The sequence below is a fragment of the Rhinatrema bivittatum genome, chromosome 3, assembly GCF_901001135.1.
Source record: "Rhinatrema bivittatum chromosome 3, aRhiBiv1.1, whole genome shotgun sequence".
Lineage (NCBI taxonomy): Eukaryota > Metazoa > Chordata > Amphibia > Gymnophiona > Rhinatrematidae > Rhinatrema > Rhinatrema bivittatum.
The window spans coordinates 282,504,492-282,576,580 of NC_042617.1; the positions used below are offsets into that span (position 1 = coordinate 282,504,492).

The following is a 72,089-nucleotide window of genomic DNA, read 5'->3' on the forward strand; positions in this document are numbered from 1 at the left end:
GGCATCTCTTCCCTTATTATCTGGGAAAATCTTCCTGCTCAAAATGATGGAGCTCCCCCGATGGCTTTATGTCTTGCAGCAGATACCAATTTGGTTGAACAGATCAGATATTGCGAGAATAAATCGTTCAGTGCGAACATTCATTTGGGGTCGACAAAAGCTAGACTACCCCTTGCCTCCTTGATGTTGGATAGAATGTAGGGTGGTCTATCATAGTCCAAACTGGTAGGATTACAATCTTGCCTGCATGCTCCGGCATATTTATGACTGGATCAATGGCACCAGTATCTGTACCCCTCTTCTTCTCTCCTTAGAGTGGTTGTCTCCGTATAGAGCCGAAAACCTTATTCAAATACCTGGAAGGATGCTCCCAGACCGTTGTAAACGGAGCCTCCTTATCAATTCGGAGTGCAGAGCATGGCGTTATCTTTGGTGAAATTACATATGAGGGGAATTGTCACTCCTTTCCTTACAGTTCGGGGACATCCTCAATTTGTGGTGGGATTGGACTTGCAGGTACATTGGGGCTAGTGAGGATACGCCACCTAATTGAGATGGGACTTACTCTTATAGTTAAGAGCTTTCAGGATCTCCAAGAATTGTATATGATATGTTCGAAAGAATTCTATGCCTATCTTCAAATACGCCACTATATAAAATCAGTGTTCATCCATGTCCATGACTACCCAAAGTTTGCCAGTTTATGTGAGTTTTTCTTGTCCAAAGGCTGTAAATCCAACTCTTGTTCTACTTTCTCTAGGGAATTGAAAGATATAATTAATGATTCTGTACTGTCCAATATTCAGAGTAAGTGGAAGAAGCAGGCGCATATATATCTCACGCATGCAGAACTTATACAGACGGTAAAGGGGTGTTATGCCATAGCGGAAAATATTACCTTAAGAGAAGTGGGGCTTAAAATTTTACAATGTATGTATGTGCCAAGAACATGGATGTATGCCGCAAAACTATGTGATTCAGATCTTTGTCTGAAATGCCATACTGAAAAAGGTTCGTTCTTTCATAGTACCTGGGACTGTGCACTACTATGCAACTTTTGGGACGACATCTTGGTGGAGCTGGAACAGGGATCCCAAGTTATGTCTTTTCCGCCTTTTTGATCCCAAGTTATGTCTTTTCCGCCTTTTTGGGACACTATCGGACTATCTTATGGAACCAGATCAGATCTTTCTTGGAAAAGCCTTGATGATAGCACTACAAACGATAACAGCACAATGGATATCCACTGATCATCCGACGAAGGAGCAATGGTGGTCTCGACTCTTTACGTTAATGCAATTTGAGTATATGACAGCCAACACTAAATCGGCGAAAGCCCAGACTATGTGTCTCAGAACATGGAATAGTTACTGGTCTACACTTCCTCATTCCAAGAGGGATCTTCTTACCAAGTATATAGATCTTAAGTACGTGGAAGCATCCCAACCTTCATCTCAGATTTCACTTAATTGACTGTCTTAATGTACTCCAAGGAGTGAATCACTTAGGGGGGAGGGGGGTGGACGTGGGAAACTGATGGGATGGGGGTTAATACAATTGTTAATGTGGTTGTTTCAATTGTCTTATTAGTTTATGAAAAACTCAATAAAGGAGAGTAAAATAAGAAAACGAGCGCTGAAAAGTCAGCACCTGCTTTCCGCGAAGATTGTTGCATTAGCTCCTTAGTCTGTATTTAGTGAGAATCTGTCTGTGTGTTTTGCATGCCTGACCGAGGTGAGGTATTCTGCCAATGTGTTGTTTCTGTGTCGAGATCTATGGCAATCCAGCTTGTTCAATGTTGTCAAGGCCATAGGCCCATACAATATGTGCTGACAGTGTTTTTTTGCAGAGTTTTGTGTTACTTCACAGGGCACCTGGTAATGAGATAAAATGGCCCCAGTCTTTAATTAAACTGCACCTTTGAGACTAAGGGGCGGATTTTAAATGCCCTGCGTGCGTAAATCCGGGTGGATTTACACGCACAGGGCCCTTGCGCGCCTATTTTGCATAGGCCGCCGGCGTGCGCAGAGCCCCGGGACGCGCGTAAGTCCCGGGGTTTTTTAAAAGGGACGGGAGGGGCGTGTCGGGGCGTGGCCGAATGATGCAGCGTTTCGGGGGCGTGACGCGGCGTTTTGGGGGCAGTGACGTGGGCGTGGTTTCGGCCCAGGGGCGTTCTGGGGGCGTGGCTGCGGCCTCCGGACCAGCCCCCGGGACCGGAACACAGAGCGGGGCAGCCGGGCGACGCGCGCAGATTTACGTCTGCTTTTCGCAGGCGTAAATTGTGGAATAAAGGTAAGGAGGGTTTAGATAGGGCCGGGGGGGAGGGGAAGGGGGGGGAGGGCGGAGGAAAGTTCCCTCCGAGGCCGCTCCGAAATCGGAGGGAACAGGCAGCGAGCGCTGGGTTCGGCGCGTGCAAGTTGCACAAATGTGCACCCCCTTGCGCGCGCCGACCCTGGATTTTATAAGATACGCGCGGCTACGCGTACTTTTGTTTGCGCAATTTTTTTAAATCTACAAATGTTTTTCCTCATTCTCCCCAAATGCTTATTTGTCTCGTCTGTCTGTCTTAATTAGATTGCAAGTTCCTTTGTCTAACATGTATCTGTGTCTCCCGGCATACATCTTGTAGCAGTATATAAATGTTTAATAATTGCTTCTGGTTCCTGGCTGGGCTTGTGCGAGTAAGAGAAGTTGTTATAGTAAATCCCCCTTTCAAGGAGGTCACACTTCCAAGCCCTGCTGAGCACAGATCTACTCACTACAGGGCTGGGGAACACAGGTTCTGTGACAGGGAAAGGCTTGCACCCCAAAAATAAAGCAGTCCACACCAAGTGCTGTGTTCCAAACAAAAATAGATTTTTACTGGAGAGAATCAAACGTTCAGCAGGTAGAAAAATAAAGACAGACCAAAATATAAAAATCAAAGTAGGAAACAGTTCTTTAATCTTCAAAATTCACATAAAGGTAGATCAATTCCTTATGCAGCTTAAGTAAAACTCAAGAACAGATCCAAAAAAATTTCAGAGAACCCTCCACTTCTTCCCAAATGTGCTCACAGATGGCTGACTTCACAAACGCAATCCTCTCCCTAATGTCTAAGGGCTGGATCATTCTGGGATAGCCACTTGCAGGAAAGGCCACCCCTCTTCTATGAATCCCAGTGACGACCCCAAAGCAGTGTAGCCCCTTTACTACCTCTCCCCAGGCTCCCTCCCTGTTACTTCCATCATTCACCTCCAAGATTTCCTCCTAATGACTCATAGAGTCACCTTTCATTTTTCCGTATTACTGACCCACCCTTAGAGGATGGACCTGGAATATTCCCTATGATAAAATATAGAGGGGCCAAATCATCCCTACATTGAGGTGGTTTTTTTTGGTTGCTGGATTTCATTCTTTTAGAAAGCTTCGATCAAGGGACCACGCTGTGAAGCAGGCTGAAAGTAAAGCCAGGGAGGCCTGGCAGGGGCTGGGCAGGCAGTGCTGCTGGAGCCACATCTCGCGGATGTTCTCACCTGCTCTCCAGCTCCAGCAGAGTTGGTGCTTCTGAACTGTAATTCTCAAGAGATCTGTAAATGGAAGAGAAGGTAAGAGCGAGCGCGTTCACCCTCTAGCGGCTCTGCTCTCTGGAGCTCGTTTCTGCAGCAGTGCTGGTGGAACAGATGCAACTGAGCCAATGTGTGCAGAGAAAAGAGCGGCCCCCGCATCAACCCAAGTGGCCACACACCTTTCCTCTGCCAGGAAGGCACATCATCCCATGTTCATAAAGGTCCTTATTTTCTTTACTGAACCAACTCGTTACCTGCAAGTTCAGCTCTTTTTGAAAAAAGACCATAAAGCAAGAATCCGTCCACAACAAACGTTAACAATTGAAGTGTTAATGTGACATCACTTTTTTTTTTTTTTTTTTTAGTATTCCTTATCTATTAAAGTTCTGATCCAGTGGCTTCTGCTTCTCAAACTGGTCAAGGCTGGTGCTGCTGTAGAGGCAGGGCTCACAAATCCCAAGGGAGAAAATCCCAGCATTGCACATGCACATCAGTGGTAGCTAATAGCAAGAGCGACTTGGGTTGCCTATATATTAGGTTCCCGAAGCCTGTAAACAGGGACTGTCAATAGGATGGTTGGATCAGATGGAGAAGCGAGTTATAAAATGTGGGCAAAAGCCCCAGGTAATTTCAAATGAAGTTATGGCACTATAGCTGACTGCGCTGGAGGCCAAAAGGAGCAGGAGAAGACTGACTTAAAAGAAAAAAGAAAAATAAGAAATATGAATGTATGTTTAATTATAAGTGTCAGGAATACAAACAGAAGGGAGGTGGACACCTGTTCATTTCTAAAATACAATCTAGATGAAACTGGTAAAACTGTAAGGGGCAGATTTGAAAAAAGTACGCGTGTGCGTACTTTTGTTCGTGCACCCGGTGCAAACGAGTACGCCGGATTTTAATAGATACGCGCGTAGCCGCGCGTATCTTAAAATCCGGGGTCAGCGCGCACAAGCTGTGCAAAATCGGCAGCCTGCACGCGCCGAGCTGTGCAGCCTGCCTCTGTTCCCTCTGAGGCCGCTCCGAAATCGATTTCGGAGCGGCCTCGGAGGGAACTTTCTTTCCGGCTCCCCCCACCTTCTCTTTCCTTCCACTAACTAACCCACCCCCTGGCCCTAACTAATTCCCCCCTACTTTTATTTCAAAAGTTACGCCTGCCCAAGGCAGGCGTAACTTGCACGCGAGGGCCGACTGCCGGCACGCCATGTTCCGGTCCGGGGGCTGGTCTGGAGGCCACGGCCACTCCCCCTGATGACACGCCAGCCGCAACATGCCCCCCAACACGCCCCCCCCAGGAAAGCCCCGGGACTTACGCGCGTCCCGGGGCTATGCAACATAGGCTCAGCGCGCGGAGGGGGTGGAAGGAGCAGCTTTTCGGGGGTTACGCGCATATCTTATGCGCATACCCCTTTGAAAATCTACCCCTAAGTGAACAGGACAATGGGGCTACAGCGATAAGATAGTAAGAGATCTTAATTCAGAACAAAGAATGGATCCAGAGGAAGGGAGATGTGCAGATATAGCCCCTCCCCACAAAAAAGGGGGCAGGATGAAGGGTCACAAGTGCATGGTAATTAAAATGGCATTGGTGACAAAGTGAGAAATTAATAATTAGAAAGGGTAGTGGCATATCTTGAATCTAGCAGATTACGGGACCCACACAGGCCTTGTTTAATACAGATTACAAGACTCACCAGGTCTTGCTTAATAAATCTGATTAGTTGCTTTAGATGATAAAGGATCAGGAGAAAAAGTTGTAGCATCCTTAGAGTACAGTAAGGTGTTTAATGCTATTCCATACTAGAGATCCCTAACGAGATGCATAGTTTGGGGTTAGAAATTGGTTGAGTGCAGGGCTGTTAGAAGCACTAGGCAGTCACCTACGGTGCCAAGATTTAGAGAGTAAACAATTCACTAAACAAGTGAATTGTTTACTTGGATTTTGGGATCTATAACGGAAAAGTATACATAAAAAGAAGGAAAAAAACAAATGAAAAAAATTGTGAATGTGGGTTGTTGAATGTGCCTTTGGTAAATTTACCTACATTGGTGGATCTTGGGGTTGGTAAGATTTAGAGAGTGGCAGCAGTACTGCAGCAGAACTGGTGTCACACGAATCCATCCCCTAGGTCAGGTGTCAGTGAACCTAGCATCTCTCTCTTCCCCCGCCCCCTTAACGCCCCTTACCTCTAGACCCTTCAGGCACAGCCCCCCCGCAGTGTGCTGCATCCTAGGTTCTGATGAAGAATGCCTACACCACCTGAAGCTCTTTCACAGACCAGGCAGCCAGCAGTTCCTGTGGGCACTGACTGATGATGTCAGCTCTGCTCTAATATAAAAGGAAGCAGAACCACTAAGTACCTTCAGCAATAGTCCTCCTTCCTGCCTTTCCATCCAGTCCTGCCTTCTTGCCTTGTCCATGAATCCCTGGTCTTTGTCTCCTTGGCTTTACTCTTCAGTAGTTGACCTTGGATCGGACATTTTCCTCACCTTGCCTGCCTTGACCTTGGCCCGGACTCTGACCTTGCCTTGCCTGCCTTGACCCTCGCCTGGACCCTGGTCACATCTGTGCCTGCTGTCTGCCCTGACCCCAGCACAGACTCTGACCACTCTCGCTCTACCGTTGGCCTAAAGCCTGCCACCTGGGAGGGAGCTACTTCCTGGTATTCCCTCCTCACACTGGCCCAAGGGCTCATTTCATGTCCTATCCACCCACCCTGAACTTCCTGCTTCTCCCATGTGTCACAATATTCCTCCTCTCCCTCTCCCCCTTCCTCCCTCCGGCCAACTTACTGGTGACATTATGAAGAAACCCTGGCAGGGGGAAGAGGGAGAAGGATAACTACAGCAACATTTAGTGAATGCCTTCCTTTTAACCGCCAGGACTCTCATCTGCTTCCCAGAGCCTCTTTACTGTTGCAGTGACCCAAGATCCTCATCGCCACCATCACGGCCAGGAGGGTCTCTGCACTCTGCTGTCGTTGGTGAAGAGGAAAGAATTTCCACAGGAGCCACTGGAAATAAGATCAGGGTTAAACTCGGCCTGCTTGGGAGAAGAGGGGGATGAAAAGGAGGTGCTGGGCCTGGCTGGTAGGGCAGAGAGGATGATACCAGGCAGAGGCGATTGGTGAGAGAAGAAAGAAAACCTTTAAAAAAACCAAAACAAAAAACCCCCGAAAATCCTAAAGATTTTCACTTCTCCTGTTCAGTATCTCCCTGTCTGCCCCAGAAGCAGTGGGAAGGAGAGGCGTGTGAATGTGGTGATTCGCTTCTCCGAGTAACGGTCACAACGGTGTTACAGAGCAACTGGAGGGAAGTTCGGCGAAAGAGGGGAAATGCAGGGTAGCGGCTAGAAGAGAAGGGAGATGCTACCGCTGATGGGCATGGGTGGAGGGGCAGTAAGGGAAATACCGGCCAAGGGTGAATGCCCACCGGAGAAATAAAAATCTTTTTATTATTTGAAAAAAAGTATATTGGAAAATAATTAATGGGAGTGCAATTATCGTGAGAACACAATTGCCGTCCTAGCACATTCAGCTACTGTGCGTTTGTTCTCTCAAGCCTCGCACGTGCCAGGACGGCAGCAGTAAGGTAAGAATTTGTGAATTCTGCTGCACACACCTCGTCACCGACTTGTGACAGGAACACAGTGTGAGCCAGGCATGGGAATTAACCTGCTGCACTGCACTAAGCACAGTGTTTTCCATACCTTGCCTAATCTTTGTCCTTCTACAGATTATACTGTATCTGATTTTATTCCTTTTCATCGAGCCTACAGAAGACCTTGTGCAAAAAATACGTAGCGCAGCACGTCTAATGAGCGGAAGAAGAGGACAAGAGATTTTGAGTGCAGGGTGTTCAATCGAGCTGACAAGTAATTTTTCTTTTGTACAATGCAGAGAAAAGGCTGTTTGTCTCATACACAGGAGTCTGTATCTGTATTTAAGGACTACAACGTTTGCCGACACTAAAGAAAAATATGACATTATGCAAGGAAAGGTGCGATCTGACAAAACTGCAAGACTTAAAAAGTGGACTAACAACATGGTAACAGATTTTTAAACAAAAATAGGAGAATCTGTCCTCGCTTTATGCCAGTTTTTAGAGATGCGCTGTTGTTTTTGAAATGAACAAAATACCATTTGTTTTTCTTCTGTTTGGTTTTGTGCTTGGTTACCATTTGTAAAAAGTCCCTGGGTCTTTCTCCTACCTCCCTGTGGGCCTCCTCCAGGACTGTCTGCCACCCCCCCCCCCCCCGGGCATGCCCCCAGATACCCCCTGGTAGCCACCCCCGGGGGCAGGAATAATCTGCAGTTGCTCCTGCCTTGACCGTGCCATTTCTTTTAATGGGGCCAGCCTTTTCAGTTCAACGGGGATCATTCCTGCTGCTGGGGAGGTTACCAGATTCAGGTTTGGTAACAGGGAGTCCAAGGGGGACTCAGGGGCCTTTAGGGGGTGGCAGAATATTTGAGGAGGGGCCAATGGTGGTGGTGGGGGGGGGGGGGGGTTTGACTTTCTAAAAATGGTGGCTGGGGAAACAAAACAAAGAGGTAACGCATCAAAAATTACAAACAACATGAAAATTTACCAGTTTTTATGTTGCTAAACTAATTGCAGACAGTGGGAGAACCTTTCCAGAAGGGGAATTTATTAAGCAGTGCATGGCTGCAGTGTATGAAGAGGTGTCCCCAGAGAAGAAAAATGCCTTCTCGTCTGTAAGTCTCTCTTCTAATACGATTACACAAAGAATTGAAGAATGGGGGGATAACATTTATCCAGCTGCAAAAAAAACCCCCAAAAACCCTAATAATTCTGACTTATTTTTTTCATTTGCACTTGATGAACGTAATGGTATATGCAACAGGGCACAGCTTCCAATATTTATCCCTGGAGTCCACTCTAATCTCAACCTCTCTAAGGAGCTTGCTGACCTCCAGAGGTACGATGACAGGCATTGATATTTTGGCACAAGTTTGTGAAAGTCTGTAACTTGGAGTCACACTGGACAAAGTTCCTAGCGTGACAACTGATGGCGCTCCAAGCCTGGTGGGGAAAAGCAAGGGACTCGTTGGCTGTATAAACAGGGCAATGGATGAACGTGGTCTCACACGTCCATTACAAATCCACTGCATTATTCAGCAGCAAGCAGTATGCTGCCAAGTCGTGCAGTGGGATTTAATCATGAAGGCTGCTGTGTGCATGCAAATTTTATCCGAGCAAATGGTCTTTATCACAGACAATTCCAGGAATTTCTTTCTGATCTTGACTCTGGGTATGGACATGGGGCTGTGGCACATGGAAGTGCAATGGGCAAGCAGGGGTAGAGTTTTGAAATGTTTTATGAACTGCTTCCTAAAATTAATGCATTTCTGTTGGCAAAGAACAAAACTGTCCCTGAGCTCACCAATCCTTTTTTTTTTTTTTTTTACTGATAAAGCAGAAATGTTGAACACCCTCAACCTATACCTGCAAGGCAAGAGGAAACCCATAGGCGACATGTATTCACATATAAAAGGTGTTCGAAGATAAAGTAAGACTGCTTATAAAACAGGTGAAGGAGGGAAACTTGGCTCGTTGCTCTACTTCTCAACAGATGTCCACTGAAGCACCAAGAGACCCATTTCCAATTTAAAAAAAGTGTGTTAATGCACTGGAAATGTTGCAGACTGAGTTCCAGCAAAGATTTTGTGAACTCCATACCCACGCCAAGAAACATTTGCCTTTTTCAAAATCCATTTGAAACCAGATGTAGATGAAGCCCTGACTTCTTATCAGCTTGAATTAGTCAAACTGAAAGCTAGTGATGCCCCAAAAGACTTGCTCAAGTCAAATATTCTTCTTAACTTCTGTGCTGCCCTTCCCAATGCAACTTATCCAAACATTAAAAAACTGGCTCTTTAACTATTCACCATCTTTGACAGCACTTGTATATGAGCAAGCCTTCTCAAGAATGAAATTACTTAAAGCTTGGATGAGATCAAGAATCAATTACAAACATCTGCATCAGTCACTGAGACTGTGTTTGATCAGCATGGAGCCGGAGATTAAATTTCTTTCCAGTCAAAAAGAAGCCCACAATTTACACTAATTAGAAGAAAATAAGAAAACATATAACTGTCACTAAACTTTTATATTTTCCTCACTACCACCTACCACTCACTACCTGGATTGCTGGCTCACTACCACCACCTGCCATGACTCAGACTACCACTGCCTGCCATGGCTAAAACCACCACCGCATGGTCTATCGCTTCCTGGTCCACTGACCACCTGAGGTCCCTATAAGAGGCCGAGCTGACCCTCGAAATGCTTCTCAGAATGACACTGACTTGACCTGCTGCTACTCGGCTGCTGACTGCTCCACAGAAAGAAGCCGATCTGCCATCGCTCGGTCTACCACTGCCCGGCCTGTCGCCATCTAACCTAACAAATCTAAATCAGACTGCAGATCCACAACCTTCCCATCCAACTAAATGCCTGGCTGTCTGCCTAGCATCTAACTGAATGCCTGGCTGACTGTCTAGCTGCCTAGCTGACCACCCAGCTGACCAACTGGGCTGACCGCTCGACTGTACAACTGCATTGCTGATTGCCCAGCTTAGCTGACTACCCAGCTAACCACCCGACTGACCACCTGGTCCACAAAGAAAATGGACCAAACAAATAATATCGAACCTGATCTAATGAAAAATGCAATGAAAAAATATAACAAACAAAATAAAGAAAATAAAATGGTTCACCCTCTGTCTGTAATGAAAGACAAAAACATCAAATTTGCTTAATGTTCTCATTACTGCTACTTAACGCACAATTAAAAAAAATCCCTATCACCGATGACCTAATTGAAGACCAACAGCCAACAATCTTTTGTATAACTGAAACTTTTTAAATGAAAATGACAATGTTCTCATAAACCAAATCTCTAACCCTAAATATGAACTTTTCCAGATACCAAGGCAAAAAAGAAAAGGTGAAGGCCTCCTAATTATCTGTAAGAAAGAACTTAAATTAGTATTAAACAAAATCGAAATTCACCCTCTCTAGGAAGAACCCATCCTAAAATCAAAACAAATCAACACAGGACTGGTATATTGCCCACCTGGACAGCTTTTCAAAGACTGCTCACCAATTATAGAACTGTTTACTAAAGTGTTTCCCACATTTGAAACTACAATAATCTTAGGTGTTTTCAATCTACAGGTGGACAAAACACCCAGGTCACCTGCTTGTGATATGTTCCTTGAAGCAATGGAAGCCCTAGGATGTATTCAACATGTCACTAAAGCATCCCACAGAGCAGGTCATACCCTTGATCTAATTTTTGCTAATGCAGATAACTGCCAAATTAAAACTGAACACAAGACAATACCATGGTCAGATCACCAATTAATCAAAGCAGATCCAACCTTCAACAAAAATCTGCTAATAATACCACCTTTTCATACAGAAAGAAGATTAGAAATGAGATATTGTCAAATGCCCTAGAAAACAAGATTAATGACCTTGATCTAACCAACTGCAAGAAAGCTTTCGACTCTTCTGAAAGAATAATCAATGAAATTGCAGAGGAAAACAGTCCACTACAGATAAAATCAACCAACAAGAAACAAGTTAACAACAACAAGAAGAACCCCTAGTATATTGAAGACCTAAGAAAGGCAAAACAAAATCTAAGAACACAAGAAAAACAATGGAGAAAGCTCCCAACAGATGAATCTACAAAAAAATACAAAGCTTACCTCTCTCAATATCGCACCCTTACCAACAAAGCTAAGAAAGAATAATATGCAAAACAAATCCATGGGGTTATATTCAATTCAAAACTCCTATTCGAAAAAGTGAAAAATCTATTTATTTATTTTAACATTTTTCTATACCGTTGTTCAGTGGATACCGTCACAATGGTTTACATTAAGGCACATAAAAATTATGCTAAAGTATCTTACGTTAAACAGATGCCATTAAGGATCGGTAACATAGTTTGTAAATAATATTAATTGGTGAGTGTAATGAGTCATGTCCATTTCTCATTGTATCCGATTAGGATACGAGATTAGCTTTCTCATTGTACTTTTAACCTTTATCGATAAACTACAAATGAAACTTGAACTAATTCACAAATAAAATTATACACATAGGGGCGGATTTTCAGAGCCCTGCTCGCCTAAATCCGGGTGGATTTAGGCGAGCAAGGCCCTGCGCGCCGGTAGGCCTATGTTCAATAGGCCTACTGGCGCGCGCAGACCCCGGGACTCGCGTAAGTCCCGGGGTTTTCCGAGGGGGGCGTGTCGGGGGCGGGCCCGAGCCGCGCAGCGTTTTGGGGGCATGTCGGCAGCGTTTTGGGGGCGGGCCCGGGGGCGTGGTTACGGCCCGGGGCGGTCTGGGGGCGTGGCCGCGCCCTCCGGACCCGCCCCCAGGTCGCGTCCCGGCGCGCTAGTGGCCCGCTGGCGCGCGGGGATTTACGCCTCCCTCTGGGAGGCGTAAATCCCCCGACAAAGGTAAGGAGGGGGTTTAGACAGGGCCGGGCGGGTGGGTTAGGTAGAGGAAGGGAGGGGAAGGTGAGGGGAGGGCGTTAGAGGATTCCCTCCGAGGCCGCTCCGATTTCGGAGCGGCCTCGGAGGGAACGGGGGTAGGCTGCGCGGCTTGGCGCGCGCCGGCTATACAGAATTGATAGCCTTGCGCGCGCGCCGATCCAGGATTTTAGCGGATACGCGCGGCTACGCGCGTATCTACTAAAATCGCGCGTACTTTTGCTTGCGCCTGATGCGCCAGCAAAAGTACGCCTATTCACGCGGTCTGAAAATCTACCCCATAATGGTTTTGGTTATGTGTTTGTTGTTACATTGTTTTGTTTGTACCTGCATTCCCCTGGGTGCTATTCTCCTTTCTCTTTTTGATAGGCTTCTTTAAAGAGCCAGGTTTTTAAATTTTTTCTGAAGGTTTTGTTGTTACTTTGTAATCTTAACTCCAAGGGCATGGTGTTCCATAGTATGGATCCTGCCAGGGATAGTGCTTTCTCTCTTACTTGTGTTAGTCTTGCTGTTTTGATTGATGGAATAGTAAGAAGTGCTTTGTTGGCTGATCTCAGGATTCTGTTTGGGACGTGTATGCGAAGGGCTGTGTTCAGCTATTCTGCTTTTTCATTATGTATTAATTTATGTATGGTGCTAAGTGTTTTGTACTGAATTCTTTGTTCAATGGGTAGCCAGTGTAATTCTGTCAGTGTTTCTGTGATGTGATCTCTTTTCCGTTTGCCGGTCAAGATTCTTGCAGCTGTGTTCTGTAATATTTGAAGTGGTCTTAATGAAATGTATGGTAGACCTAGTAGGAGTGTGTTACAGTAATCAGTGCTTGCAAAGATCAACGCTTGCAGTACTGATCGAAAGTTGGCGGTTGTTAGAAGTGGTTTAAGTCTTCTAAGCACCATGAGTTTAGCGTAGCCTTCCTTTACTTTTAGAGATATATGTTGTTTTAAGCTTAGTTTCATGTCAATTATTACTCCAAGGTTCCGTACCTTGTCTGCTAACTCAATTTTTTTGGTTGTTGTTGAGTATAATTGGGTTCTGAATGATCTCAGTCTTTTTCATTCTAAATGTATAAATTCTGTTTTCTCAATATTAATTACTAGGTCCATTTGGTTTAATAGTTTGATGATATCTAGATACATGTTTGCTGTTTTTAGTGTTTTTTCAATTGTGTCGTCAATGGGTAGTATTAATTGGATATCATCAGCATAAATATAGTGTGTGATTCCCAGACCAGCCAATAGGTGACATAATGGTAGGAGATATATGTTGAAGAGTGTGGCTGATAGGGCTGACCCCTGTGGTACTCCTGTTTGAAGGTTAATCTTTTCTGACATTATGTCCTTGATTTGTACTTGAAAATATCTGTTGCTTAGATATGATCTAAACCATTTGATAGTTTTGTCACTTAATCCTATTTCATCTAATCTATTTAAAAGTATGTCATGATTCACGGTATCAAAGGCTGCTGAGAGGTCTAGCATCACGAGGATGTAATGTTTACCACTATCGAAGCCTCTTATGATGTTATCTGTTAGTACAAGCAGTAGCGTCTCTGTGCTATAGTGTTTTCGAAAGCCCTGTTGTGATGGATACAGGATATTATTGCTATCTAGGTGTTCTGCAAGTTGCTTTTGTATGTTTTTTTCTATTAATTTAGCGATTAGGGGAAGGTTTGATACTGGTCTGTAATTGCTTAGGTTACGTGGATCACTGTTTTTTTTCTTTAAAATTGGTTTAACTATTGCCACTTTTAGTGTCTCTGGCATAGTTCCTTCCTCTAAGGATAGATTCACGATCTTTGCTAGTGTTGGGGATACTGTGTTCACTACTTTTTTTATGTCTGTGGTTGGTATTGTGTCATTTGCATGTGGAGCGGGATTTAGTTTTTTTAGTATCGATTCGATTTCTAGTTCTGATGTCTCATTGAATGTCATTCATGGTATGATATCTCTTTTATTCATTTTATTCATTTTATTCATTTTAGAGATCAAGCTTCAAATAAGTCAAAGAACACTGACCTACCCAAAGAATCATGCAACAAATATGCAGCCACCTTAAAAGAAAAAACAAACAAACTGAAAAAAACAACGACACAAACTACCCACAGAGGACAACCAATAATACAATAAGTACTACAGAAGAAACACATTATAAAAATACGCGATCATCCTTTGAAATAGCTTCGTCCACAAGCTCCCATTCCCCGGGATCTAGACAATGTTGACTGAGGAAGTCTGCATGACATTGTCGACTCCAGCAATGTGGGAGGCTGCTATGCTGAACAAGTTCCGTTACGCCCAAGAGATCAGTAACCGAGCTTCCAACTCTACTGGTTGACTCATCATTCCTCCCTGACGGTTGATAGAAGCCACCGTGGTCGCATTGTCGGAGAGAATTCGTACCGACTTGCCTCAGAGAATCGGAAGAAACACCTGCAGAGCCAACCTCACCGCTCTGGTCTCCAGGTGATTGATGGACCACCGAGCCTCCTGTGAGGACCACCTGCCCTGCACCAACGTCCGCTGACAAACCGCTCCCCAGTGGTAAAGGCTGCCATCTGTCGTGACCACCATCCAATCCGGAATTACCAAAAGCACTCCCCGCCTTAAGTTGTCCGGGTTGAGCCACCAGCCCAGCGTATCCCATCAGAGGCAAAGGAAGATGAAACTGTTCTGATACCGGGTTCCAGCTGGAGAGTAACACAGATTGTAAAGGCCTCGTATGAGCGAAAGACTAAGGAACCAATTCCAAAGTCGATGTCATGGAAGCCAGCACCTGTAAGTAATCCCAAACTATTGGAGAAGACTTTTCTAGTAAGGCCCGATCCTGACCTTGAAGTTTGATCACACGCTCTTCCTTTAGGGAGACCGTGCCCTGACGAGTGTCGAACAAAGCTCCCAAAAACTCCAGGGACTGTGAGGGAGTCAGTCGACTTTTGGACAGGTTGACTACCCAACCAAGGTTCCGTAGCAACTGCAGTACCCGATGGACTTCTTCCTGACAATGGAATTCCGACTTTGCTCGGATCAGCCAATCATCCAAGTACAGATGGACCAGAAATCCTTCCTTGTGGAGCTGCGCTGCCACCACTTCCATAATCTTGGTAAATGTTCTGGGTGCTATGGCCAGACCGAACGGAAGAGCCTGGAACTGATAGTGATGCCCCAGGATGGAGAAACGTAGAAAATGCTGATGATCTGCTCGGATGCCGATATGGAGATAGGCTTCGGTGAGATCCAGAGATGCCAGAAACTCCCCCCGTCTCACCGATGCAATGACGGATCTTAGTGTTTCCATCTGGAATCGAGGAATCCGCAGGAATCTGTTGATCTGCTTAAGATCTAGAATGGGTCGAAAAGTTCCTTCTTTTTTGGGCACCATGAAATAAATGGAGTACTGGCCCTTTCGAAGCTCCTCCGGCACCGGAATGATGGCTCCGAGGTCGAGCAGCCGCTGCAGTGTTTCTTGAACCGCTCTGCGCTTTGGTGCCTGGGCGCAGGGAAAGACCATGAACTACTGGCGGGGCATACGTGCAAAATCTAATGCGTAACCATGTCTTATCACAGAAAGGACCCACTGGTCCAATGTTATTTTGGCCCACTCCTCGTAAAAAAGCACCAGTCTGCCGCCCACTACTGGGACTGAGGAATGAGCCGGCTGCCCATCATTGTGAGGCCTTTCCACCCGGCGTGCTCTGGCCGGAGCCAGGCCTACCAAAACGCCACCCCTGAAAGGACGGGGTGTAGGACTGCTGCCTACTGGCATTGTGATGAAAGGAAGAAACCGATCCTAGGGAAGTCCGGGTCCTTCGACCTCCGCGAAAACGAGACCTGGGGGGAAAGCTCCTCTTGACTTCGGCCAATCCTCCGGTAGGCGATGAACCTTAGTCTTGCCTAAGGACTGGACTAGGTCCTCCAGTTCCCTGCTGAAAAGTAGCTTACCTTTGAATGGCAAGGAACCTAGTTGAGCCTTTGAAGACACATCCACAGCCCAGTTACGGAGCCACAACAGATGTCGTGCAGACACCACCGACACCATGGTCCTGGCAGATGTGTGAAGCAAATCATAAAAGGCATCCACACTGTAGGCAATGACATCCTCCAGACGACCCGCCTGTAGGGCTTCTTCCTGGGATAACGACTCACTGGCAAGGAACTGCTGGACCCAATGTAGACCTGCTCTCAACGAAAAATTACTACACATCGCTGCCCCAATCCCCAGGGCGGAGACTTCAAATATCTTTTTAAGCTGAACTTCCAACTTACGATCCTGTAGGTCCTTCAGGGCTGTTCCCTGCCCCCCCCCCCCCCCCCCCATTACCGGAATGGTGGTCTTCTTTGTGACTGCCACCACCGCTGCATCCACCTTAGGAAGCCTCAAAAGTTCCAAGGCCTCCTCAGATAAGGGATAGAGCTTATCCATGGCTTAGCCACCTTCAGTCCCAAGTCCAGAGTGTCCCACTCCTTAAAAAGTAGGTCCGTGGCTGAAAAATGGAAAGGGAAGGATGAAGGAGGCCCCCGGAGTCCCAACACCACAGGGTCCGTAGCCCCAAGACGAGACTCCTCCTGAGGAAGCTGAATACCTTGCTCCCCCAGGATAGTAGGTATAAGAGGTCCTAGCTCATCCCTGCGAAAAAGCCGGACCACCTTTGGATCATCACCGTCCAGCCCATGGACTCCCTGTAGTCCTCCTTGTTGTCTCTCGGAGACACTGCAGTACAGCACTTTGTGGGGCACTGAAGTTCAGCAAAGGCTAATCCTGCCAGAAACAGCCCTTAAGAGATGCAATCCTGTAATGTTCACATCCCAAAGGCAAGGCAGGTAGTACAAATGGTGCATCAAATGAAGGCCATTTACATTACTGCTGGAGCCCTCGGCGTGTCCCACCCACTCTGCCCTGCTCCAGTTTCACTGTCACAAGGCCTACATCAGTGGGTGCCACTGTTGGAGGGCCTGCGGAATCCAGCTCAAAAAAATTGACGGCCTGAGAATCTCTGCAAACCTGACACCCAACTGATCCCATGCCGGAGGTGCAATGTCCCCGGACTCCACTGCTCTGTGCTCTCCGGTGGACCTAGGGCCTGAAACTAGGCTGAAAGAAATTGTGTGTCCCTACACCGCCATTTTTTTTGACCCAGCAGTTTTCCTCCTGTTCCTTTGCATTTCCAGCTTTATTGACACCAGGCCTGGGATCTAGAGACACAAACCTTTCACAACTACCTGGGAATTCTTCTTCCTCTGCTTCATCTTCTACCTCCCCCGATATTACCTTAGTATGGTCATGGCAGTGACAGTCCTGAACCAGGGGCCATGCAGCAGGGCTTCCTTCAACAACCCCGCAATCATGAGCCCTGAATCTGGCCTACGGGTGTCACCTTTAAGCAATGACCACCACATCCTCCTCTTTCCCCCATCCCTCACCAGGGTACCTGTGAACGCTGCCTCTGCAGCATCCCCACCTCCAGCCAATGGGAGGAGCAGAAGACCCGAAGCAGGAGCCTTCAACATAGCAGTGCACATCCCTTTCCACCTAAGCCACCAGATTGATCCTTCTGATGTAGTTTTTATTTCTAAAGTGGTTTCTGGGCACGCAAGGATCTCTGGTTTTTTTTTTTCTATTTTAAAGAAAAATAGAAAATAAATAAATTTTTCCTCCATATCCTGGCACTGTAGGAAACAAAGCTTTAAACAGAAACTGTAATTTACAGCTCTTCTTTCTTATATGCAAGAGCTACCAAGGGGCTCTGTGATTGAAGTTGGCCACTTGCTAGGGAGGCATTTTTATTTTTCTGCAAGTCCATATTTAGTAGCAGGGTGACCCTATAGCTCCATGTCAATACGGGGAGGCAGAGTCAGTCCTGGTTTCCCACCCACTGCAGGCATGGATTTGTAGTGCCTGTTTCTTAGAACAAGCCCATGCCTGCAAGGAGAGTAAAACCAGGACTGACTCAGCTTCATCCTATAGGCATGGCGCTATATTGTAACCCTATTTAGTAGACATATGGCCATTCAAGTTGTGCTTTCTTAACCAAGTGCTGAAAAAAAGCCACATAAAAGAAGAGGTACAGCACGGGCAGCAGCAATGCAAGCCCTCACAACAGGCACAGCAGCAGTGCCAGCTTTGCTCATGCACCTGGTCAAGTGTCAGTCCTGTTTCAGGAGGATCACCACAATGAAAGAGAAAGTAATTCAGTCTCCCTGCTGTTGCCAACAGGGGCACCCATCAGTGTGAACTGTAATGGCAGCCTTGGTGATGTAGTCACTTGTCCTCTGGCATCTTGGCTGAGAACACCTACTTATTTCAGCAGATCAGTGAGTGATTTCCCAGATAATTACTCCCAACTTGAGATGGATTTGAATCTGTAGCCTGGAGGAGAATGACTGAATTATTTATTTGTGAAGGATGAACTTTCATTTCAGCAAGAGGAACTGGTATCACTCAAAACTTTTGTGATGATACGGGAAATGGCTGAAGTCAATCAGATGGGTTTTTTTTTTCTTTATAAAATGTTAGTTTTTCAGACAGAGTTTAAGACTAGGGCAAAATCCTCAAGAAAAGGACAAGGAATATTAGGGACATGACATAAGGAAAGCAGCCCTGTATGATGCAGTACAGCCACAACTTATAAGTCTGCTTGAGCAGAGAAATGGCTACAGTACCTGAATTGAGCTCAGATTTAGAAAAGACAAGTAATTCAATTAAAAAAAATCCAAAAGAAATGAAAGGGATCCCAGCTCATACATAAAAAATTCCTCTTTTTATTCAGTGTTATATCTATTGGTAACCTACAGCACAGATGGGAACATATGCAGACTTACCAGACCAAAAAGCATTAGAGGTGGATGTATGTGTATGTGAGGGTGGCAGGGAGGAGGAATCTTGTCTCATTCTGTCCTTCCTCCCCATACAGTAAGGAGTTTGCAAGATAAGAGGATCAGCTCAGAGTGTTGGGGGAGGGGGGGGGGGGTGGTGTTTGAGAGCAGACACTATAAAGGTAGAGCGTTATATTTTGTCGGTAGAGGAGGCTTGCTGGATGTATAAAACAAGAGACCTTGCTGCCTTATGGCCAGTGAGAGACCAGCCCTACAGGCCAGCTTTAAACTGAACGCTGATACCTGCAAGAGAGAGAGAGAATGGAGAAAGATAAACAAAGCTGAATGGAGTCTTGGAAAATCTTCCTTTTGTTTGCTAGGGATGAGTGATTCTTCCTCCTTTACAGCGAGATTGATTAATAGAGAACCTCCTCTAGCGATTTCAGCAGCTGGTAAGAACATGTAATCATGCGCTTCAGCATCCAGCCAAACCAGAAGATCTCCCAAATCATCTTCAGCAGAGCTCTGAAAGCCTTCAGATGATGTTTACTGCTAATAATTTGATTTCAAATGTCTATAGTACCTTTCAGTGTCTGCATTACAGAACAGACGGTTCCCTGCTCCTCGCAACACTCCCACAGCTCTGTTGGTTCAATCAAAGCAACTGCTCTCCATACAGTGCTCTCCAGTTGATGGGGGTCTAAGGTCGGGAGGAAATTATTAAGAGAAGGTTTTGGTAGTTACCTCACTCTGCATTTTGTTGAGTATTTGGGGTCTTCAAGGCTGGGGAAAGTCTCCTGGCTGATGTCTGTAGGGCTGTCTGATTAAAAAAAAAATAAAACAGAAAAAAAGCTCAACTCATCAGGACTATTGGAGATTTAAATGAGCACATTGCATTGCTTATCCTTGCTCCTCTCCCCCACCTCTCATCCCAAAACCATCGTGAACGACCTGGCTCCTTTCTTTCTGTTTTCCCACCCGGTTCTCACCAGGGACCCCATTTTCAGCCTCTCACCTTCTTCCTTCCACTCTGAACCTTATGTGCATAAAAAAAAGTGCAGACATCCTTCCTCTTTCCCAGTGGGCTCTCATCAGGGAGTCATCATACTCATCTCTGCTTCCTCCTTCCCATCAGGCGTTCATCAGTAAGGCATCTTCCATCCTGCAACCCAGTTCTAATTCTCTCTCTTGTACTTGTAATGCACCCTGCAGATAGGCACTCCTCCCCTCCCCTAAGGGGGATACATACATTCACCTCCTCAGATCTCAGTAGCATGGTGTTGCCCTCTTAAAAATACCTCATTGTAAGGCCAGAGAGGCAAAATAATCTCACTCCAGCCAAAAAGGAGGGACGTTCTACAAGTGGTCAACCTTTTTAAGGCCAGCAGCAGGCTTATTTCTTTAGCAATGTGGACAGGAATAACTGGATGGGTCAATTGGTCTTTACCTGCCATCATTTACTATGTCACTGAAGCCATTTACTGGTGTTGGCATCAGATAATTGACTGATCTTAGCCCCCCCCCCCCCCCAAGGAGAGCTAGAAAGTGGTAGAGCTCACTACACCTACCAGGGCCTGTGTTCCTCCTTCCCATTAGTCCCACAAAGAAGTCATGCATGTCTCCTGGAAAAAAAGAAAAATCAAGGATGCTTCAGCTCATTAAGATAGTCTGTAAGTCTAGCCACATTTTCCAGATACCAGAAGAATGGACCTCATATATAGATTTATATTTAATTATTTGATCTACTGTTATTCCAATAAAGATCAAAACGGTGTTCAATAAATGCATAATACTGAACTTCACAGCTGATCCTTGAGGGGAGTGATACATCACCCCCACCTGCTGTGCACACAGCTGCAACTTCCTGGCCAGGGGGAAACCCGGCAGGCATCTTGGAGCCTGCGGTCTACTGGCAAGGCCACCCCTGTGTATCAGCCACGGATTTCTAGCGACAGGCAGTAGGAACCAGTATCTCTTCCTCTTATGCCAGCGCCAGGAAGGGAAGTGTGTGAGGAGGGAAGAAATTATTTGTTCTGGTTACTTTCTGCCCGCTGCGCTGCTTGGGGCTGGTGGAATGCTGGCTCTGCAGCACATCACTCTCAGCCGATGACAGATGAGGAAGAACAAAAACAGTCATGTACTATTAATAACAGTGGTTCCCAAAGTCCCTCCCCCTGCACAGCTCAGAATCTTAGGCATAAACTCAGGGAAGTTCAGCGATTTGTTGGTGGCAGGAGTGGGATAGGAGCCTGGTCCTCTGGATAGCATGGTTGTACTCTAGGTATGTGCATTTGTTTTGAAACATGAAACACAATGAAACAGCAAATTTTGTTATGTTTCAAAACAAAAAACTCTTGATAAAATTGGGAAGGGGGAGGGGAGGAGTTGGTTCTTGTTTCAAAAACAGCAGACATCTACCCTGGCCTGAGATCACACCGCTGCAAAATACCAAGCACTTTTAACCGCCCCCCCCCCCCCCCCCCAGGCCTTTTTCTTATTTCCCCCCTTCTGGAGTCCTTAAAATGTCCAATTAGGGCAGGAGCAGTCCTCAATCCTTCCTGCCCCACTGGGTCCAGATATGAAATTGGCGCCAGTTGGTTCTGAGGCCTGTGCCATGCGGTTGTTCAGCCACATGCAACAAAATGGCACCAGCCTCAGGGGCAGCTGGTGCCATTCTGAAATCTGGACCCAGTGGGGGACCCGTAGAAAAGGGGTCTGAGGCATCCAGGGGGATGGAGAGGCTTCAATTTTTAAGTGTTGGTAGCGCTGGAGTTTTGGCTTCAGTTGGGAAAGTGGAGGGACCGCCCCCTTAGTTTTTGTTTTGTTTTTTCCTGTCCCTTTTGATGTTTATTTCATTTTAAATAAACAATATAAAAACAGAAAAACAAATAAACTCCCCCCTCCCTCCATAAAATGAAAATAATGAAAATGCAAATGCAATTTTGGTGCAGCCTCCTACTGTGCTCTTGTGAAGCCCAGTTCTGGAACATCGTCAGAGCATCCCAGACAAAAGGGGAGCTTGCAGTATGCTCAGGCCCATGCAGCCCCATCCAATTAAAACTCCCACTACACTGCAGGCTGACCTTAGGGGGGTGCGGGGCCAGGGAAGACTCAATTGCAGCGGAGCCCTTGAACGCTGACATGTATGGGTCCACCTCCAAGCTAACAGGAAGTTAGAGTGGTGGGGATGGGGGTCACCATGGCGATGCATGACCAAGGAAGGTCCTGAGAGGACACCGGTGCTGTTAAAATGGGGGGGGGAAGGAGGGTATGCCCCTATCTGCTGTGCATTTACACTTTTGTTGGAAAGATGATGATGAAAGAAAAGTTAAAAGGCTGCAATTTCAATAGCTTTACACTGGAATCAACTACTCATTAGAGGTCACCCTGATAGACTAAATTTAGTGTTCCCTTTTGAATTTACACTTACGTTTCTGAGGAGAGGAAGATAATTCCTTGGAGTCTAAAAAACAAACAAAAAAACCACAATACAGTTGCTGTTTAAATGTGATAATAGTTGGCTTGGAAAATCCTGTCGACTGGTCAGCTGGGCTCCAACTAGGTAGTGTAAGGCCGTGACTAAACATTGTAAAAAAAGTCTTTTTATTTCATTTTCTGAGAGCATGTGGTCTCATGGAATGCCTTTTCTTCCTCGCTGCAGCATGAGCCCTGCAGCGTGGCAGTTAATAGGCAGCGTGCAGGTCGCAGATAGCTGGGCTCCCTCTTCCTGCACCTCCTGGCACCTTCTCCTCAGACTCTTCCAGCTTCTGCCTCGTCCCCACACAGAGACAGGGAGAGGATGCACGGAGCATGAGTTACCTCCTTTTATAAGGCCCAAGAAATAATAATAATCGGCTGTGACTCATTCTAAATGTTGGGAGCAGCAACAGTGGAGGAGCTCTGGCAAACGCAGCAGCCGAGGTAAATTAACCGAGCCAGCTGCCCACATCCTACCAACATCCCCCTTCTCCTTCACTTGGAAATATAGTTTAGTTTAATAAAATGTATTAAATCGCCCTCGCCCAGGTGCCGGCAGTTTACAAATGATACATTCATAAAGAGTAAACATAAAAACATGAGTATCAATACAAAATCATCACCGTGCAGCAATTAAAAGATTAGATGAGGATCAAAGGCCTGTTTCATCAAGACAACCTTCAGACTTTTTACAAAGTTTTGGTACATTCAGCTTGTCTAATGGTTAACAGAAAGTTTTCCACAGAAGGAACAGGTCCAATGAGTTCATGTGTGTCTCTGCCCTGCACCCCACTCCCCCACATCTGTTTTAAAATTTGGAAGAGTAAGCATTGGATGAAAGTTGCTAGGTTCGCAGATGATAATCTTTTATTTGTAGATCATTCGCGAAGTAGCATACCCGTAATCACAAACATCTTTTCCCAATTTTGTCTTCTAGCTGGTTTGTAAATAAAATTTACCAAGTCTGATGTTTTAGCATTAGACTCCAAACTGGTTGAATCTTGGGGAGGGGGTCCCCTTTCCTCTCATTTGGGTGCCAGATAAAATGAAATACTTGGATTCCTAGGGACCTATCTTCCTTGTACGAGCTGAACATACAGGACACATTTTTAACTGTTCAGGAAAAGCTGAGTCTGGTGATCTCTTCCGTTATCACTTTTTGGTAGTGTGCACTCTTGAAGATGGTGATAATCCCGAAAATTCTCTATAAATGACAGATGTTCCTTGCTGGCTTACAGCACGGGATATTAACTTGCTGTACTCTTCTTTCCTAACGTTTATTTGGAATGGTTAAGGGGCAAGGATAAGTATGGCCAAACTTATAGATTCCAAGGAGGGGGGGGGGGGCATTGACTTTCCCCAACTTAAGGTTTTACAATGTAGCCGGTCAATTGCGGTTCATAGGAGAGTGGATTTCTGGTGTCTGCTTTTTATGAGCCTGGATTAATTGACAATAGCCCACCGCCTTGGTCCCCATTGTATTTAATTCATTCTAGGTATCAAGAACTTCACAGATTGGTCTCCTCATATCCCCTCCTAATACTACCTTCTGCACAGGCCTGGTGGAGGTTGAGGAAACAGAGGGGGGTTTTCTGGGTGCAAACGGTCTTTACTGATGCCGTTTCTGGGCAACAGTGGTTTTTCTCCAGCTATAGAATATGCCAGTACTTTTCAACAGTGGGCAAAGTTGGGAACCGTCCATATCCTACAATTACATGAAGAAGCTCGGCCAATAGCTCTCTCTTTTACTGCGCTATGTCAGTTGTTTCTGATCTCTCCCAGGCAGTTCTTTGCGTACCTTCAAGCCTGACACTGTATGAGTACTTTTAAATGGGGAGACACTGCCTTTACGAAAGAGAGCTCTTTTGCTCATGAGCTGCAGGAAATATCTGCCCAGCAGAACACTATCTCCACCTGGCATAAGTTCTGTAAACAACACTTACAAGACCAACACCTTATGTCTCTTGTTACTTACTCTGGGAGCAGATATTTCCAAAGTATCTTTTGTCTAAATACTTTCAGATGTTATACTCTAATGCTGTTGACTCTAGTTTGAGGGAAATGAAGTTTAAATTGCTCCTCCATGCCTTTCTAGATGATGTCAAGCGATACCGAATGACGTTGGCGCCAACCCCTATGTGCATAAAACGTAATGAGGTCACTGGATCTTTAATTCATCGGTTTCTGACTTGTAAGAAGCTTAATTTTTGGAATGCTGTGCTTGCCTCCATTCAACAATGTACTGGTTTGACGATTCCTAAATTGGGCAAAGTCCACTTGTGGTAAGGCAGAAGGGGAGCGATTTGCATACCTGGCTCTTCAGGTGGCATGTAAATGTATCTTGCAGAATTGGGCTGGGGAATAGGGGCCTGCTTCTGAGTCCTGGCTTCTTAGAATGGTCTTGGTGTTTGGGATGGAATGACTTGATTCTAAAAACGGGCACCAGTAGGCACGGGGATGCATGCTGTGCCTGCTGGGCATCCTTTTTTACACCATCTCAAGATCTTCAGGATAGTCTGCTTGCTATGGGTTATTCTAATCAATGGTGTGGATCCTCCCAATAGCAGCTCTAAGGGGGGGGGGGCTGAAATGTTCTATAAAAATTTTTTTTTTGCAGGTTTATGTACTCCCCATATGTACACTGGGGGTTTTTGGATCCCCTATTGGATAGTCGGGACTGAATCTAGGGGTTTAGAGGGGGGAGGGGGTATTGTGTGTGAGGTGTGATTGAGATAGGTCTGGGGGGGGGGAGGTTTAAAGTGAAAATACAAAACTGAAAGGGAATGTGATTTATGGCCTTTGTATATTAGTTTGTTACAGGTGTGATGTTTTCACATTTTGTATTTGCAATGTTATAGTTCATGTACTGTCTATGCTGTATTTTCAGAAAGTAACCTTATTCCTTTTTCCAATAAAAATTATTTTGCAAAAAAAATTTGGGGGAAGAGAAACAGGTGTGGGCTTTCACTGCTTCCAAGGCTCTTCTTTGGTCAATGGAGTTCTCTCCCTGTCCGCATGGAGGCTGGGCTGGCACATACCATTTTTGTATTTCGATTTGCCTTGGGCTTGAAAAGGTTGGAGACACATTGTGATGGACGGCCCTTCCCCACTGCCATACCTGGGAACTTCTGAGTTGTGGTCCCCTGCGCTTAGTTTTGATTAGCAGAGGTAGAGGAGGTGAACATCAATATTGTTTTCCCCAAACACCCTTGCCCCACATATTTTCTCTCTCTCTCTCCCCTTCCAGCAGACCTAGTTCCATTTCTCCCGTTTCCTGACTCCAGCACTCTCCTCAGTCCTCCCCTCTCTGAGCACAGTGCTTCCCCAGGCCCAACCCCTTGTGGAAGGGGTTGGGCCTGGGGAAGCACTGTGCTCCCCAGCATTCAACTTCCTCCACCATAAATCATTTAATCACAGCGGCCTGACTTCTGCAGTGGGGTGTCTCCTTTTTCCTCCCCTCCTCTGCCTTCAGCTGAGCCCCGAATCCTGGGATCACAGACAGCTGCAGGCTGCAGCTATATCCCCTCCTGGTTCTCCTCCCATGCTGCCTATTAACACAGGAGCCTAGGGAGGAAGCTGGAGTGGACCCATCAGAGCAGAAAATGATTGCTCTTCCCCAGCCTCTCCGCTCCGGTGCCCTGCATGCTGCTTGAAGAGAAGGGGCTTGAGCAGTAAGCAGACCACCCCCTCCTGTCAGAGCTTTCTGGCGTTTCCTAGGAGATCTGCCATTTTATGGAAATTCCAAGAGTTCCAAAAACTGCCTACTGCTCTTTCTTCAATCCTACCCCAACGCCCAAGAACATCCACTTGTGACCAGTACCTCCCTCCCTCCACACGCTTATCTTTCTCATACTCCACCACATGCCCATTGTTAAGAACATAAGACTTGCCATAGTGAATCAGATCAAAAGTCCATCCAGCCCAGTATCCTGTTTCCAACAGTGGCCAAGCCAGATCACAAGTACCTGGCAGGCTCCCAAGGAGTAAGCAGATTCCAAGCTGCTTATCCTAAGTCCACCTTAATAATTGTTTATCGACTTTTCCTCTAGAAACTTGTCCAAACTTTTTTAAAATGCAGCTGCACTAACATCTTTCACCACATACTCTGGCAATGAATTCCAGACTTAATTATGCATTGAGCACAAACATATTTTCTCTTATTAGTTTTAAATGTATCACCCAGTAACTTCATTGTGTGTCCCCTAGTCTTTGTACTCTTTGAAAGAGTAAACAACTGATTAACATTTACTTGTCCACTCCAGAGCCATGGCATACCTATGGCCAATATCGCCACGGCCATAGGCACCGCTACCAAAAGGCGCCATAACACCGCTGTCATGTGGGGCCTCAGTAAGTGGAAAAGCAGAGTGGCTAATGATTCTGGCGGACCTCTGCTGCTTTTCCACTCCTAGGCGTCGGAACAGGGGGCCCGCCAACAACGGGAGAAGCCTCATTGGTGGCAGTGGGATGGCGCATGATTTCATGAACTGTACCACAATCCCCTCTCTCACCCTCCCTGCTCCTGAAGAATCGAAGGATCAGGCCTTGCAGCGCGGGCAGCTTCTTCCTCTTCCGCTGTAGCACCTGACGATGTCATTCAGGCACCAGCAGCTGGGAGGGAGGAAGCAGCCCGCATCCGTATTTTCGATTCTTCAGAAGCAGGGAGGGCCTGTTGAGCAAGACTGCTGGGGAGTCTGGGTAAGGAGAGGGGTTGTGGAGTAAGACTTCTGGGGAGTGGGATTTCTGGGATGGGAGAGGGGTCTGGAGGGTCAGAGAGGGGAGGGGAGGGGAGCAAAACTGCTAGGGTGTTAGGAGTCTGAAAGGGGAGAGGGGAGCAAGACTGTGTGGCAGAGAGAGATAGCTTGTATGAGAGTGAGAGAGCATGCATATGTGTGAGACTGACTCCACTTTCTCTCTGCCCGCTAATCTATGACAATTTTAGGGCTTCTAGAAATCAAAAAGTTCTAGATATGGATAACGGAGGGATTTTTTAAAAATCCTTATTAGTTTTAATAGGTGTTATTTGAAATATTTTAGTAATATTTGGAAAAATTGTTTGTGCGTTTTTAATTTTTTAATGTTATTCTATTCATTAGTTTCAAATTATTCTTTTTATTGATATGGTTTTACTAATTTTATTGTTTTATGAGGAATGGTAATGCTTCTGTTTTTCCATTGTTACAGTTCATGTATATTTTAGCTTGTAGTTTCCTGTTCAGTTTTTGTCTTTATATTTCTATTTATATTTTATGGTCTCTTTAGTCTGTATTTGAGAGTCAATCTGTGTTTTGCATGTGTGACTGAAGTGAGGTATTCCAATCTATAGCAGCTTGGTTTGTTCTGTTTTCCTAATAGGGGGTGCATTGGTGTTTTAGGCCTGGTGTAATATTTGCTGTGTTAACTTTCATAAATAGAGTTATTGCTGTTTGAGTGCTGGCATTTAGTGTTTTGATTATAGAAAGTTTATTGCATTGTAATTCTGTTTTTTGTGGTTCTCTGAGGATCATGCCTATGCCCAAGACACATAACAGTAGGCTTAATACCATATGAGTTCCAAGTGTCTCTTGCTTTTTTGCAGGGTTTTCTGATTGGCACATCAGCAGTGCATGTAAATATAATATACATATTGTAAGTGATATTTTTACCTCAGAAGACTGCTTTGAATGTTCCTTTTCATGTAAAATGTTATTATAAATACATACATTTTAATTGTGTGTGATGAGGTGGAGGGCACCTAATAGTCTTGCACTGGCCACGGGCATTGCTGTACAAACATTTAACAAAGTCTCCCCGCTCATGGTGTCATGGGTTGTGTAATGGATGAGGGCACAGTTTTTCACTTGGCCATAGCCATGAAAATTTGTTCTTACCTGCCAATTTTCATTCCTGTAATACCACAGATCAGTCCAGAAAAGTGGGTTGTGTATCCCTACCAGCAGGTGGAGTCAGAGAACAATTAGAACTTTGGGCACTGCTACTTAACGAGAGTGCCACCTGCAGTTACTCAGTATTGACCTGTACCCAAGCCCATGCTAACAGAACTAAATAACGAAGGGTAGCGCCCAACCAAATTTCCGAACTACCACTTCGTCGCTGGCAAAACCCAGACTGAACAACTGCTAAAAACTGCTCCATGAATCATGTCTGCAAAAAAGGAGCTTCAACAATAAAAAAAACTTAAGCAGATTCTAACCAAAACAGTCTTTCGGTATCTGAAGAAAGGGGTGGGCCTCTGGGCTGAGCTGTGGTATTACAGGAACAAAAATTAGCAGGTAAGAATCAATTTTCATTTCCTGAACATAACCAGATCAGTCCAGAAAAGTGGGATGTACCCAAGCCACCCTACACTGGGTGGGAACCCGAAAGACCCGCACGAAGCACACTCTCCCCGAAGGACGGTTCATCAGAAGCCTTAACGTCCAATCGCTGTTTCGTAAAAGTGTGAAAAGACGACCCCACCGCCGCCCTACAGATCTGAGGCGACAGTAACTGACACTCTGCCCAGGAGGTAGCCTGACCCCTAGTGGAATGAGCTCTGAGACCCAAAGGCACCTGACGCCCTCGGGCTATGTATGCCGCGCAAATGGCTTCCTTAATCCACTAAGATATGGTCGCCTTTGATGCTTTGTCCCCCTTCTTTGGGCCACCAAAGAGAACGAACAAATGATCAGAACATCTGACGTCATTAGTAACCTCCAGATAACGCAATAAGGCAAGCCGCACATCCAAAAGATGAAGGTCTCTGTTCTGAGAAGACTCCCGGGACCAATTAGGGAACCCCGGAAGCTCCACAGTTTGATTGACTTGAAAGGCTGTCTTGTAGACCTGCTCCCCAGAGAGGAGGAGTTAGCACTCTGTTAGACTTGGCTCCTCGAGAAGGGGAGAAGTTAGCAATCTGTTATAGACCTGCTCCCCAAAGAGGAGGAGTTAGCAATCTCTTGTAGATCTACTCCCCCAGAGGGGAGGAGTTAGCAATCTGTTATGAATCTGCTCTTCCGGAGGGAAGGAGTAGCAACTGTATGCTTTGTTCCTGTAGAAAAATGAACCAGCAACCTGTATGATTCCCACAGGGAGATAGCTATCTGATATAGATCAGCTTCCGTAGAGAGAGAGGAGTAATGGTCTGATTTGGGTTGGCTCCCACAGAGTGGTAGATAATAATACTGCTCTATCAGTGTAGGAAGTAACACTTAGTAGAAATAGTGAATCCCTGGGCAGATGGTAGATGACAGTGCCCTCAAGTGGAGATCCTGAGAGGGACCACCGGGTAGGCTGAAGTATTGAGACAAACACAGATAGTTCTTTATTAGACTGGAAGTAAAACCACCAGAGGTGGCAGTAGTGAGTTGATATGCCCGGCCGGGCTGAAGTCCCTCTTCTACGGGAACTACGTTCTCTGAGTTGCTGAGCTGTAAGGAGAGACTATAGATAGTGAGTAGAGAGGGTATGCTGGTCATAACCAGTGGGAGATGATACACTCACAATTGTAGATCTCTGTAGTGTCTTCTTTATGCAACAGAGTCTTCAGTATACAGGAACAGGAGCTGCAGGCGAGTACTGGTTTCTATAGGCAGTCTGAAATAGAACTCACAATAACTGTGTATGGGATGGCTTCTGGAATAGAAGAGAGGCTAGGAGAGATTTAGGAACGTAGGCCCTCGTGGAGTGAGAACCAGTTCCTGTCTGTAATAGGACTCACTGTGTTCACATCTGCGATCGCCTCCAGGCAGTAGGAGTTTTCGGGAACGGAGGCCCTCAAGGAGCGAGTACCGGATCCCATCCAACAATCTGAAAACAAGAATAGAGAGCGGAGCCGCTGAGGAACGGGTACTCCTGGTAAGTTTGAAAAGGCTGAGCAGTGGAGAAGAATTCCCTTTGCTGACTCGGAACGTGGTTGCAAGTAGCGTGGACTGCCGAAGCAAGTCCTATTGGAGTTCCTTGCTAACTCGCTTGTAGTTAGCAAACAAAGACCTTTTAAATTGAAAACGGATGACGTCATTACGGGGGAACGCCCCCGAGGTTCGCGCCCTTGCTGGTACAAAGTCTGGAGCGCGGGTGGAGCGAGGGTGAGAATAGGCACGAACGCAACAGGCTGAAACCACCTTAGGGACAAAGACGGAACTGTATGTAACTATACCCAATTGTCGTAAATCCGAAGAAAAGGATCCCGACAAGACAGTGCCTACAACTCTGAGATCCGATGGGCCGAGCAAATGGTCACCAAAAACACTGTTTTCAAAGTCAGATCTTTCAGGGAAATTCCATGAAGAGGCTTGGAAGGATCACCACATAGAACTCGCAGGACTAAATTCAAACTCCAATCCGGATACACCAAACGGATGGGAGGGCGCAAACGTTTGACCCCCTTAAGAAATCTAGCAACATCCAGATGCACTGCCAGCGAACAGCCGTCAAAGTTTCCCCGCAAGGCACCTAGAGCTGCAACTTGTTCACGAAGGGAATTGAACACCAAGCCCTTAGCGAGGCCCTGTTGCAGAAAGTCAAGCACCCTAGGAACATGCACCGCTAAAGGGTCGCAGGATCGCTGATGACACCACGTCTCAAAAAGTTTCCAAGCTCTCACATAGGCCATAGAGGTGGCTGGACATCTCGCCTGTAGGAGGGTGGAAATGACTTGTTCTGAATAACCCCTCAAGCATAAACGTCGCCTCTCAAAAGCCAAGCCGTGAGAGAGAAGCGATCCTCCCGATCCAAAAATATGGGCCCCTGATGGAGCAGATGCGTTAGATGAGCCAGCTGAAGTGGACCCTCTAGAGCCAAGCGTACCAGATCCGTGAACCATGGACGACGTGGCCACTCCGGTGCCACCAGTATCACCCTTCCCGGGTGCCACTCTATGCGACAGAGAAGCCAACCTATGAGGGGCCAGGGCAGGAAGGCATACAGCAGAATCCCCATGGGCTAAAGGACACACGAGACTGCCTATGCCCACCGAGCCTTTTCTCGGTGATGGCTGAAAAAACGAACTATTTTTGCGTTCGCCTGCATTGCCATCAGATCCAGCTGAGGAGTTCCCCCATCTGGCGCAAATGAGATTCCACGCCTCGAGAGATAGTTCCCATTCCCCTGGGTCTAGTTGCTGACGGCTGAGATAATTGGCTTGCACATTCTCTACTCCCACGACATGGTATGCGGCAATGCCCTCACGATGGCGCTCCGCCCAGGTGAACAGAATATGTGCCTCCAGTGCTATGGTGGGACTTGAGTCCCGCCTTGCCGGTTGATGTACGCCACCATTGTCGCATTTTCCGAGAAGACTCATACCATTCTGCCCTGGATCCAGGGAAGAAACGCCTGCAGGGCCAGACATACAGCCCTGGTCTCGAGCCGGTTTATGGACCAGGATCTTTCCATCACCGCCCAGAGCCCTTGGGTGGACCCGTCTGCACACACCACCCCCCCAAACCTGAGAGGCTGGCATCGATGGAGATTATCAGCCAATTCGGAGTGTCTAAAACCACTCCCCGTTCCAGTTTGTCCAGTGACAGCCACCATGACAGACTGGCTCTGGATTCCAGAAGTAGAGGTATTGGTAGATGGAATTGCTCCGACACCATTCTCCAGCTAGACAAAAACGCACGCTGTAAAGGTCTTAAGTGAGTGAACGCCCAAGGAACCAAGTCCAAGGTTGAAGCCATGGAGCCCAGGATCTGAAGATGATGCCACACTGTGGGATTGTTCCTTCGAAGAAGGGAATGTATTTGTTCCTGTAACTTCCCTATTCAGTCTGCCGCTAGAAACACTTTGCCCAGCAAGGTATCGAATTGTGCTCCGAGATAAATCAACTTCTGAGTGGGTTCCAAGTGACTCTTCTGCACATTGATTATCCAACCTAGGGATCGCAATGTGAACATCACCATGTACACTGATCTCTCGCAGTCCTCCCGAGACTTCACGCGAATCAACCAGTCGTCCAGATATGGGTGGACCAAGATTCCCTCCTGATGAAGGAAGGCCGCCACCACCACCATCACCTTGGTGAACGTGCGAGGAGCTGTTGCGAGACCAAATGGGAGAGCTCAAAATTGGAAGTGTTGTCCCAATACCTTGAACCGCAGAAATCTCTGGTGATTCAGCTGGATCTGAATATGTAAATTGCCTCCGTGAGGTCCAGAGAAGCGAGAAACTCCCCTTTTCAAACCGCGGCCATCACTGTCTTCAGGGTTTCCATACGAAAGCGAGGAACCCGAAGGCAACGGTTCACCTTCTGCAGATTGAGGATGGGCCGAAACGTGCCCTCCTTCTTGGGGACCACAAAGTACACGGAGTACCGACCTCGTTCCTGTTGAGCCTCCAGAACTGGGACAATAGCTTTGAACTCAAGAAGTAGTTATAGAGTCACCCGGACCGCCTCTCGCTTGACACTTGAGGCCACTCGGACTCCACAAAAACCTCCTGGACCGGGCGCGAGAACGCAAGTGCATACCCGTCTTTGATCACTTCTAAGACCCAGCGGTCTGATGTAATTCTTGCCCATTCCGTGTAAAAGTTGGATAATCTGCCGACAGCTTTGACGATGGAATGGGTGCTCATGGCTTCATTGGGGGTTTTTATTACTTCCTGCACCAAGATGTCCCAAATCTCTTCCGGACCGGTGACTCCCTCAAAAGGGCTGCTGGCGCCCCAAAGCAGGAGGTGCAGAGTATCTACCCGCTCTGAAGCGGCGAGAGTTCCGAAACCTAGCTCGAGGAGGGAAGACTTTCTTAGAAGATCTTTTATCTTCCAGCAACTGATTGCCTTGGATTCGGCAAGCAGCTTTACTAGCTGATCCAGATCCTCCCCAAACAGGAGCTTGCCCTTAAAGGGTAGATTTCAAAGCTGGGACTTGGAAGACAAATCCGCCACCCAATTTCGCAGCCAGAGGAGATGCCGCGCTGACACAAAGGACACCATACCTCTCGCAGAGGTCCTCACCAGATCATACAAAGCATCTGCAACATAAGCGATGCCTGCTTCTAGGCGGGCGGACTGCAGAGCCCCACTGTCGCCCGTACCGGCCCCGGCAGCCGATTCCTGGACCCAACACAGACAGGCCCTCTGCATGAGGCTAGCGCAAACCACCGCTCGAAGGCTTAGCGCAGCAACCTCAAATGCTCGCTTCAACTGGATCTCCAGCTTGCGGTCCTGCATATCCTTAAGGGCAGCCACCCCAGCAACCGGGATAGTGGTCTTTTTTGTGACTGCGGTATCCACCTTTAGAATCTTCAGTAAATCCAAAACAGACGATAACGGATACAGTTTCGCTATAGCTCTGCCCACCTTCAAGCCGGAATCTCTCACTCCCAGGTCACTAGTTTGTGAACCTTCTTAGGCAGAGGAAAAGATGATGTGGGACCCCTAATGCCGTCGAGGACTGTATTGATGCCCTCATTGTCAGACTCTTCTTGAGAAACCTTAAGTCCCAGAACTTCAAGGACCTGGGAAATAAGGGGTCTTAACTCATCCCGCTTGAACAAACGCACCACGCTGGGGTCATCCCTTTCCACAGGAGGGTCATTGGGCTCATCCGGATAGTCAGAATCCACATCAGCCGGATCCAGCCACGGATCCGGGTCTGCCGCCCCTACTACCCCAGAAGCCAGTGTCACCCTGGGATCGGATCTCGCGTACCCTGGGGAGAATCCCCTGTGGAGTGAGCCTGATCAGAGAAGCACTGACGAAGGTCCGTACCCCGACCTCTTTTCTCAGGCGGGTTCGAACCTGCCCCCAGGAGACCAGGCCGCTCTACTGCCGAGCGTTTCCTTGCCAGGAAAGTCTTGAGAATAAGGAGGACAAATTCTGGGGAAAACCCCTCTGGGTCCCCCTCTCCCACTGAAGAGTCGGCTGGGGTGATATCAGTTCCCCCGGTGAGGTCTTCCCTCACCGGGGCTAGAACAGGCGGAGAATCCTCTTCCCGCGAAGCCGAAGGCGAGACAGATGTTCCCTCCCTGAGGGAGGAGGCAAGAAGCCCTGAAGAGCCCTCTAACCCCAGGGAACACACTGCGCATAAGGAGGCCACATCTAATGCTTGGGATGTGCAGAGGGACGCCATATGTTGCATTCGGGATTCGTATTCGTCGGGGGGGGGGCAGATACGTTGCATTCAGCAAGGGCCCCCCCCCCCCGATACATTTATACGTTGATTCTTATTTGTTTCCCGGCTAAAATTAAATTAACTACAACCCCCCCACCCTCCTGACCCCCCCCCCCCCCAAAAAAAACTCACCCTTGCCCTCAGAAAACGACCCGGAGCCCCAGGAGCTGAGGGGAACACTGCTGACAGCTTCTCCGGCCGGCCTTAAAAGACATGGTCCCTCCTGCACCTCTCCTTAGCTCAGCACTGAAGACTGTCAGTCAGCCGCAGTGAAAACAGCTTTTTTTTTTTTTTCATTAAACTACCAAGACACAGAGAAAAGCTGTTGCAGGAGACAAGGGAGCAGCTGTAGCAGAGGCGGTAAGTAGCCAGGAGCCTCTGGTCGTCAGACACTGAACTGTGGCGGGCAAAACCCTGACAGGAATATCCAATTCCCCGGACGCCCGGCTTCTACTGAGGGATGGCCCATGAAGGCGCCTAACACCTTAGGAAGCGACCGTAAACCAAAAAATTAAATTCAAACTAACTAAATAAAAAATATAACTAAAGACTGCAGGTGTGCATCTGTACCACCCGCTGGAGTCAGAGAAATACTGAGTGACTGCAGGTGGCACTCTCGTTATGTAGCAGTGCCCAAAGTTCTAATTGTTCTCTGACTCCACCTGCTGGTAGGGATACACAATCCACTTTTCTGGACTGATCTGGGTATGTTCAGGAAACCACATTGCCTGGTTACGGCTCTGCACTCCACTCATTTTATAGTCCTCTATAATATTTCCCCTCAGCCGTCTCTTCTCCAAGCTGAAGAGTCCTAACCTCTTTAGCCTTTCCTAAAAGGGGAATCATTCCATCCTCTAACATTTTGGTCACCCTTCTCTGTACCTTTTCTAATTCTGCTATATCTTTTTCTTCACAATATTAAGATGAGGTCGCACCATGGAGCGATACAGAAGCATTATGATATTCTCTGTTTTATAGGGATGTGTAGAGGGACGCCATACGTTACATTCGTGATTTGGATTCGTCGGGGAGCAGATACGTTGCATTCGGCTGTATGGCGCCCCGATGCGTTAATACAGCGATTTCTATTCGTGTCCCAGCTAAAATTAAAATTAACTACAACCCCCCACCCTCCTGTCCCCCCCAAGACTTACCAAAACTCCCTGGTTGTCCAGCGGGGAGTCCAGGAACCATCCCCTGCACTCTCACACCCTCAGTGCCGGTTTCATCATGGCGCCGATAGCCTTTGTCACAGGGGCTATCGGTGCCATTGGTCAGCCCCTGTGACATAATATGGGCAAAGGCTATCGGCGCCATTTTGAGTACTGGCATCGGACAGCCGGAGTGCAGGAGGTCGCTCCGGGACCCCCGTTGGACCCCCAGGGACTTTTGGCCAGCTTGTGGGGGGCCTCCTGACCCCCACAAGACTTGCCAAAAGTCCAGCGGGGGCCCGGGAGCAACCTCCCGCATGCCGGCCGGCCGATGCCAGTACTCAAAATGGCACCGATCGCCTTTGCCCTCACTATGTCACAGGTACCGATGGTCGGCCCCTGTGACATAGTGAAGGCAAAGGCGATCTGCTGCCAGTATTCAAAATGGCGCCGATCGCCTTTGCCCTCACTATGTCACAGGGGCCGACCGTCGGTACCTGTGACATAGTGAGGGCAAAGGCGATCGGCGCCATTTTGAGTACTGGCATCGGACAGCCGGCGTGCAGGAGGTCACTCCTGGACTCCCGCTGGACTTTTGGCAAGTCTTGTGGGGGTCAGGAAGCCCCCCAAGCTGGCCAAAAGTCCCTGGGGGTCCAACGGGGGTCCCGGAGCGACCTCCTGAACTCCGGCCGTCCGATGCCAGTACTCAAAATGGCGCCGATAACCTTTGCCCATATTATTTCACAGGGGCTACCGGTGCCATTGGTCAGCCCCTGTCACATGGTAGGAGCACAAGATGGCGCCGATGGCCATGTGACAGGGGCTGACCAATGGCACCGGTAGCCCCTGTGACAAAGGCTATTGGCGCCATGATGAAACCGGCACAGAGGGTGTGAGTGCAGGGGATGGCTCCCGGACCCCCTGCTGGACCACCAGGGAGTTTTGGTAAGTCTTGGGGGGTTCAGGAGGGTGGAGGGTTTGTTTAAATTTTTATTTAGGTGGCCGTATAATTCAGCGAAGATTCGTGTATTCGTGGGGAGTTGCGATACGTTTCACTTCCCCACGAATACTACGAATAGTGCAATATACGTTGCGGATCGCCAATACGGCGAAAATGAATGCACACCCCTACTGTTTTATTCGTCATGCCTTTCCTAATAATCTCTAGCATTCTGTTTACTTTCTTGGCTGCTGTTGCACACTGGGCAGATTTTTTTCCTGCATGGTGACTCCTAATGCAGAACCTTACATTGTGTAGCTATAATTTGGGTTACTCTTCCTTAAGTTCATCAGTTTGTACTTGTCCACATGAAATTTACAATTTAGCCCTAGTCTACATTTTCTATCTTTTAACCAGTTGGCAGTCCACAATTGGACACTGCCACCTATGCCTTGACTTTCTAATATCCTAAGAAGTCTCTCGTGAGGGACTTTGTGAAACACTTTCTAGAAATCCAGATACACAATATCATCTGGCTCACCTTTATCCATATATTTATTTAGCTTCTCTGACTTTGCCCAGGCTCAGCTTCCCCACAGGAGCTGCTAGAGGGGTACCCCCGCCCCGCCCCGCCATGCTTCCAGTGTCTCTGTGCAGAGCCAAGGGAGGTAGATGGAAACTGTTGCAGCAGTGATCTGCTCGGCAACTGCAGGCAGGGCAGGAGAAGGAATGACAGAATAATCTGTGATAACAGCCTCTAATTCTCTCCCTCCCCCCACTCATTGCCATGCACTTTGGGACAGGACCCTCTATCCTCACCAGTATGTGTGATCTGGAGTCCAGCAGTGAGCAGTCCATCCCCCGAACAGCTCAAATCCAACAACCATTCTGCACGTCAATCTCTCTCCCTCCCCCCGCATACATTTTATGCTGAATTTAAAACCAGGGCAGCAGTGGCGTAGCCAGAATTGATTTTTTGGGTGGGCACAAGGTTAACATGGGTGGGCTGTAGGCATGCAGGTCTACTAGTTGTTTTTTTACTGATAAATAATGCCAAATTATGCAGCATAGCATTCACATCTACGCCTAAGTATGAGGTTTACTTAATGATACAAACATAATTCACGGTGATTTGTGGTACTTTAGCCTTCTTATTATTACGATTTTATACACGGCTCCTACCTGTCCATAAATTTTGAGAGAGCGGTTGTGTTGCTTACATTTAAATTGCTAACATCTCAAAATATAGATATATATTTTTACCTTTGTTGTCTGATCTTTGTATTTTTCTAATCAGTTGGTCCTGGTCTCTTTTTCCCATTTTTTCCCTTATAGCTCATTTCCTAATTCCTTTTCAGTGTCTTTCTTCTATTACTGTCTTCTTCCCTTCCACACACACACACACACACACACACATACACGCTTTCTCTCACAGACTCCCTCTCACACACTCAAGCTGTCACTCTCATATGCTCTCCCCCCCCCCCCCACAAGCTCACATTCAAGTTCTCACTTTCCCACCCCTCCCCAGGCTTATATTCTTATGCACACACAGACGCACATCCAGGCACCCATTCTCACCCACACACATAAACCCAGACTCCCATTCTCACCCACAAACCCATGCTCCCAGTCTCACCCACACATATTCAAGCTCCCATTCTCATCCATACATATACACATTTAAGGTACTATTCTCACCCACACATACACACATTCAAGCACCCATTCTTATCCACATATTCAAGCTTCCATTCTCACCCACCCACACAAACCCAGGCTCTCATTCTCACCCATATATACACACATTCAAGCTCCCATTCTCACCCACCCACAAACCCAGGCTCCCATTCTCAACCACACATACACACATTCGAGCTCCCATTCACCCACATATTCAAGCTTCCATTCTCACCCACATACACACCCAGGCTCCAGTTTTCACCCACACACACTCCCATTCTCATCCACACATACACATTCAAGCACGTGCACAGCTTCCGCTTTCTCCCCCAGAGCAGGAAGATCAGCTGCCTCTCCTGCTGCCACCGGACTCCTGCTATCTTCGGGCGTCGGGCCGTACTGCCCGCCGAACTTCCTGTCGGGGGGGGGGGAGCGGAAGCGCAGCGCACAACGTCCGCTTCCTCCCCCCCCCCAAGCAGGAAGATCGGCGGACCATACGGCCCGACGCCCGAAGAAGATAGCAGGAGGCCGGTGGCAGCAGGAGAGGCTGCTGATCTTCCTGCTCTGGGGGAGAAAGCGGAAGCTGTGCGCAGCGCTTCCGCTCCCCCAAACAGGAAGTTCGGCGGGCCGTTTGGTCCGAAAATAGCAGGAGAATGGGTGGCAACAGGAGAGGCAGCTGATCTTCCTGCATTGGGGGGAGGAAGCGGAAGCTGCGCGCGGCGCTTCCGCTTCCCCCCCCCGAACAGGAACGCCGGTTGGCCATACGGCCGCAGCAGCGCTTCCCCACGTGTGCCGTGATGGCGCGCGAGGCGTGGGTTCTCTTGTTCGCTGTCGCGGGGATGGGATCCCGCGACAGCCTTGCAGTTCCGGTGCTAGTTGGGTGGGCCTGGGTCTAAGTTGGGTGGGCACCTGCCACTACGCCACTGCAGGGCAGGCTTAGCTCCCCCCTCCTACCAGCCATGTTAATAGTGATAGTGCCATAAGATCCACGGGCTCTTAGTACTGCTGTCCTGGGCTGTGTGCAGCCATAGGACGAGTGGGCTACAAGTGCTGCAATGGCTGCTGCTGTAGGCTCATCATTTGTAGCTTTCCACTCAAACGAAACGCAAGGGTGGAAGTGGCAACAAAGAGCAGGCCACCTACTTTGCGGTAACATCACAATGCAACCCTTCCGCCCCCTCAGTTGGGACTGCAGGCAGAAATGGCTCAGGTGCAGCGAGCCTCGTCATTGGCCAGCAGGACCATGCACGTGACCCGACCCAGGTCAGTGCCGTCAGGCTCAGCCCTACATCTATAGGCTGTGGCCCGAGGACACAGACTCCTCCCCTGGTCAAATTCACTGCGCCCCGGATGTCATTCTTTCTTTCCATTTCAGTAAGAGAGCTGCAAGGGTGAATAAGGGCTGAGAAGCCTTACCTGTGTTCCTCCTGCCCATCAGCCCAACGAAGCCGTCATAGGAGCCTCCGTCGTAGTACCGTTTCAGTAAGGATGCAGGGAGTTTGTAAATATTTGAGGTCTTTTGCCAGGAAAAAAAAAAGAAAGGATGGAAGAAAAAGAAAATGGCTTTTCAGTGCGGAGAAAAGAAAAAGAAAGGGGGGGGGGGTTGACTAAAAGTTGAAAGACAAAATATTCCACAGTAAACAATTCCTGGCCGAGGCACTGCTGAAATTTTACTCCATAAAGTGCTAAATCGAAGGGAGAGGAAAGTGTCCCATGGTGCTGTTGGAACAAATTTAGCTTGCACTAATTTTTATGTGGAATTTTACTTTTTTTTTGTGCAGTTCTTAAATCCAGCCCTTCGATTTCACTGATCTACTGGCAGTGAACATGCCCCCCTCCCCCAGGATCTCCAGTCACTGCCTCTTTTCCCACCCGCAGACATTTTGTCCTGAGGCTAAGGTTGATGTAATAAGGTGCACTCAGAGCCCACAGTTTAACCTGCAGTTGTCAGCAAACTTTACTGCCAATGCGGCAAGCAATTTTGAGCACAGAAAACATGCAATGTACGTACATGTTAGCCCCCTCTCCTGCAAATTCCATGCTCATGGTGGTATTAGCCCTAGAAACTTTAGTCCACCTAACCACCTTTGACTAGGAGCTAAGTTGCCACCAGCACACCTCTCTGCATTAGGGAGGAGGCAAAAGCTGTTGGTCCATAGGCGGCAACAAGTGCCAGGCTTGCAGTCAGGAAACATTTGTGTGCCCAAAAAAAATATTTTTTTTTTTTTTACATGTAGCAATATGATTTGTGCACGTATATTTTCTGTGCATAGTGTGATGTGTGCCCACTAAAACTTTTTAATGCACATTTTTCGTTATCGATGCATTAGCATACCATCATCATACTGCATCGAGCATTACGGTTTTATTATGTACCTCGATAAACTGTGTGCTAAAGTTTTAACGCTCAGCTTATTACATCAGCCCCTCTGCCAGCTCCTGCCATAGAACCCCAGCTGGCTGCAGCTGGAGCGGAGGTAGTCTAGAACAAGCAATTTGCCCATCAGCAACATGCCTCCGGAGGAAAGCTTCCCCCCTCCGTCGCGGTTTGACATTTTCCTCTTCAATGCAGTCAGCAAGCAACCACCTTTCCAGATGAAAGAGCAAACCCTAATGTGTTCAGAATCAGAAAAGAGAAAAAAAGGATGTGCTCCATCTCTCTCCATGGGAGACAGGACTGGTAGTGGTGAGTTTAAATTCCAGTAGGAGGAACTTTACCTGTGCGGGTGGATGAGCAGTGGACCAGGGAGTTACCTAGGGAGGATGTGAAATCATCATTGGAGGGAGATTAAGAGGTCAGACACACACTGGTCTGGGATGGTTCAGGTACAGGGGGATTTGCGCCCTGGGATGATCTCATGAGCTCCATTCCAGTTCTGCCTGATTCTAAATGACCTCTTAACTGCCTTTTCAGCCCAATCTTTCTATGATGTGTGTGTGTGTGTTTTTTTTAAACTATATATTTCTATAATGTTTTAACATGAAGTGTGCATGGTTGGGGTGACCTGAGCTAGCTACCTCACTATTCTCCCCAAAACCAGATCTCTAATTAATATTAGAAAAAAAAATATATATATATATATGTATGTATATACATTTTTTTTTTTAAGGGAAATTCAAACCAAAAGGTTATGGAATGAGGGTGGCATCACTTCAACAGCTGGGTGAATCAAGCAGCCAGAGCCATTCCCATCCTAACCTGGGGCAGCAGGAAGGTTATCAAGAGTGCTAAGAACGTCAAAGAACATTTATTGCAGCAGATGTCTGGCCTGATCCCTGCTCTGGGGAGTAATCAATTCCATGGGGGTAACACCTTCACTCATCACTTGGACTTGGTTCTAATTGGGACTGAAGGTTTGTCCCTGCAACACCAGGCAGAGATTACACTAAAGCCAATTAGAACATTTCTCACCTCCCCAGCCTTTGAGCGAAGCTCTGTGGATGCCACTCAGCCCCCTTTCTGATAATTGCTGCATATTCAACATAGCAGCCACGGCTTTCAGCAGATACCTAGCTTGATTTGAACTCTAAAACATGCCATTGCATATAGCAGATGACATCACAGCTCACATCTCTGCTGTATTTTTTTGTGCATCAGTAAAGCAGTGACATCATTAGCATAGCACTTTTTTTTTTATTTGGCTGGGAGTTCATATTTTTCTTCCAGCTCATTTGCTGGGACCCTACTGCCATGAGTCTTCATTTCACACGTAGCCAGGGATTCCACCCCCCCGCACCACCTTTTAATAGACCTCCTTCTCACTGTTTTTTAAATTTGGTTATTGTAGAAGAAACTATCTAGAGGTCAGGAGCCACATGCACCAGGGCCCCTTCCAAAACCCTGTGTCATGGGCTGGAAATCCAGCCGACAGGTATCACCATTATAGAGGACCACAATTCCTCCCCTACCCTGGTTTCCTCCAGGGGCTTTGAACTCTGCCTCCACAGCATCCCCCCAGCCTCAGCTTCCCCAAAGTTCAGAAGACCAAATCTAGGAATTGAACTGGGGGCTCCTCTGAATGGTAGTGTATAGTACTGCCACGAGCCACCCCATCAGCCTCTTCAAACTTTGGTTTGTGAGTGTATGCGGCTGAGTGTTTGTACATCTGTGTGCTTATATAAGTATGTGTGTACAATGGGTTTTTATGAATAGCTGTGGCTCTGTCTGATCATGTGGACTCTTGCCCTGGAAAGCTCATACCTCGATAAATGGGGCCACCAGCCTCCTTGATGGTTTCTCCGCTATATAGACTTCATACGGCTAAGCCCTCTGAAAGCTACGTGTGCGGATCTGCATCTTTGTGTCTACATACGCACGAGCCTTTGTGTATCTGTGATTGACTCTGTAGCTGTATGACCGTATAGGGAGGAACTGTTCTGCACCTGTTTTGGAGAAGAGCTGCAGGAGAGAAGTTTATTCCATCCAAGCTACCCCTGCTACTGAAGGATGTACCTGGCCCTGGCTCCTATTGTTATGGTGCCCGGCTCCCATGTTGCTTATGGCTCCAACCCCTCCTGTCGTATGTCATTGCAGGCCATTGTAAAAGGGAGCACCGCTGTAGGTGGGTCAAACCGCTACCAAAGGGGTGAACCAATTCAGGAGGCACCTGGAGGGGGGTAAGGGTGTGATTGTTGTGGAGTTAAAGATAAGGGTTGGGGGGATAGAGTATGGATGGAATTTTACTATACTCTTTACTTATGTATTACAAGTGGGGGGGGATTGTTATGGATGTTTTATTGTGCCGATGGTTTTGTAGAATTATACTTCTGCTGATTTTGATTGCTATTTGTTGAAAAAAAAAAGTGTATGCGTCTTATCTGTGAGGTATTTCTGTTGGAGTATCTGTATTCATACCTGGGTCTGTGTGTATGTGCACCTGAATAGACAATACTGCGTGTAGAAATCTCTCTGCATCTGTGTTTGCATAGTGGTGTGTGCATGCACACCCATAACTGACATGTTTGCTTAATTTTCCATTCCGCTTACAAGAGCATCTGTCGAAACCCCGTTAAGTGTCCCTGTCTGCAGAAGAAATTCCTGTTAGAAGAACATTCTGCTCACAGCCCCATCTGCAACTGTCCTCCCCACTGACTGTCCTTAGAAAAGCCAATTATTCTTTTATTGGTACAATTAAAAAAAAAAATGAGAGGCCAATAAATGTGCAGAAAGGAATCTGGGATGAAGTACGACAGGCCTCATAGAGCGTCAATTCAGAGAGGCAGAAGGAATCTGCGCAGGTGTGGGAGGAAGAGGGGGGGGGGGGGAAGCCCTGGCGAAAGCCAAAGCTACACAGGGGGCTGTTTTTCACGTGTTTGAAATGACAGCAATTACAGACCCTGGAATGTCTACGAGAGAGTAATGTACAGATGTGATTGCAGATGCAGCATATAACAGAAAGATGAAAACTGAAGAAATACTTTTTTTTATTTTTTTGCATATGGTTAAGCATGCCAAGGACATAAAATCTGCTTTTACAAAGAGAAGGGAGCACTTGTCTGCAGTGTGCAAATCAAATCAGCAGGAGAAAGCTCCCAGGTATGGTGAAGTCTGCTGCACAGCAAATTCTGAATGACATCTTGGCTTTCAAATGCAATGACGTTTTGATTGCAAAAATATGAAAGGGGCTTAGGCAGTAGTTTCCAGGGAGTCACAGTGGAGGAAGCTTCCCATCATTTCTCCTTCTCCAAACTCAGTACTTGTTCTTCTGACCCCATTCCCACCCAGTTCCTCAGCTCTGTCTCCACTGCAGTCGTCTCTTTGTGGTGCTATTGTTCCTGCTGCCACCTTCAAACATACTGCGATCACACCACTCCTTAAAAAAAAAAACCCCTCACTGGTCCATACCAGTCTTGCCCACTATCATCTCATCTCTTTTCTCCCTTTTGCTTCCAAACTACTTGAACATGCTTGTTCACCGCCGCTGTCTTGACTGTCATCTCAAGCCATTCTTGATCCACTCTAGTCTGGTTTTTGCTCTCTACATACCACAGCAGCAGCCCTTCCCAAAGTCTCCAATCACTTTATGACTAAAACGAAAGGCCTTTACTCAGTCCTAATCCTCTTTGAGCTGTTGCTTTTGACATTGTTTTTCACCACCTAATCCTTGATACTCTGTCCTCACTTGGATTTCAGGACTCTCTCCTGTCTTGGTTCTCTTCTTTCTTCTCCCACCACACGTTTAGTGTTCCATCTGGCGGATCCTCCTTTACTGCCATCCCACTATCAACGGGTGTGCCTCAGGATTCTGTCCTGGGCCTTCCTCTCCATCTATTTCTCTATAACATTGCCAAAATCCATCCCTTTCTTTCTGAGCACACTACCAGAACCCTTATCCATTCTCTCATCACCTCCACTTAGACTATTACAACTTGCTCCTCACTGGTCTCCCAGCGAGCCAGCTCTCGCCACTGCGCAATTTATCTTTCGCCAAAGTCACTACACCCAAATAACCCCTTTTCTCAAGTTACTAATATTGGCTCCCTATCCATTCCTACATACAGTTAGAGTTCCTCTTACTCACCTACAAGAGACTTCCCTCTACAGCTCCTCACTACCTCTCTTATTTCTCTCTACACCCCTCCTTCTGTACTCTGCTCATCCAGCAAGTCTCATCTATCTATGCCCTTTTCCTCTACCACCAAGACCCGACTCCATGCTTTCCACTTGGTTGCACCATATGTTTGGAATAGACGTCCTTCCCTTATCAAAACCCACTTTTTTTTTTAACTCATTTAACAAAGTTTCCCTTTTTGAGGCTATTTTTAAATCTTAACTCCTGATTCTGCTGCTTACAGCCTCAGTTTTTAACCATGGTCTTAAAATGAAATTCCCAAAGTCTCTTATGCCCTATGTTTGTTTTGATTAGATAGTAAGCTCTACTGAGCAGGAACTGTCTTTTATATGTTTTTGTACAGCGCTGCATATGTCGAGTAGCGCCACAGAACTGCTAAGTAACAGTAATGATGGGTATGAAGTTCTGAAATAGCTAGGACTAGAAGTCAAAATTCGGAGATACTCGGAAGCGCCCATAAAAACAGATGCCCAGGAGAGCAGCACATACCCCAAATTACCTTGCTACATTTTGAGCGGAAAAAAAAAGGGCCACCATGGCTTGCTTATCTTTAGGGAGTACGTACAGTTGAGAAAATCGAATGATGGACCAACATTTTCTATAAGACAGACCATAATATGGCTTCATGATCTGTCATCCTACAGGAGTGAGAGACAAAGTCATTTCCGTTCTTCTCTATAAGTGATAGGAGAGCTACATTAAGATGTACAGAAGCTGCAGCGTGCTGCTTTGAAAGAGAGGCACCCTCAGTTTTGTATCTTTGCTCTTCATTCTGCAGCCATGCTCCCTTGCACCATGTCAGTGCACCTGCCCTTCACCTGCAAACACCCTCCCCCATGCACTGCACTCTCCCCTCTCCCTGCACGGTGACAGAAGGAGGGCAGATTTCTCTGAAAATAATCCCAAGCCCTGGGACCGTGCTCCCCGGAGACCATTCTCATTTACATTTGTCATCCTGTTGCTCTTCTTCGTCAGAAACCGAACCACTTAGGTTTGGGGGGTGGGGTGGGGGGAGAGAGAGAAAGATCTCTTTTTTTTTTCAGTGTCCCATTCTTTCCTCCCATTAAGAACAAAATAAAATAAACCAATGATCCTTTCTGAATTCTGTCAGTTGCCAAACCGCATCTATACCTGCGGAATTTTCCCACTAATTCAGAATGAGTTTTGTACAGTACAATCTCTCCACTTTACAGGGCACTCAAGTGGATAAATGCTCGCTTCCATATCGTATGTCCTCTAGGCTCCTCTTCTTTGCTTCTATTGACCCCTCAGCTCCCACCCTATTTCCCATCCAGCTACAGATCTGGCACTGCCCCAGGTATGGACAGGTGCCCACAAGAAGTGTTCCTCTTCACAGCTGCTTTCATTTCTTATCCTCCAAGAGCAGCTTTTTGGCTTGCTGGGATGGAAATGTGAGAGCTAAGCCTCCCAGGGTTACTTCTAGAGGCTCTCACTGTTCTCTTCTATAAACTTCAGAGGGCAAAGATCCCTAATCCACTAAAGCAACCCCCTGTTCTCCAATGTCCATCTGTTGCTTGTGAGCTCTGCGTCTGTCTCTGGGCGTCTTTACCATGCTACTCACACATTGTAATGCTACATAAGTGCTCAGTAATTGTAGCAGATGCTCCTAACTGGTAAGGTAGATCTTTAGAAATTTTATTTTGCTTTCTCCCACCAAGGCTGACTCGTTATCCTCTACTTTCGCTGCACCACTTACAGACACTTTAAAGTTTCCAGGCATTTCAAGAGGTGGTCTAGAATGACAAAAAGGATTCTCAGCAGGTCATGCGGTCTATCCCCTACCACCAGGTATCATCTGTTGTACCTAAACCATCCCAGACCCTAAACCATTCCTATCTGACCTGCTCTTTAAACCCTCCAGTGATGGAGATGCCATTATCTAGCTGGGTAACTCACTCCAGTGCTTCCTAATGTCTCACTTCATCCTTCCCTGCTGGAATTTAAGTCCATTCCTCAGTGAAAATAGGGCACAACTAATCCTTCTCCTGGCTGTAACTGGTGGACGCGGAACAGCTTCACCTGCAGCGCTCTGTGTTAGAAGCTGTAGCATGCTGACCACAATGCCATTTGAAAAGCCCTCCTTACCCTTTCAGCATTTTGCCCACAGTGGAAAAAGGCAGACAAAAGGGAAAAATAAGTGAAGCCCAGCATCGAAAGGCACCTTCAAAGCCAACTGCCCCGCACTTCCAAAGCCACACACACACTCCACATAGCTACACTCCTCCCCCACACACACACACACTCCACATAGCTACACTCCCCCCCCCCCCCCCATACACACATGACAGAAATCTTCCCCCAGCTCACCCATACCTGTACTCCCTCCCACAGAGATAGGGAAAATAACCAACACAGCTTCTCAACTACAATACACACACACACGCAAAGATACACATATCCCTTAAACATACAACATGCTACACATTCATCCATGCACAGAACCCACCCCCACACAAACATTCAAACACACATATCCATCCCCCCACATCCAGACACCTCTAGCATACAACACCCCCCTCACACATCCAATATACAAAAATCCCCACACAAGCTGTGGTATATAAAAAAAACTGATTAGATATAGATATCACACCCGCCCCCCCCAGACACCCCACACCCAAATACACCCATATAACCACTGATGCTACCTACAAACATACAGCAATACCATAAAAAACCACATCACCCATACACACAAGCCCTCTTCAAAATCCTCCCACCCAACCCCCCACCAACTCAAGACACACACATCCATTCGTCAGATACATACCCCCATACTACACACAGCCTCATTCCCCCCTCAATTTCCAAAGGCACAGACAATAAGGCCTCCCTCACATATGCACACTTCTCCACCCCCTCAGGCAAACAAAACACAGCTCACATCACACCTATACTCTCCACATACTCTCCCCCACCACCACACCTACCCCTTCTACAAATCTGTTGGAAAGCATTCCTGAAACAGTATCTAGACATGCTTTCCCTGCTTGATATGCTATATATTTCCATAAAAGTAAATGTAATATGATTGTGAAATTTTGCAGCTGTATCTAGCAAATTAATGAAAACATAGTAACCAAGTCCCAACTCCAATCTAGCAGACTCAGTACTGCCTTGAAAGAGAAAGAGAGGACTAGAATGGGTAAGTGTGAATCTGTTATTTACTCTTTCAGATAATACAAAGGACTAAGAGGCACTTAATGAAGTTAGCAAATAGAACATTTAACACAAATCAGAGAAAATGTTTTCACTCAATGCACAATTAAGTTCTGGAATTCATTGCCAGAGGATGTCATTAAGGCACTTAGTGTAGTTTGGTTAAAAAAAAAAAAAAAGTTTGAACAAGTTCCTGAAGGAGAAGTCCATACACTGCTATTATTAATCAAGTTGATTTAAGGAATAGCCACTGCTTATTACTGGCATTAGTAGCATGGGATCTATTTAATGCTTGGGTACTTGCAACCTGGACTGGCCACTGATGGAAACAGGATGCTGGGCTTGATGGGTCCTCAGTCTGACCCTTGTATGGCAATTTCTTCTGTTCTTATGACTCTAGTTTCACTGCAAATCGTCATACATGCATACCAGAATTAGCTATAGCTACAAAAGCTGTTTATAAATGAAACATACATGAGAACATAAAACAATATAAATAGAGGGTCTTGTGCCTCTTGGGGGATGAGGAGGAGGGAGAGCAGGGAAAGAGCAGCCTTCTCATCTATATACACACTCTGTATACCAGGGGTGAACAAACTGATGGGGGGGTGGGGGTGTTTGCACACTGGCTGCCTGATCAGGGAAGGAAAATGGCTATGCTGTCAAGTCTCGGTGCCAGCTAGGCCAGGGAGGAGTGGTGGGCCCAGGCGGGGAGCTGCTTACTCTGTGGCAGAACTGGACATGCAGAACCCAGAAAGCGCTGCCACCCTCAGGCCTCAGCCTGGGAGGAGTTACTACTGCTGCTAGGTCCCTATCAGGAACAGGGATCACAGATGTTGCCCACCACACATACATGTATAAATAGTAACCCAATCTGGGGAGCCCCAACCAGTATTATCAAAATCTACTGTTGGAATAGTTGGAATGAAAGAAAAAGTAGCTTTTCATTGATTCGGTGGATTCAGCAGCAAAATTTCGGAAACAGATGGGATTGGGTCAAAATGCTGTGGCAAGGCGGGTTTCTTATCTGCTCTTGAAATCCAACCCAAACAAACCTTAAGCTAATAATTGTTAATAGATCTGCCCAAACCTTTTTTAAACCTGACTATGCTACTAGCCTTGTCCACATCCTATGTCAATAAATTGCACAGTGTAACTGTGCATTGACTGAAAAAAGTGCTTTCTTAAATTTGTTTTAAATCTGCTACCAGTTAGTTTCCTGGTGTGTTCCATAGTCCTAATACTATTTGAAAAGATACATTTTCATTTCTGTTTAGTAACACTGTATTCGCTTTTATCTTATTTTTATTTTATTTTTCCCCAGGTTTCTTGATCCAAGTTTCATCTACCTGGTCAATGTAATTCGCACTCTTTCATGTGTGTTTTTAACGTTATAATGTAAACCGAAATGATATGTAACATTGCTACATGAATTTCGGTATATAAAAATGTTAAACAATAAATAAATAAACCGGGGGCTATTTATTCGGCCCCAGGCAGGCAGTAAGAGAGCGCTCTTTGCGGGTACCTTTGGCTGCGCTGCCCTGGCCCCCGGCTCCGGAGTCTCCTCGCAGTATGCCCGGCACCTCTCCACCACCATCAGGAGAAGGAGCGCCAGGAAGAGCAGGGAACTGCGCATCTTCCTCCGCCAGCTGGAGAAAGGAGCAGAGGCAAAAGGTCAGCAGGGCAGCACCAAACGCTTTCCCCCCCCCGCTCGCATTCTCTGTTCAGAAGGTACTCGCTGTTTGCATTTTATTTCGGGTCATTTGTTCTCAAGAGTCTGGATTTTTAGCTATAATCAAACTCTCTCAAATAAACTAACCTCTCTCTCCATTTTTCCTGCTGTCACTCTGGCTCGCCTTCTCACCTATGACTTTTTTTTTTTTTTTTTAGTGTATTTCTCTCTACTTTCTGTGCATCTCGTTCCTTTTCAGCCTCTCCCTCCTCACCGCTTCCCCCCGTCCAGCTTTCTGTCGCGCTCTCACCCCCTTTATGCTCCTTGTAAGTTTCCCCTTTAATTTCTGGAGGATGTGCCTGAAAGTAATACTGCCCGGCTCCGTTCCCAGGAAAGCGAGTTAACCCGGGCTATCCACGCTCTCCGTATCACTAAAGTCTAAAAAAAAAAAAAAAAAGAGTAATCGCTTGTCTGAATTGAACAAATTAACAGAGGAGCATGAAAACACTGCTCATCGTGGGGTAGGAGAAATAACATCAAGCAAGGTGAGCAGTGCAGCGCAGGCTGGGGAAAGTGCACTTAGTGTAAAAATCAAACCAAGGAGCATCTGAAAACTAAAGTACAGTTCAGTATTATCATGGAGGGATGGCCGTGGTCCTGAACTTCTGCGTCCCTGAGGCGTCATTTACTAATCTGAACACAGGACGAGAGAAATGTAGAGTAAATAGCGGAAAAATCCCGTTTACATTTCTTTTCCTCTCTCATCCCATCATCTTTCACCGATTCTAGCCCCCTTTTACCATCTTTAATGCCTTTTTATTTCCTCTTTCAATCTCATTTTCTCTACTTTCTAGCTTGTTTATTCCTTTCCTCTCTTTTGTCTTTTTGACTCTTCACTTTTATTTAAGTGTTCACTATCTCCATCTTACAAAGCGATCATACTAACTGCCTCCCCTCCAAGTGACAGAAAGAGCGGACTTCTGAAACCTTACAACAGTCCTTAATAACGGTTTTAAGTATTTGTACATACAAATATTTAAACATTGAGAATTACTATTTCAGTTCACTGAAAAGGCAAAAAACATTTCTGCAGATCAATGTAAATTTACCTTTTTAAACGAAAAAAAAAAAATAAAGAAAAACAAGGACACGACACCCCAAAAGAAAAAAAAAAAGACGAAAGAGAGAGACGGACTTTGGAAACGAGAAACCTTAAGGAAGTCACCTGTGCTCAGCCTGCCTTGCTGGAGTCTGGGTTTGCAGAGTGGCAGCCGCTATGCTGCTGCTGTGCCCGGGTGGAGTGTGCCGAGCGCGCGCTCTCTCGCCGCCTCTTTAAATACTGAAGAAGGGCTCCTTGCGAAGACTTATTCCTGCCACTCACTTCCTCACTCTCCGTCCCTGCCTCTTGCTTCCAGCTCCTGCTACGAAGGCGCACCGGAGCTTTAATTGCAATAAACAACCTCTCGATTTCACTCTTAAGACTGTGCCTATCTCCCCCACTTAAGCTCTTGGGTTAATGAGCACTAATAGACTCCCCCCCCCCCCCCAGGGACCTCTCCAACAATGAAGTTTGAAGAAAGGGGCGGGGGGCGAGGGATTTATATCGAGGCAGACACAGAATTATTATCGAGGGCGCACACGCAACACGTTTTCTCCCTCCCCTTTTTTAATAGAATGCAAAAATATATTTCACCTATTCAGCTGTTTGCAGTTCTGTACCTCAAAGCTTCCCCCGCCTTAGGAGCTCTTTAAGAATCGCTTGAATGCAGCACAGTACATGGGGGGGGGCAGAGCTGTGCTGCTGCCCAGGAGGCCCAGAGGTGCTGCATAATGGGACGACCTTTCCTAGCTGTGAAATAAGCGGGGGCAGTTCTGTCAGGATGTGCTTTCCTTTGAAATGAAGCAGGAAATGAAACAGGAAATTCTAATTAAATTTCCTGTTTGGTTTTTATGTCATTTTGATAAACAAAATTAACTAAATACCAAATGAACTTTTGTTCGATTTTCATTTCATTTTCCTCACTGAGCAGCCATCAGACCTGGCCCAGGCCCAGGCCTTCCACCAGTCCTTGCGCCAGCACAAAAGCTAAAATAATTAAAGGTCCCCTGGGCCTGCCCCATTTCACCCATACCTCTCCCCCCCCCCCCCCCCCCGCCCCAAATCATTGGTCTTTACAGTCCAAATAGGACAGGAGCAATCCCCAGTTGGTCCTGCCCCAATGGAAAGGTATTTTGAAATAGCACCCACCAACCCTGTGGCCAGAACCATTTTGCTGTACAGATGTACAGGGTCAGCTGCCACCATTTTGAAATGTCAACCCAGTGGGGCAGGAGCAACTGGGAATTGCACCTGCTGCACTTGGACTTTAGCAGCAATCCAGAGAGTTGGGGAGAAGAACCAGGGAACTTGAAAAAAAGTCTCAAAAATAAAAAAAAATTCAACAGGAGAAAGGGGGGGGGGGTCCCCTTTCGTTTTTATTCTTATTTTTGTTTATTTTAAATAAAAAATGAAATAAACTGTAAACTAAACCAAAAATATTAAATGATAAGGAAAAACCCAAATGAATACAAATGTAAGTGCACACTCTACGATTCCTACATACAAACAGTTATGGAGCAAGCAGCAGAAGCACCATCAGGATGAAATGCGAAAAGAAATGCCAATGCTCTTCCTCCTAAAAATCCACATATATCCTTTAGGACAGACTTTCCCAAACTGTGGGTCGGTACCTCAAATAGGGTCACAAAACCTCCAGCTGGGGTCACAAATGCCTCAAAGGGCTGTCCTCCCCAGACATCACCAGCAGCAGAAGTAGTGGAAATCAGCATGGGATCTTTGAGCTAGCATGCACTCTCAGGTCCTGCAATGGTCCCGCCTTCACTTGAGTTTCCACGTTAACAGGAAGCCATGTGTGAGGAGGGACTGGAGCTACTGCAGGGCCTGTGAGCTTTTACTGGCTCACAGATCCTGTACTGATTTTCATTACTAATGCTGCTGCCAGTTGCAGATCAACATCAGGCATTGGACCAGCCACTGGGGAAGAGTGGGCAGAGTGTGCACAGGTCTGTGCAGGTTGTCATTTCTTCTATATCCTCTCCCATCAGTGAACTTACCTAAGAGAAAAATGCTGCCCCTGTCATCAGCCTGCCCTCTCTTCCCACTAGCTGCCATCCACTTATCGCCTGAGGCCCAAAGGAAAATGTTGCTGCTGATCCTAGTCAAGGGGATGTTTGAAGGGAAGGGCGATCCGGGAAACTACAGACCAGTTAGCCTGACTTCAGTGCCAGGAAAAATAGTGGAAAGTGTTCTAAACATCAAAATCACAGAACATATAGAAAGACATGGTTTAATGGAACAAAGTCAGCATGGCTTTACCCAAGGCAAGTCTTGCCTCACAAATCTGCTTCACTTTTTTGAAGGAGTTAATAAACATGTGGATAAAGGTGAACCGGTAGATGTAGTATACTTGGATTTTCAGAAGGCGTTTGACAAAGTTCCTCATGAGAGGCTTCTAGGAAAAGTAAAAAGTCATGGGATAGGTGGCGATGTCCTTTCGTGGATTGCAAACTGGCTAAAAGACAGGAAACAGAGAGTAGGATTACATGGGCAATTTTCTCAGTGGAAGGGAGTGGACAGTGGAGTGCCTCAGGGATCTGTATTGGGACCCTTACTGTTCAATATATTTATAAATGATCTGGAAAGAAATATGACGAGTGAGATAATCAAATTTGCAGATGACACAAAATTGTTCAGAGTAGTTAAATCACAAGCAGATTGTGATAAATTGCAGGAAGACCTTGTGAGTCTGGAAAATTGGGCATCCAAATGACAGATGCATATAGGGAAAAATAACCCATGCTATAATTACACAATGTTGGGTTCCATATTAGGTGCTACAACCCAAGAAAGAGATCTAGGTGTCATAGTGGATAACACATTGAAATCGTCGGTTCAGTGTGCTGCGGCAGTCAAAAAAGCAAACAGAATGTTGGGAATTATTAGAAAAGGAATGGTGAATAAAACAGAAAATGTCATGATGCCTCTGTATCGCTCCATGGTGAGACCGCACCTTGAATACTGTATACAATTCTGGTCGCCGCATCTCAAAAAAGATATAAATGTGATGGAGAAGGTACAGAGAAGGGCTACCAAAATGATAAGGGGAATGGAACAACTCCCCTATGAGGAAAGACTAAAGAGGTTAGGACTTTTCAGCTTGGAGAAGAGACGACTGAGGGGGGATATGATAGAGGTGTTTAAAATCATGAGAGGTCTAGAACGGGTAGATGTGAATCGGTTATTTACTCTTTCGGATAGTAGAAAGACTAGGGGGCACTCCATGAAGTTAGCATGGGGCACATTTAAAACTAATCGGAGAAAGTTCTTTTTTACTCAACGCACAATTAAACTCTGGAATTTGTTGCCAGAGAATGTGGTTAGTGCAGTTAGTATAGCTGTGTTTAAAAAAAGGATTGGATAAGTTCTTGGAGGAGAAGTCCATTACCTGCTATTGAGTTCACTTGGAGAATGGCCACTGCCATTAGCAATGGTTACATGGAATGGACTTGGTTTTTGGGTACTTGCCAGGTTCTTATGGCCTGGATTGGCCACTGTTGGAAACAGGATGCTGGGCTTGATGGACCCTTGGTCTGACCCAGCATGGCATTTTCTTATGTTCTTATGTTCTTATCAGATACAGGAAGGGCTTGAGGGTTGGATCAGTGGGAGAGGGATTGGCTGTGGAAGGGTGAGAGGGGGGATGCAAGAGAGGAGCTAGGGGTGAGAGTATCAACTGGGGGGTATGTGAGAAAAGAGAGAAGAAGGGATGACAGATGATCAATTGGGGGTCTCAAAAATGGCTTGGAGGTGAGAGAGGTTCAGTGGGGAGGATGTAAAAAGCTGGAGTGGGTGAACGAGAGGCTAGGCTGGGAAGGGGAGGATGTAAGAGGGGATCAGCTGGAGGGGCAGAGGTTGAGAGGCCCTCTGGAAGGGGATGGAGGTTAGAGAGGGGATCAATTGGAGTGCAGGAATGGTGAGGGGAGGGATTGTTGGAGGCGAACTACCTCCTCGCTAATTAGGTTTGGTTGTCCTCTGGGGTCATGTGAATTTTCAAGTGCTAAAATGGGGTCACATTGGCTAAAAGTTTGGGAAGCCCTGCTTTAGGGGTAGGGCTGGTGCTAGCTTTTTGCTGCCCTTTGCGAACAATTACTGTGCTGCCCCCACACACACACACACATACACACACCATTCATTCAGTTTCTGTCTTTGTCCCCGGCCCTTCAAAAAAAGCCCAGCTCCCTCCTGTAATCTATATTTTTATAAACTGATACGTCCGCACCCAACCCAGAAACCCATGAATAGGGAAGGGTGTTAGGTACCCTAGGCAAACCTTATAGCCTTGCACTCATGCCACCCTCTTCCCCTCCTCCCTCCTCCCCTCCTCCCCCCTCCCCCTGCTCCCCCCCCCACACACACTCCCACACCTTTTACAGTCACACACAATTAAATTATGCATTTATAACAAATCTTACATGACAAAGAACATTGAAAAGTATAGTCTTCTAAAGTAAAAATATCACTTACAACATGTTTATTATATTTAAATGCACTCTTGTGGTGCCAACCAGAAAACTCTGCAAAAAAGACACTTGCAACTCCTGTGGAATTAGACTTTTGTAATGCGTCTTGGGTGTGAGCTTTGCCCTCAGAAAGCCATGAATAAACAGAATTACCATTACAATATAGTAAACCTCCCATACCAATACAACCCTAACAACCTTATAAATGAAAGGGCAACACTGAACATATTACACCAGGCCTTAGAACACCAATAAAACTCTTATTAGGAAACCAGGCTGCTATAGATCCCTACACAGAAATTACATGCCAGCAAAATACCTCGCCTCGGTCACATATGTAGAACAGAGAGACCCTCACCAAATACAGAATAAAGAGATCAGAAAGTATAAACAGAAACGTGCTGAAAAGAACTGAACTGGAACCCACAACAAGCCAGTCTCTATATGCAGAGTAACAATGGAAAACCAGAAACATTACCATTCTTCATAAAACATTAAATAATAAAATCAAGAAATATAAAACATCAATCATAATAGTAAAATCATATTAATAAAAATAATATTTCAAACCAATTAATGAATAAAATACCAAAAGTTTCACAAACACCAATATAATATTTCAAAACATCTGATGAATAAAAATTCCAAAAATTAAAAAATGTTCTATTCCCCTAAAAAAATGAAATATTTCAAAAGAGTATAAACATCAAATTACACCCAATAATTCAAACTAATAAGGATTTAAAAAATCTCCAGCTCTCCATATCTGGGATCTTTTGATTTCCAGTCATCCTGAGATCGTCATGGATTGGGGTAGGTAGGGCCGCAAAACTTTAATCGTCTCTCTCTCACACACACGCATAATAAGACATTCATTCGCTCACACACTCCCTCTCTCTCACAGATACATTATGTGTGTGTTTGTACATGCCTGAGAGAGCCTATATATGACACATATAGGCTCTCACAGGCACTCAAACACACACAAACACACACAAGTACACATGCTTGCACACAGGCACATGCACACACAAAGGCTCTCACAGATACACACAGGCTGTCACTCGCTCACACCATTGGATTCCTGTTATCATTGAGCCTTGATGGGATGAGCTCCACCACAGCCCTCCTGTTGTCTTCGAGCTGTGGTAGGATGAGCTCCACCATGGCCTACCAGCTTCTCTGCTTGCGGGGGTGGGGGGGGAGAGGAGGGAGCGGGGCACACACATGCATGGCATACCTGGGAATTTTTTTATTTTCAGTCATCCTGAGACTGTCCAGGAATAATGAAAAGGAGGTGAGGCAGGAAATACACAAACTTTCCCTTCTCTCTGTCATATACGCACATTCACACAAAACCCTTCTAGGGTTCCTAATCACACACACACTCACACTCACACACACACACACCCAGGAAGGTTCCCATTCACACACATGCACACAGGCAGATTCCCATTTACTCACACACACACACACAGAGTCAGGCTCTCATACTCTTGTTCATTTATTCATTCATTCATTCATTCACACACACATATCATCAGGATGTTACGCGTGCCGGCCATGGCAGACCCGCGGCTCAGCCCCCTCACCTCTCTCAAAGTGATCCAGCACCTGGTCCCTCTGGCGTCTGTGGGCCTCCGGCTCCATCCTCGGGTCGCCCCTGATGCCTCTGGCTCTGCTACAGCTCCTGATGCTCCGCGTCGGGCCTCTCCGCGTAGCCCGCGGAGATACGCCGTCGCGACTAGCGCCGTGCCCCTCCCTAGGCGCGCGCGCGCACAGCTGATCCTTAAATTGGGCCTGCGGCGGGAACCTGGCCACGGCCCCGGATGATGATGTCGGCCGATCTCCGGTATATAAGCACGGGCTCCGCTCTCTCAAATTGCCTTTGCAACAGGGCCCCTCACTAGTCGAGTGCTCCTTGCTTCTCCTGTTCCTGGTTCCTGATTGCCTTCGTTCCTGTTTCCTTGTTCCTGAGTTCCCGTTCCCTCGTCTCGTCTTCGGATTGCTAACCTGGTTTGACTTCTGCATTGCTTGACTACGCTATTGCTTTTCTCCAGCCCTGGACTTCTGCTTCGTCTGACCATCCTTTGGCTCTTTCCTCGTTTAGACCTCAGCCAAGCCGCACATTTTACTTTCAGAAATTAATGCCTGCCCAAAGGCAGAAGTTAATTTCGGCCAGCACAGGGAAAGTGTACAGAAAAGCAGAAAAAACTGCTTTTCTGTATACCCGCTGACTTAATATCATAGCGATATTAAGTCGGAGGTCTCAAAAATAAAAAATAATTAAAAATAGGCCCGTGGGTTGGAAGACAGACGCTCAATTTTGCCGGCGTCCATTTTCTGAACCCGTGGCTGTCAGCAGGTTTGAGAACTGACGCCGGTAAAATTGAGCGTCGGCTGTCAAACCCGCTAACAGCCGCCGCTTCTGTCAAAAAGGAGGCGCTAGGGACGCGCTAGTGTCCCTAGCGCCTCCTTTTACCGCGGGCCCTAATTTGCATATCTTTATTCACTGAATCGCACGCCCAGGAGAGTGGCCTGGGCGCGTGTCGGGAGAGCGGGCGCTTGCTGGTTCTCCCGCGCGTCTTATTGTATCAGCCCGATACAGGCTGATGCAATATCGTGCTTTCAGGCTAGTACACAGATTAATGAGCGCTTGGATGCATGTTTTGGACATGCGACCATAACCCCCGATGCAATCAGCATGTCCAAAATGCATGTCCAAACTCGCACCTAGCTATTAGTGCTCATCACATGTAAATTCCATGTAGATGAGGCTATTACCTATTGTCCCACAATGACAAAAATTCCCGTGTGTGCAAGGCGCACTTTTTAACCCGTCAAATTTTACATCTGCCTGGAGAAGGTGTAAAATCTTCCCACCCGTTGAGGGCTCAACTTAGAAACAAAAAAATGCTTTTCTGTGTTTCCTCCTACTTAGTATCATCACAAAACTAAGAATGAAGAACCACAGAAAGCAGCGCAATGCAAAAAAAAAATCTTGACGTAAAAAAAAAAAATAAAATTTCAGAGCGCACAATATAGATGCGCAGGGCCATGTATGTGCGTGCGTACTGTGCCAGTAAATTAGCTGCAGGATAAAACGAATGCTCATAAATTGATCGTCCATTTTGGTAACCTGCACACACACAGGGCACTTAATATTCATTTATTCACTGCTTCACTTACTGTTGATTGGACAATCCATCGTCATATGTCAGGCTGTCATGAAAGGGGATTGGTCTTTTTCACTGACACTTGTCAGTGAAAGGGACCAATTGGGAACAGCCCTGCCGGGGGGGGGGAGGAAGCTCTGGCCAGATTGTTGTGAATGCATAGTCACTTCTGGGCACCCAATGCAGAGCACTAGGGATGCACAATTATCCATTGCGCATCCCTTTTAGCGCAGCAGTGGATGTGAGCGTGTTCAAAAAACGTGTCCACTTTGACCACACGTTTGACAAAGTTCCTCATGAGAGGCTTCTAGGAAAAGTAAAAAGTCATGGGATAGGTGGCGATGTCCTTTCGTGGATTGCAAACTGGCTAAAAGACAGGAAACAGAGAGTAGGATTAAATGGACAATTTTCTCAGTGGAAGGGAGTGGAAGGGAGTGGACAGTGGAGTGCCTCAGGGATCTGTATTGGGACCCTTACTTTTCAATATATTTATAAATGATCTGGAAAGAAATACGACGAGTGAGATAATCAAATTTGCAGATGACACAAATTTGTTCAGAGTAGTTAAAGCACAAGCAGATTGTGATAAATTGCAGGAAGACCTTGTGAGGCTGGAAAATTGGGCATCCAAATGGCAGATTTATTTATTTATTTATTTAACATTTTTATATACCGACATTCATCCAGGATATCATATCGGTTCACATTGTAACGCAAAAACAAACGCACGGCATGGCGCTTTACATTGAACAGTAAAAACAGATGAAATATAATGTGGATAAGTGCAAGGTAATGCATATAGGGGGGGCGGATTTTCAGACTCCGCGAATAGGCCTACTTTTGTTTGCGCTCCAGGCGCAAACAAAAGTACGCTGGATTTTAGTAGATACGCGCGGAGCCGCGTGTATCTGCTAAAAACCTGGATCGGCGCGCGCAAGGCTATCGATTTTGTATAGCCGGCGCGCGCCGAGCCGCGCACCCTACACCCGTTCCCTCCAAGGCCGCTCCGAAATCGGAACGGCCTTGGAGGGAATCCTCTAACGCCCTCCCCTCACCTTCCCCTCCCTTCCTCTACCTAACCCACCCGCCCGGCCCTGTCTACACCCCCCCCTTACCTTTCTCCGGAGATTTACGCCTCCCAGAGGGAGAAGTAAATCCCTGCGCGCGAGCGGGCCTCCTGCGCGCCGGGCCGCAACCTGGGGGCGGGTACAGAGGGCGTGGCCACGCCCCCATACCCGCCCCCGGCCGTAGCCACGCCCCCATACCTGCCCCCAAAACGCTGCCAACACGCCCCCGTAACGCCGCGACGACCGGGCCCGCCCCCGACACGCCCCCCTCGGAGAACCCCGGGATTTACGCGAGTCCCGGGGCTCTGCGCGCACCGGTAGGCCTATGTAAAATAGGCTCACCGGCGCGCAGGGCCCTGCTCGCCTAAATACGCCCGGTTTTGGGCGGATTTAGGCGAGCAGGGCTCTGAAAATCCGCCCCTTAGTTTTTGGGTACTTGCCAGGTTCTTATGGCCTGGATTGGCCACTGTTGGAGACAGGATGCTGGGCTTGATGGACCCTTGGTCTGACCCAGTATGGAATGTTCTTATGTTCTTAACTTTATCGGAGTATCGAGGAACGTACTGAAAGTATTTATTGTTTATTGGTTAGTAGGAGACTTTTATGTGTTTTATGCCAGAATCACGGCGGTATTAAAATTAGGGGAAGGAGAGGATGTGGGCGGGGTTTGGGTGGAGTTATCTCCCAGCAGCACTGTGGGCAATAATGTTTTTCACATTATCACTGGCAGCACCGCGGGAAATAGGTGCACCTTTTCCCGTGGCGCTATGGGGCGATAGTGTGCGGTGTGGCTGCACCGCAGCGGGTGAAACCGCACTGCCACAATGCGGCCGGCTGCCCACTATCACCCCTGCCCCTTTTTTTTTTTTTTGTGAAACACATCATTCTGCTATAAATATAGCAGAATAATGAATGAAGGGGCAAGTTTTTTATTTAATGATTTTGCATTTTAATTTATTCTTAACATAGTCATGTTATATTTTGTTTGGTTTTATGATCTGTATAAATTGTATTTTATATTCCATATGTTGAGGTGTAAGCCGCCTACACCTTTGTATTGTATGACATAAATTTAAAATTAAAATTAAACTAAAATCTCCTGCCTCCCTCCCACTCACCAGTGCAGAGTTGCCATAAAACATTGGCGTCTCTCACTCTTACCCGGAGCTGGCTGCAGTCTCTGTCAAGGAGAGGCCCTGGCAGGAGACAGACAGGTTGGAGGCAGACCCTAAGTGGGATGGGAGCGGGAGAAAGAGATGGACATGCAAAGAGAGAACTGAGAGAGAGAGAGAGAGAGAGAGAGAGAGGGAGGGATGGAACCAGATTACATGGCCTTATCCAGACCCCAAGCACTCTGGCCCTTGCTGTGTAGCTGAGGGTTGATCCTTGTCTTCCAGGCTCAGACATGTTCCTCTGTAGGGTGGACGTGGTGGGAGTCTCTCATTCTCCCATCAAGACCCAGGGGAAGAGAGAATTGATGTGCATTTGCTTTTATGCCCTTGGATTTCACAGTCAAAGTATGCTGCTTTTGCTTGTAATTTGTTTTTGTTTCTTTTTGTTGTCAATGCGCTCTGTACAGTCTCTGCTGCACCACCATAGTCATGGGGCTAACACCATCTCTGTTAAATTTTGATTTTCACTTATATGGTGTTCCATCTAAGAAGATATTAGGCAGACAGGGTCAGCGCTGGGAAACTTTATTCCATTTCTGACCAGGAGTAACATTTCCAGTACTATGATAACGAGAGCTAACCCAGCATACCTCTCTGCATTAAGGGGTAAAAATGTTTAATGCCTTCATTTGCAAGGGATTTCCACGTGAGGGTGCTCAAGAGGATTCACAGTTTTACACGCACATTTTGTGCACACAAAACTCCTTCCTGCATTGCAAGGAACATTTGCGCACAAAAAAATGTGCATACAACCGAGGGTAGAACTGTGCGCTCTCCTGAGCGCACCTCATTGCATCGGCCTGTTTGCTTTAAAATTTGGAAGAGAGGCAGAAGCTTTCTGTGCTTTCTCGGCTCTTCTTTTGGCCATATGAGGCATCTTAATGTTTGCACTGCCTGCACCTTGGAGGCTGGTGTACCACACATTTTTATTAATATAGGTGGATCTTAGACTTGAAAAAGTTGAAAACCTCCTTTCCATTGAAAGAAGCCTGCATCCTGTGCATGGAAACCTTGGAGGTATTTAAATGTCTCTGTCATATCCCCTATCCCATCTTTCCTCTAGGGCAGTGGTTCTCAACCGGTGTGTCGCCAAGCACCGGCTGCTGTGTCGCGTGCTCCCGGTCTCTCCCGCTGCTCTTTCTTCCCTGCTGCCGTTGCTGCCGGGCTATCAACACATTCATGCCCAGTGGGAACGGCAGCAGTGCTAAAAAAAAGCTGTGGCACCCGTGGCTGGCCTTTTCTTCTTCCCGCGCCTGCCCCCCCCCCCCCGTGACCCGGAACAGGAAGTGATACGCAGTGCGCGGGAAGGAGAAAGAGCAGTGCCGCGTGATAAAGTAGCAGCGGCGGCTGCAGCATCGGCCCCCGAGCAATTGAAACAGACGGTAATCGGGAAAGGAGACAGCAGCAGGAGCCTCCCGCGGCCGATGGGATTCTACTTTCTTGGCCTGCGGGGGCGGGAGCAGGAGGCTGCTGCAGCTACCATTTGTGCTCGGGGAGGGGCGGGGAAGAGGAAGTGAGTGAGAGAAAGAAGCAGCCAACCTGCATGTGATTGAGAGCATGTGTGTGAGTGAGAGAAACTGGTCAGAGAGCTGATGTATGTGTATATGTGAGAGACAATGAAAGTGACTGCTCAGGGAGATGACTGATGTGTATGTGAGAGTGTGAGACATTAGTCATGGAGGTGACTGATGTGTGTGTGTGTGAGAGAGAGAAAAAGCATTGAAGTGAGAAATCTGGGTATGTGAGAAAGCATGGGCGTAAGAAGCCTGCTGTTGTGGGGGGGGGGTTTTGGATGTGTGTGAAAGAAAGCATGGGAGTGAGAAGCCTGATTATGTGAGAGAGAGAGCATGGGAGTGGGAAGCCTGTGTGTGTGCATGCATGAGAGCGAGAGACTGGTTGGTAAGGTGACGGTGTGTATGAGAGAAAGAGACTGGTGTGTGTGAATATGAGAGAAAGAATGTGATTCAGGGAATGAGAAGCCTGTGCAGTGGAGAGCGAGCATAGAAATGAGAGAGAGAGACTGGTGTGTGTGTGTGTGTGTATGTATGTGTGTGTAACAGAGAGAAAGTGATTATGGGAATGAGAAGCCTGTGCATGTGAAGAGAGTGAGCATGGGAGTGAGAAACCTGGGTATGTGTGAGACACAGTATGTGAGAGAGAAGCCTGTATATGTAAGACAGAACATGGAAGTGGGAAGCCTGTGTGTGTGTGTGTATGCATGAGAGAGATCAGGTGACTGGTGTGTGTGTGTGTATGTGTGTGTGTGTGTGAGAGAAAGAAAGTGATTATGGGAATGAGAAACCTGTGCATGTGAAGAGTGAGCATGGGAGTGAGAAACCTGGGTGTGTGTGAGACACAGCATGGGAGTGAGAAGCCTGTATATCTGAAAGAACATGGGAGTGGGAAGCCTGTGTGTGTGTGTATGCATGAGAGAGATCAGGTGACTGGTGTGTGTTTGTGTGTGTGTGTGAGAGAGAAAGAAAGTGATTATGGGAATGAGAAGCCTGTGCATGTGGAGAGAACAAGCATGGGAGTGAGAGACTGGTGAGTGGGTGTGAGACAGAGAAAGTGATTATGAGAGTGAGAAGCCTGTATATGTAAGTAGAACACGGGAGTGGGAAGCCTGTGTGTGTGTATGGCATGAGAGAAACTGTTCAGGAAGGTGACTGGTGTGTGTGTCAAAGACTGTTTGGGAGATGATTGGTGTGTGAGAGACAGAAACTGGTCATGGGGGCATGACTGGTATGGTGTGTGTGTGTGAGAGATATGGGCATTAAGGAAGAGGACCATGAGTATAGAGCTTAGCCTCTACTGCTGCTTCTGGTGTGTGCTACGGCCTGCATGGAAGAGGAGTAGGAGAGCTGCTGGAGGGGGTAAGTAAAGGTGGCTTTTAAAGTTTATTTTTCTTGATTGACTGCCATTTTAATTATTTAATATTATGTGATGTGTCTGCTTTTTTTGAAATATTTTATTGGTGTTTGGAGAATTTTTAATAGTTTTTATGAGTTTTTAATTGTTGGATGTTATTCTGTTCATAGCTGTTTAGAAACATTTATTCTGCTTATTAGTATAGTTTTACAATTGTTTCTGTGTGGGGATCTATAGCTGCTTGCTAGTTCTGTTTTCCTAATAAGAGGTGTATTGGTTTTTAGGGCCTGATTTAATATTTATAGTGTTGCCTTTTCATAGATAGGGTTGCTCCTGTTTGAGTGTATTCCATAATACAGGTGTAACTGTGTGCGGATTAGTTTATGTGCATTACTACAGATCCTGGGAGTATGTTAGGTCGGTTCTTTGTCTGTTACCGATATGAGATATTTTACTAGCATGTAAGAGTTTTATCAGTCTTATTTGTTGTGTTTTCTCAAGAGGACATGCATTGGTGGTAAACTGCTGTCTTTTCATAAGTAGGGCTATTGAGCCTGGAAGTAGAAGGAGTTTGAGTTGCTGTTACTGAGATGACACCAGAACCAGAATATATTTTTTGTAGGGTGAGTTGTATGGGGAATGTCATAATTCTGCTTTACATCCATTATTGTGGGTCAGGGGGGTTCCCGTGGATGCAAACTGTACTTTTACATCTAGCCCCATGACGATCATGGGTCAGTGTGTCACGCATGTGAGAACCATCTGTCAGGTGTGTCCCGACAGAAAAAAGGTTGAGAACCACTGCTCTAGGGTATATATTTTAGATCTTTAAGTCTCTCCCCATAGGCTTTAGAATGAAGGTGCAATCTCCAGAGCAATACACAGTATTCTAAGTGAGGTCTCGCCAGGGACCTATACAGGGGCAGTATCATCTCCCTTTTTCTGCTGACCAATCCTCTCCCTATGCAGCCCAAGCATCTTTCCGGCTTTTGACATTGCCCTAACCACCTGTTTGGCCACCTTAAGCTCATCAGATATGATGATCCCCAGATCCTGCTCTTCTTTCATATTTAGGAGAATTTCACCTCCAACACTGTACCTCTCTGTTGGATTTTTGCAGCACGGATGCAGGAAGCTATGTTTTTTTTTAGAATTAAATCTTAGCTGCCAAATGTAGACCAGTGCTTGAGCTTCGCTAGTTCCCTCCTCGTGGTTTCCACACCTTCCTGGTCGTCTACCCTGTTGCCTGGGCTTAATTTGTAGACAAAAAGGAAGAAGAACTGTGGAAGGGGTGAGACGGGCAGGGGCAGGACTAGAGCCAGGTGTAAACTCCCGGTTTTACACACACACACACACACACACACACACACACACACACACACACATACCCGAACACACTCTTAGCATGCTCGATGAGCACTGGTAGGCGAAGGACAGCTGGGGATGCAGGATCGCTGGGGTAAGAAGCAGAAGGCGGATAGAAAGAATGAGGCTCTCTCTCTCTAACCCTCTCCTCCTCTCTGCCCTGGTGATCCTGATCCTCAGTCTCAGTCCCCAGCCCTCTCTATAGATGCCCCAGTAGGGGCTGGGGTGACGGCACGACGAGCAGGAAGCTAACACCCCCAGGAGTGGCAGGAGCAGTGGGGCTGACAGGCATTCACCCCATATCGTTTACTTAGCTTAGCTATTGGCCCTCACAGCCTCCTAAATTGTACTGGGAAATTGCACAAAAATCAAAGTCATGAGGCTGTCCTTGTCTCAGAGAAAGCCGCTCCGACATTCTCTGTTCTTCCCTGCTTCCTCCCAGGCCTGGTGGTGGTGGTGGGTGGTGGGGGTTTTCCATAAGTGATCTATGCCACTTCTGACTCTGCTCCACTTTCTCGGGTCCCAGAAAAAAGGTGGAAGATGCCATGCTAGGTTGTTCTGACAGAAACTAAGCCCTTGGTAATGGACAGAAAAAGGGATTGAATTCACACAAGTTCTAAAAGTTGTGAGCAGCAGTGCCATTCATCAAGGCAGGGTTGAAACCTTGACAATTGGCACTCCTGCTCACAGGTTTCAAACTTGGCCTAATTCAATCACTTCTTGTGTCTGTTCTTTGCTCTGCAATGTCTGCTTCAGTAACACTCTTTCTACTTATGTTCCCTGCAATACGAAGGAGAAGTAGGAGGACGGGGAGCAAGCCGGAAGGGCCTGGATTAAGGAGCAGAGTGGATGTTCTCTGGAGCCAATGCAATAAGCTGCGCACTGAAAGCGGGAGCTCATATCGAGCGTCCATTTTCCTAACGTGCATGCACCCGATGCAGTATTTAAATGAGAGCCTGCACCAAAATAAAAAAAGGGCACGCTAGGGAAGAATTGTGTGTCCACGGCGCTCAAATGCATCAGGCGCCCACATGTGCAATGGGCGCCCAATATGAGCGTCCGTTTTTATCTCGCTTCCTCAGGCCATTTTCTGTGTTATTTTGCTGAGGTTGCTGAAGACGCTCATAGCTGGGCACCCCTTGCTATGGGCGTCTAAATTGTGTGTCCATAAAATTTGATTTTTTTTTTAATCAAGCCAATATACATTTATTTTTCAGCACCGCAAGCAGTTAATTCAAGTGTCACAACGATACTGAGTAGGACGACACACAGAGGACCGTATTTTTTTATTTTTCATGAGCCCTTGGCTCATGAATTGACTTTACTTCACCTCTGGGACTGGTGTTAAATCTGCAGCGTTAAAAAGTGTGTGTTGGGTGCCCTGCAATTTCCTGCATTGGGGGGAGGGGGGTAATAGCTAATAGCCTCATCCACATGGAATTTACATGTGATGGGTGCTATCGGATACGCATTTTTTTGGGCGCTCGTTTTGGACGCGCCAATCTCCTTATTGCATCGGGTGCTGGTCTAGTGCGTCCAAAACATGCGCCCAACCATGCGTAGACCCGCTTGCTAGGCTGAGCGCACTTTATTGCATCGGCCCCTCTGTGTGCTGGTAGCTCACTCCACCCCTTCTCTTCCCTGCAGGCTGCGTGTATGGGAGAGGCTGGAGCAGAATATCCCCTGTTGTTTTGCCTCATCAGCCTGAAAAGAAGTGCTAGAACTGCATTCCTGGCGGTTCCCCCTACAAATTAAGCCCTGTCTGTAGCAGATTTTGGTATCATCATTAAAAAGACAAAATCTTTCCCCCCAATAATCCTTCTGCAATATCACTCACGAAAATGTAGAAAAGAACTGGTCCAAAGACCAATCCCTGCAGTACACCACTAGCAACATCCCTCTCCTCCGAGGGAACTCCATTGACCACTACCCTTTGTCGCCTCCCATTCGACCAGTTTTTAACCCAGTCAATCACTTCAGGACCCATACCAAGGATGCCTAATTCATTTATAAATCATCTATGCAGAACCATATCAAAAGATTTACTTAAATCCAAGTAAACCACATCTAGCACTCTCCCCTGATCCAACTCTCTGGTCACCCAATCAAAGAAATTGATCCGATTTTTCTGCCAAGATCTAGAGGTGCCCCATTAAGGGTCAGGTAATAGATGAAGCCAGCCTGAGAGAAGGTGATTTTTCCAGGCTGGGTATGGTAACAGCATATAACTGGCCATGAGTGAGTGGAGCTATAAGTCCAAACCTGGAAAAAACATTCCTGCTGAGGAAAGAGAACTGAAGCACAGTGGCAGTCCAGGCGGTAGAGTTTCCCCCAAGAGCAAAGGGATTCCAGTGGCAGTCTGGCAATTTTTTTTTTTTTTTACCTCTGGTAAAACCTCCTGCTGCCTCGATTCTTACAATCCATTTTTTATTATTTTTATTTATTTAAAACCTTTTCTATGCCGGTGTTAGTGTGTACATCACATCGGTTTACATCATATCAAAATGCTTAGAAAGTACATTTAACAAGGGAGCAACGTGGTAAGGGTAGGGTGCACTCATAGAAAAGCATAGAAAAAACAGCGCAACTGGCGAGAGGTTCTAATATAGTGAATGTTGGTATATATCAACCCATTGGATTCCAGAAACTGCACCATCCTCTGTTTTATCAGCAATTCCATTAATTTTCGCACCATAGAAGTCAGACTAACTGCCTGTAGTTCCCAGCCGCCACTTTTGTGAATAGGAACCACATCCACCTATCTCCAGTCCTCCACAACTACTCCCAAATGTAAAGAAGCATTGAAAATGTCAGTCAGCAGAGCTGCCAGGTCTTCTCTTAAGTTTCCTTAATACTCTTGAATGCATTCAGTCCAGCCTCATCACCTTATCTAGTTTAAATTTAGTTAGCTCCTCATGAACACAGTTCTCTGAAAAATCGATTGAGGTTTACCTCACTTCTAATCTTATTTTTTGTTTGTTTTATGTGGTCCTGTCCATGGCCTTCCACAGTAAACACCAAAAGGAAATATTTGTTGAACAATTTCACTTTTTCCTCATCAGCCTCTACAACTTTCTCGCCTTCACATTGTAGTCTCTCAATGCCACTTTAACACTTCCTCTTATCACTAACACAAGTCTTGTCCCCTCTTCCATTTTACTGCATTTGCTCTTTTTTCTTCCATTTACATCTTTGCATTCCTACTTTCTCAGCTTCTCTTAGCTTGCCTAGATATTCTCGCCTGTCTTCCTCTCTCTCTGTGATCTTTTGGAGTTTTCCTTATCTTTGCACCTGCTTCTTTAGAAAAACATAGCAGCCTATATTTCCTCTTCCCTTTAGTTTCTTTCCTGGCATAAAAGGTTAGTTGCACCTATAATATCTCCTTTTAGTTTTGCCCATTGCCCTTCTGCTTCTCCTAGATTTTCCTGTCCAGCTAATGACTCCTTGAGGTACTTCCCCCGTTTTGACACATTTAAGTTTTCCTGAAGCCTAGAACCCTCTCCTTTGAATAAGCCTTCATCCCCTGCATTCTAAAACTGAACCACACCCTCCAGTGACCTCCGAATCCCAGATGATCATCCACTACAGTATCAGAAACCTATGGCCCGGATTTTAAAAGCTCTATGCGCGTAAATCCAGAGGGCTTCGAAAAAGGGGCGGGGTGAGGGGCTTCCCGGCACAGCAGCCATTTGCCGCTGTGCTGTGGGATCACATGCCGGCAGGCTGCCGGCGCGTGCAACCTGTGCCTGTCCGGAGGCAGGCGCAACAGGTAAGATAAAGGTGGGGGGGGCTAGGAGAGGGCTAGGGGGCAGGAGGGTTAGGGCAAGGGGAAGGGAGGTTAGGTTAGGGGGTTGGGAAGTTCCCTCCCAGGCCTCCGAAATCTGAGCAGCCTGGGAAGGAAGGCTGCGGGTGTCGGCGCCCGCAAGTTGCACTAATGTGCACCCCCTCCGACCCCTGATTTTTATAGCATGCGCGCACCTGCTATAAAAATCAGGTATCTATGTGTGTGTGCCAGGTAGCGCATGCACATGGACGCCCATGTGCACTTTTTAAAATCTACCCCTATGTATCTCATATATATATTCATTGTGGATATGCTGACAACCAGACTTGTTTGCAGCACTCGAGGACCAGAGTTGCCTTACTCTGGTCTCATACATCATCAGGCAGGGCTGGTGCAATGGTATTAGGTGTCCTAGATGAACCTTCAACCTTGCTCCCCCACCCCCACAATTAACTTTCAGGACCTTAGGCTCCCTTTCCCACCCCCAAGATTTTGATGATTAAACTCAGTCATGATCACCCCACTACCCCTTTCTTCCAGAACGATCCTGTAAAAAACACATAATTAGGCATCAGACTTCTGAATATTAAACTTTGTTTCATGTTTAGATACACACACACACACACACACACACACACACACACACACACACACTTGTATGCAAAGATTTTGGCATGCCTAGTCAAAATGTATGTATTAATGAATCTCGAAGTAAACAAGAAGCTGACACAATCTCTACATGGTAAAAAGTTAAAACACGACATCTTTCTGCAATGTGTAATGCAAAATGGCTATTTGCTGATTTTAACCAACTGAAAAAAATAAAAAGTAAATATGACATGTGCAAAAGTTTGATTCAGTACAACTTTTTTTTTTTAAAACGTTGTTAATAAGGCCCAAATGTTGATTGGCTCATTAAAAGTTCAGTTAATCAGGTGAAGACAATTCCATGGTTTAACAAATACTCTGACTCTGATTTCTGTCTACTTTCAGCAATCATGGCTCCTCTATACAGTTGTCTGAGCATTTGCAAATGAAGATAATTCACTCTTACAAAAGCAGGGAAAAGCTATAAAAAGCTCTCTATATACTTAAAGCTAGCAATTTCAGCTGTCGGAAGTATTATGAAACTGAGGTTACATGGAACTGGTGAGGACAGGGCAAGGTCTTTAAGACCAAGAAAAATCTCACAGAACTGTCTGAAAATTTGTCACATCTGCAAAACAGAAGGCACCGATCACTACTGAAAAGTTTAGCTAACAATGAAATAGTTGTCCACAGTTCAGTGTTACTGACATGGGAAAGTTGTCAGAAGGAAACCTTTTCTATGAGCTCATCATAAGCGTCATCGTCTAAAGTACGTAAAGCAAGACCTCAGTAAACCTACATCTTTTTGGAATAAAGTGCTTTGGGACTGATGGAACTAAAATTGAACATTTCTGCCACAACCTATCACGAGAAAAAAAAAGGATGAAGCATTTGAAGAAAAGCACACCTTGCCAGCTGTTAAGCACTGGGGTGGAACTATTATGCTATGGGGTTCCATGGCAGCCAGTGGTACAGGAAAAATTATGTGGGAAGAAGGAAGGATGGATTCAACTAAATGCATCATATCCTAGAAGCTAATGTACCACAGTGAGTGAAAAAATTGAAGCTGGAAATAAATTGGATATTTCAGCAAGACATAGATCCACAACTTATCTCAAGTTCAATCATGAAGTACTTAACAGGAAAGAAAGATGAAAATTTTGGAACGGTATTCACAGTCCCCAGCCTTGAATATTATTGAAAATCTGTGAGGAGATCTCAGACAGGCAGTGCATGCAAGGAGACCTAAGAATATTTCTAAGCTAGAAAAGTTCTGCAAGGAAGATGTTGGATTCATGGACCCTTGGACCGAGGTGGAATTGATGCAACCTGCATGGAGGAGCCCTGCAGGTCCCCCACCATCGGCTGGTTGATCCAGATGAGGCAGAGGCCCAACTCCCCTCGGGTTGAGCCTTCAGGTGCTGGGTCCGGCAGGTCTTATGTGGGGGCCCCTGCCGATGAGATGGAGATCCATCAGTAGCAGAGTAGATCTGGCACAGGCAAATCTGGAAATCTGGGGTCAATGGCAGGTGGTGTTCAAGGAGGTCAATACCAGGTATCATCCAAAAGGAAGGCGGGACAGATAGGCAGGGAAGGAAAGCGAGGAACAGAACAGGCAGACGAGGAGACGTGGAACACTGAAGAACAATGACAACAAATAATGGAATTGAAGGATAAGGATGAAGAACGCTGGACTGAAGATGAAGATACAAGAACTGGAGAATGAAGATGCTGAAGCAACTCACACTACTTAGACAATAGGAGACCTGGTGCAGAGGCAGGACTAGCAAGGGCCTTTTATAGGCCAACACGTCTGATGTCATCTAGGGGCGCTGCAGGAACTTTCCTGCTGCAGGCCCTTTAAATTAAACTGTGTCGTGTGTGCCTAAGAAGCATGGAGGAGTGCAAGAGTGGCGGTATCGTGCCACATTGAAGAGCGTCCGACTCGGCCAGGATTGCTAGCAGCATCCTGCCGCATGCGCCAGGACTGGGGCTGGAGGTAGAAGTACCCCCACTCTTAAGCCCCCCTCCTGAGGCCTTGGCTTTTTGGGGGTACCGGCTACGCTTGGCGATCTGTGCAGCAAGGCCACAGACCGCCGCACTCAACTGTGCTCCCGACGCCAGGCCTGGTCCCTCTCTTCACGAAGCAGCTGTCCTCCGCCTCTGCAACCTGATGCGGGCACAGCAAGACACCAGGCCCAGCCTGCCTGTCACACTGCTGCCTTCTCGAGTGCTTCTAAGACGCACGAGCACTCAGTCCCCTCATACTTATAAGGCCAGTGCCAGGATTGGCCTGAGGGTGCCTCCTGATGATGTCACTTGCTTAGACTATATATAAAGTTCCTCCAGATGCCCCTCCAATGTCTCGGCAATAGGTCGTCTCATTCAAGAGGTGCATTTGCCACTGTGTACCTGCTTCCTGCTCCTTAACTCCTGGTTCCTGTTTCTGCTGTGTGTTATTCCTGAGATCCTGTGTCCTGTTCCTGGTTCCTTGGCAGTCTGGTTGTTTCCTGAGTTCTTGTCTTCATGGTCAGTCTTCCTTTCGTCTGCCTTCAGTGTCTCATCTTGCCCCTGTGGTCCTTCATCCTCCTCATTGTTCCCCTCCTCCTCAGATTGGACTTCTGGCTTAACCTCAGATTGGACCTCGATGTTGCTTGACCTCTGCCTGCCACTGACCACTGCAGGCGTATCGCCTCTGATTGAACTCAGCCTGCCCCGACTACTGCCTGAACCACAACACCAGCTAATCTCAACCTGCCTCTGACCACAGCTCGTACTTGACTTCGTTGCCTGCTGCCTATCCTGACCGCTGCCCGACCTGACTCCGCA

At 46.7% G+C, this 72,089-nt stretch overlaps 1 protein-coding gene across 1 annotated transcript; it reads right to left on the minus strand.

The window, feature by feature from the left end:
* Positions 1-18,817: 18,817 nt before the first annotated feature.
* TAC3 (tachykinin 3) lies at positions 18,818-51,198 on the minus strand. The gene is made up of 7 exons (XM_029596984.1): positions 50,886-51,198; positions 49,514-49,637; positions 39,650-39,749; positions 22,319-22,351; positions 20,457-20,510; positions 19,633-19,708; positions 18,818-19,191 (listed from the first exon to the last, which is right to left on the minus strand). Exons 2-7 carry the CDS (start codon positions 49,622-49,624, stop codon positions 19,173-19,175), a joined length of 393 nt encoding a protein of 130 aa, XP_029452844.1. The 5' UTR covers positions 49,625-49,637; positions 50,886-51,198; the 3' UTR covers positions 18,818-19,172.
* Between the last annotated feature and the right edge of the window lie 20,891 nt (positions 51,199-72,089).

Bases quoted from the DNA above. Each gene is read 5' to 3' on its own strand.
- TAC3 (XM_029596984.1), bottom strand. From the start codon at position 49,624: ATGCGCAGTTCCCTGCTCTTCCTGGCGCTCCTTCTCCTGATGGTGGTG. The intron at 22,352-39,649 runs GTAAGGCTTCTC...TTTGTTTTTTAG, and splicing joins GATGGGCAGGAGGAACACAG to ACTCCAAGGAATTATCTTCC. The intron at 20,511-22,318 runs GTAAGTGTAAAT...CTTTTTTTCCAG, and splicing joins ATCTTCCTCTCCTCAGAAAC to GAGACATGCATGACTTCTTT.